Raw genomic sequence first — 51,029 nt, 5'->3', positions numbered from 1 at the left:
TTTACATTTGTCAGATTAGTATAGTGATATTTCAGTATCAACAACAGTTACAACATTGGGTAAATTATTTCCAGATGTTTTTTGAATGAGACGAGAGAAGAGGACAGGAAAGGACTGAGACAGTGTCACAGCATACAGATCAATTAAAGTGTTTAAGAACCACCCACATTCTCAGACAATTACTGAGACAGGACTACATCAACTCGGTGTATCCAGGCAAACTGTCTGACCATGCAAACATAGAACTCAAACACTTCAAAGAGATGCCGGAAAAACTGGATTGGAAACATCTGAATGTTAGACGTAATTTCAAAATGTGTTGACCATTTGTGGCTAAGTGAAAGAATTCTGTCTGAGAGAAAAACCTTTTGGAAGCGTTTAAGACTTGAGGATCTATTTAAAAGTGGTTTTGTTATTATGATCTAAATGAATCAATTACGATTTGGGGTAATGCGCATGTTTAAGAATCATGGATGCTGGTCCTCCAGGAGTGAGAGACATAATCCTGGTTGGTTTTATGGAGTGGGAAAATCACCTACACAGAAATTGGAATGAAATTAAACACTGCACTGTTAAAAGGCAACAAAACAAACCACATTTGCTGACTTAAGGGTAAGGGATGACTCATTTCTAATAGGGATATCATGTTTATGTGAGTGCAGAATAACAGCCTAAGGACTATAAAACATTCTGGTCAGTGTCTCGGTCTACCCATCTCCTCAACAATCTATATAATTGAAAAATTGCACACAGGGCAAAAACAGGAGTGGGGCCATGTCAGTCCTGGCTTGTTTCAAGCCACAATGAACTGTTTTGATTAACCAGGCAAGAACAGAGCTAGAAGGCTAAATTACCTGCGGAAGAAAAATGACTCCATTAACTTCCAGGTCATGTGACAGCCTTCGCTACTACTTCACTTCTTGCGATCGGCCATATTTGTGCAGAGGTATTTGAAGAGGGTCAAGCAGAGGGTCTATAGTTTTTTTTTTTTACATGAAGCAGCCACCCTGAAGTGGACAACTGAATACCCCATAATTTATGCCACGGCTTCTCAAAGACAGTCTCATTATTTTGGTTACTATAACAAAAAAAAGCAGTTTTGCTTAAAGGGTTAATCTGTTTTTGTGACATTCATTTCTTGGACTTTTAAATTAATGGTATTGTAGAGACCCTAATGAAAAACCTAGTGACCTTGTCAAGGATTCAGACCTCTTGACATAACGGTTAAGATGTTTGCTTGACAATCGCAGGACCTGGGTTCAAATCACAGTTGGGGCTACCCCTAAATTTGCTATCATCTTTGTCGGAAGTGGGATGGGATTTGGTATAGAGAAGTGTAGGGACGCAATCTCCCGAAGAAAGGGGGTAATATAGCGACCGTAACACAACATCAAGTAACCTTGTCAAGAGTTTTGGACCTCTTGACGTAACAGTTAAGGTGTTGGCTTGACAGTCGCTGGTCCTGACATTACTCCACACACAAGCCAATCTGACCATAACTCTATCCTCCTGATTCTTGCTTATAAGCAAAAACAAGAAGTACCCGTGATACGCTTAATAGAAAGTGGTCCGATGAAGCGTATGCTAAGCTACAGGACTGTTTCACTGGAACAGAATGGAATATGTTCCGGGACTCATCCGAGGGCATTGATTGAGGCATAGCCGCGGGGAAGTAGGGGTGCTGAGGGTGTTGCAGCACCCCCTGATAAATCACAATCAAAATCCCAAAGCAAATACATGTCAGAATCACCTTTGGCAGCGATTACAGCTGTGAGTCGTTTTGGGTAAGTATCTAAGAGCTTTGCACATCTGAAGTGTACAATATTTGCACTTTATTCCTTACAAAATTCTTCAAGCTCTGTGAAGTTGGTTGTTCATTGCTAGACAACCATTTTCAAGACCGATTTAAGTCAAACTGTAACTAGGCCACTCAGGAAAATTCAACGCCATCATGCTAAGCATATTTGGCCTTGTTTTAGGTTATCGTCCTGCTGAAAGGTGAATTGTCTCCCAGTGTCTGTTGGAAAGCAGAATGAACCAGGTTCCTCTAGACGTTGACTTGGAAGTGAAAATTAATTCCTGTCCCAATATGTCATGTCAATTTGATGCCAGGAGAACGCTACTTGTCCTATTGCATAGTGCCAATTGTAAAGTTTGGAGGAGGAGGAACAATGGTCTGGGGCTGCTTTTCATGGTTCGGGCTCGGCCCTTTAGTTCCAGTGAAGGGAAATCTTAACGCTACAGCATACAATGACATTCTAGACTACTCTGTGCTTCTTTGTGGAACTTTGTGGAAACAGTTTGGGGAAGGCCCTTTCCTGTTTAAGTATGACAATGCCCAAATGCACAAAGCAAGGTCCATACAGAAATGGTTTGTCGATATCGGTATGGAAGAACTTGACTTGCCTGCATAGAGCCCTGACCACAACCCCAACGAACACCTTTGGGATGAATTGGAACGCCGACTGCGAGCCATGCCTAATCTCCCAATATCAGTGCCTGACCTCACTCATTATCTTGCGGCTGAATGGAAGCAAGTCCCCGCAGCAATGTTCAAACAAACATCTAGTGGAAAGCCGTCCCAGAAGAGTGGATGCTGTTATAGCATCAAAGGAGGGGACCAACGCCATATTAATACCCATGACTTTGTAATGAGATGTTCGACGAGCAGGTGTCCACATACTTTTGGTCATATATTGTACAGTATGTAGTACATTCACTTTCCCCAGATGAGACTTTGCCTATCTGTTCTTTTGTCCACTATTTACTTAATTTCAATATATTGTGTCAAACAGGGTCAGGAGTGAGACACTTCAATGGGCAAAGGTAATGCCATAGTCATGCAGGTAAGAACATATCGACTTAAAAATGAACAATAACTTTGCCTTTCCTTTTAACACAACAAATGACACCTCAACGTTTTCACGTTACGTCTGTCCCGTCTACCAATTGTCAAGACCAGTGAAAAATAAGGTAGAGGCATGAATTATCCCACAAAACAGTGACTTTCACATCAGGCAAGTTAATTACACGAACAGTTCAAATGGCGGGTATATCAGAGACATACATTTGGCCAAATGATCTGCTCTCTTCATGAACTTAAAACAACTTATTGCCCAGGTGCTGTCTGGTGTACGTACACGCGATTTCTGAATTGTTTTTGTTATTTTCTCTGAGGCTGAGTGGTGGCTAATAACAGATGTCCTCTTTGATCCATACTTGTGGAACTACCGCTGATGGCTCGTTCTTGTCATGCAGGAACTGAACTACGGCTCATTTGGTAGAGCATGGCACTTGCAAAGCCCTGCTCTACCGAAAATGTATGCACTTACTGTACGTTGCTCTGGAGAAGAGTGTCTGCTAATTAACAAAAAAAGAAATACATCTAGAGGGAGAACTAAGCATAAAGACGACCTACAATTAAAAACATATAATTTACACTACAATCACACAATACCCAGTGAAACCCTAAGATATTTACCTTGTGAGAGGTGAACAGAAAGAAACAGGGCTATGCCATGTCTACAAGTACTATTACAGAGAACAATCTAACGTAATGATTCATTGTGTGCCATTCATAATGACATAGGCTAAAGACAACTAAGTTCAGACATTCATTTAATAACATCCTGTTGAATTCACCTGTATTTCACTAGCTAATGTTACAATAATGCTTACGCTAATAGCAGGCCTACTATTGAAACAAATAAACTGAGTCAGAAATTCACAGGCTTCAGAAATTCCCCCAATTATTTCAGGTTTTTGTTCTCAGTCACACTTTTTTTTAAACAGAAGAATTAACAAAATGGTATGTTCTAAGTCCATAACAATGCTTAAACCACATCAGGGGACCACTTTTGAGGTTTAGATGTTAGGGCAGTTACCCTTTAATTCAAGTGTGCAGGCACATAGCACTATTGTTTGATTGGGCGTTTCTGTAGCACATAAGATTGAGTTTGCAAAAGAAGTGGCCACTGGATTGATGCAAATAATCATGATATCATTCTGACAGGTAGGCATTGGGTACTTTGTAGTGTGAAGGAAAAATGTTGGTTAAACCTCTTTAATGTTTGTATAATGAAAGATCCTTTAAGGATAAACTTCTTTCATGCTTGTGTAATGAAATATCTTTTTAAGGCTGTGTAGCTTTTTACGTTCCAAAAAGTTCATGCTTGTGTGTGTGTGTGGGTGTGTAACTACACACCACCTGGGCAGACAGCAAAAGAAGCTTGCTTGACCCAAATTCACGGAACCGTTGATTTACATCAGAGAAACGGCGTCTAGGATAGTTCCTGTTCAGCACCTCGCTAGAGGACTAGAATAAGCAGCTGTTGCTACATAACGAGACTACCAAAGTCACAGTTATTCTGTACCTTTTACCCCAGTTTCGTCTCGTTCTCCACACACGTACACATACCAAGATCATGTGTTTTGTATATGCTTGCATAAGATAGTTTGACTATAAAAGGCTTCTGTACTCCTTGTGTCATCGAGCTCTCGACCTCCCACCTCAGTGTAGGGCCGGCCAGCTTCATTATTGTGATTCTTATTGATGAAGATTGATTGTTTGAAGAAATAACAAAGTCTATCCTTATTGGTTAGAACTTCCACGACAGTAGGTAGTTAACATTTAACAGAGAAGGTTTTTGGGAAAGCCAGAAGACGGTTAGGTCTATCATTAGCATCGCTATATTTGTCCTGTTCCATAATTGTTTGAAACCTGCATGTTTTACTTCATATTACGAGGCATGTCTTACGTTGCTTCAAAGTAGTCTATAGCCAAAACCCCACCATAGAGATGTGGAGTCTATTTTTTATTAAGACGTACTCATATGCATTCTACTGTTCTATTGGTTCTTTCAACTTTCTTTCATTGTCTTGCAGGCAAAGAAATTATCCTAATCATATTAGCAACCCATGATAGTTTTTGCATCTTTAAATCCCTGCTCTTTCTAACAGATATTTCCATCTCTGTCCATGAAACTGCTTGCATATGCGGTGCACATTTTTATAATGGTGTTTTCCTGAAAATTGCATTTTGTAACATTCACGTGTAGGCCTACTGGAGGGTGTACATTGCTGCACCCAAAATGAGAAGTAATCATAGTCTATCAACATTTAAAATGAATGATAGAAAAACAATTGGAGCCATTTCCCTCTTTGACAGCTAGATTTTATGGGTATTATGACACCTCCAATGTGGGGCTCTATTCCTCTATTTACATAATTTAGCCTACTGGCAAACAGTAGGTTTGCATCAGAGGTAGCCTAGTGACCGGCTATAATTGGAGCGAGGCACGAGAGTGAGCCAACAGAAGGGGGAGGGGGAAATTACCTTTTTTATTATTATGGTATTATGGTATTTATTAAGTAAATTATATTAGGCCTAGCCAACACAATTGTTGTTTTTTAAGAAATGCTCCACACATGACATATTTCCACCCAAAAAACGAAATTTATAACTATTGCTGTACTGACTGTTCCTGTAGACTGTTGATCCTGTCCCGTCCTGTCCCGAACTTGACTCTAGAACATCACTCACATTTCTGCCAGAATGCCGCAAGACCCATGGGAGTTCTGATCCTGTGTCAACTTCTATTTTCCTCTAGGATTGTCAGTTTCTTTTTATCCCCCCAAAAACTCTCTAGTCCTTGCTGATGACAAGCATACCCATAACATCATGCAGCCACCACCATTGTATGAAGAGTGGTACTAAGTGATGTGTTGTGTTGGATTTAACCCAAACATAACGCTTTCTATTCAGGACATAAAAATCCTTTCTTTGCCACAATTTTTGCAGTTTTACTTTAGTGTTTTATTCTGTACAGGCTTCGTTCTTTTCATTTAGGTTAGTATTGTGGAGTAACTACAATGTTGCTGATTCATCCTCAGTTTTCTATCACAGCCATTAACCTTTTCATGCGTGAGTTCCAAATATCTCTAGCGGTCGCCCCAGCGTGAGTTTTTTTTATGGACGTGATGTTAGAACGTTCTCTCCATTCCAGAATGTGATTGTTACGCAACAGTACATTTAATCGGCGCTGCCCTCAAACCAAGGCATGCAGCCTGTTTTTATTTATAGGCTGTTTTCAACTTGTCAATTTCAAATGATTTTCTAAAAACTTTTTTTTTTCTAAGAACAGTTTGAATTGAGGTGTGTTCCGCCTCATTCATTCACATAAAAGTAGTCATTTTTACTTTTGTGGACAAATTCATTTTTTTGACATTTCTGACCCGGACAAAATTCCCCAGGCACTTCCCAATTGTTTGTGTAATTCAAGTCTGCAGACATTTGCCCATCTCCCGTCCTGCACACACACACACACATGTTCACATTTTCCGTCTGTTGCCTGCATCGCAGTCAGAGTCATTCAAAAATCATGTTAAACACTATTATTGCACACAGTGAGTCCATGCAACTTACTATGTGACTTGTTAAGCACATTTTTACTCCTGAACTTATTTACTTACTTACTGACTTTATTGTCCCCATGGGGAAATTTTGTTGCAGTGTCATGTACACGTTTAAAGTGGCGTTTAAATACAAAACAAAATTCACAATACAACTTTCATAACAGTTACATAGCAATAAAAAACAATTTTAAAGAGTAGCCTGCTGGCCTTACTGAGTCGATAGGAACATTAGCACGAGCTATTTAGGAGGGATATCACACCTGGCACAAATGATTGTCTAGTTCTGTTTTTCCTGCTCAGGTGTGCGCTATACCTGCGCCCAGAGGGGAGTAGTTCAAAGTCCGGGTACAGGGGGTGGCTTGGGTCTAAAATGATTTTGAGAGCCTTGCGGAGGGCCCTGACCTTAAAGATCTCATCCAGGCCTGTCTGTTTGACTCAAAGTACCTTGCTTGCTGTGGTGATAATCCTTCTCAGCATATTTTTCTGGCTGACAGTGGTATTGCCAAACCAACAAACAGTACAAAAAGTTAAAATACTCTCAATGAAAGTTTTGTAAAACAGAGTCAGTATAGTACCGTCTTCATTAAAATATCCCAGCTTTTTGAGAAAGTACAGTCTCTGTTGGCTCTTTTTGTAGATCAGGTCTGTACATTTACTCCACTGAAGCTTATTGACACCCAGGTATTTGTATTCCTCTACAATCTCTATGTTCTGACCTCTGATTAATGTTGCAGAGGTAGGTGTTGTACGCTTCCTGAAGTCTATGCACATCTCTTTGGTATTGTTGGTATTGAGGACCAAGTGTGATTCCTCACACCACTCTACAAAGTCATCTAGGACCGGGCCATGACATTCCTCGTCATCATGCAACAGCCTGATCAAGGCAGTGTCATCAGCGAACTTAACGAGGTGTCTGTCAGGATGGGAACTAGTACAACTATTATTGTACAAGATGTACAGGAGTGGGGACAAAACATCCCTGAGGAGAGCCTGTGTTGGTATTGCGTATGTCCGACACGTGGGGACCTATTTTGACTCGCTGTGAGCGTTGGCTCAGGAAGTCCAACAGCCACAAAACCAGCCCCCCATCTAAGGAGAAGTCCCGAATGAGTCTCTGTGCCAGAATGTAGGGCTAGATTGTGTTGAAGGCAGAAGAAAAATCAACAAACAGAACCCTAACATGGGATTTGGCACCCTCTAGATGTCTATAGTCCATGTTAAGGAGGGTAAGAATGGCATCATCAACTCCTCCGCTGGGCTGATAGGCAAACTGGTATGGGTCGAGAAGCTTCTGGGTGACGCTGAGAATATGACTTTTCACAAGTTTCTCAAGGCATTTCATTACTAAGGATGTCAAGGCGACACGGCGGTTGTCATTCAGCACAGAGGGATTAGATGCTTTAGGAATTGGTATAATTATTGAGTTTTTCCACAATACTGGCACGTGTTGCTGGTCGAGTGAGGATTGGAAAATGTCTGTAAAAACACCAGCCAATTGTTCAGCACAGTGCTTTAACACATGTCCACTTATTTTTTCTGGGCCAGGGCTTTTTTATGTGTTACATCTTTAAAACGTCAGACTGTTTAACAACAACACTCTCAAACATTTGTAATGATGCTTCCATTTGTTTAACCTCTGACACAAAGTTGTCTGATTCAAATCTTGAGAAAACATTCAGTTCATTAGCCATGTTCTGGCCCTCATATCTCCCAATTCCAGCACTGGTTTATCCCCTGCCTGTGTGGGGAGCACTAGCCATGGATTTAATCCCTTGCCTGGCCACCCTTGAGTTTCCTGAGGAGATGGACCACTCCACCCTTTGCTTGTATGCCTCCTTGTCCACTAGTATCTGTCTTTTGATCTAACGTTGTACATCTCTTAAAGCCTGTCTATCACCCTCAGCATAAACTGCCTTCTTCCTATCAAGAAGTGATTTTAGATGTGTTGATGCCCAAGGCTTATTGTCAGGGAAGATTTTTACAGGTTTTAGTAGGCACAACTGACTCAACAGACGTTTACATAGTCTGAAACAATATCTGTGAGTTCATCAAGATCAGAGCTGCTGTCCTCAAATACCTCCCACATAGTACAGTCAAAACACCCCTCACTTGTCTCAAGTGATACTGTTGTCATTCCTGATCTGGACAGTATAACTGTGGGTTTCTCCTTCTCCAGCAGCCGACAGTAGGTTGGCCTGAGGTAGACCACATTGTGGTCTGATGTCCCCAGGGGAGGTCTGGTGGTGGCAGAAAACGCATTTGGTATTGTCCCATAGCACAAGTAAAGAGTCCTATTTTTCCTAGTGTGGCATTTCACATACTGGTGGTATGTGGTGGTATGTGCGCAAGACTTTGTGACAGATTATAAATAATCTCTGGCGATTCTAACTGACCTAAAACAGGGAATTTTTATTACGATTAATTGTCAGGAATTGTGAAAAACTGAGTTTAAATGTTTTTGGCTAAGGTGTATGTAAACTTCTGACTTCAACTGTATGTAAGGGATAAATGCAGACGTTCTGTACATTATCTTAGAAATAATGGACGACGCAGTTGGACAACGTGGAGCCGAGTCCCATTGCGGAGTTCATTTTTCCAAGGTAATGTACAAAACTGAGTTTTTTCCCCACTTAACAGTTGCCAAAGAAAACAATATGAAAGCACATATTTCAAATCAAATTGTATTTGTCACATGCACAGAATACAACAGGTGTAGACCATACAGTCAAATGCTTACTTTGTAGTCTGTAATAGTTTGCAAGCCCTGCCACATCCGACGAGCGTCAGAGCCGGTGTAGCACGATTGGATCTTAGTCCTGAATTGACGCTTTGCCTGTTTGATGGTTCGTCGGAGGGCATAACGCGATTTCTTATAAGCTTCTGGGTTAGAGTCCTGCTCCTTGAAAGCGGTAGCTCTACCCTTTAGCTGAGTGCGGATATTGCCTGTAATCCATGGCTTCTGGTTGGGGTATGTACGTAGTCACTGTGGGGACGACGTCATTATTGCACTTCTTGATGAAGCCAGTGACTGATGTGATGTACTCCTCAATACCATCAGAAGAATCCCAGAACATATTACAGTCTGTGCTAGCAAAACAGTCCTGTAGCTTAGCATCTGCTTCTTTCCAGTAGAAATACTTATTTTTCATTGATATTTTATTTTTTATAAGCAAATTCATACTTTTTTATCTTTTGTTTGCTGGAGACGCGACCCAGTCGTTTGTTCGATTAGTTTGATATTTACAGACTCGACCCAGTCGTTTGTTCTTTATGTTCCATTACCATGCTCAGTATCCCAACTAGCTACGGCTAACATAGTCCCGACCTCTGCAGCCAGAATAACAGCAAAATAGCTGGTTTCTATTGACATTCATTTGGATACATCCATATCAATGAGCTGATAATGCTGATTTTGCCTGGAATAGCTAGAAAAGTGTGCCTTATCATCAGGACACTCGTCGACACTGACTGTTAATTACGAGGAGATCATATGGTATATCAAACACTGGGCTAAAAGCTAGCTAAATATGTTTTTGCTAGCAAACCTGCCCATATGTCAACCAAAGATGTTTTCTGTTGTTGCTGAAAACAGTTGGTCAAACAAGAAACATGTGGGATGATTTGACAGCATAGCACCACTTGCGTCATGACTGCAACAGTAGGGAAGAGAGAAATTCATGTTAATCACTCACCACGTTAGGTCATCATCAGATGCTCCAAAACAAATATGTCTCTGCAAAAATCAAACAATGCAAGCTAGCTAAGTGTTTCCCTCTTTGAACCTGTGTTTACAATGTATCCAATTTTGGTTTGTGTGGTTGTTAGTTTAGCTTTCTGTAACTTTGTAGCAAGTACGGTCTGCATGTGTAGGAGCTTATTACGTCATGATTGCAAGGTGACCTGATATCTTTTCAAACTGTCCCATAATTTGGTTTTAATGTCCATTCTAGAATGCCATTCTAACCAATCAGAAATTAGTATTCAACAATGCTATGGTATACATATATTTATACTCCAGACATTGCTCGTCCAGATATTTCTATATTTTTTTATTTCATTATTTTACTTTTTAGATTTGTTTGTATTGTTAGATATTACTGCACTGTTGGAGCTAGGAACATAAGTATTTCACTACACCCGAAATAACATCTGCAAAATATGTGTATGTGACCAAAAAATGTTGATTTGAAGTGAAACCCCCAAGGACCAGCCCAGGCGTGAATGGTGAAGTTAATATGGCCCTGTTCTACCACTTCAGAGATCTCAACTTTAACTACGGGATAAGGAAATCTCCTGGACTTGAGATGTGAAGCCGCAGAGGCCATGGCAACAGCAATAGCTGGGAACTCTTGAAAGGAGTCGCACAACATGGAAAAACATGGATCTAATTCATTCTCCGTGAGAATGTAATCTTGAGTTGGGTTTCGGTTCTCCAACCCATGTTTTGGGGTGCAGCAGGGTCTGGACTGGTGAAGATATTTTGTCCTGATATTTTCCTGAACAGCTCTAACTGTATTAACAGATGTTATCTCTTTATGTCCCCGTACACCCTCAGTTTGTATAACTGATGTACAACATATTTGACAAAACAGTGGTGATCCAATGGATGGTTTTTGTCTGCACAAAGGTTTTACACAACCGTTGTGGAAACTCTGCACGATGGTTGTGTAAAAAATGTTACGCCGACAATTTGTTGTATCACAACCATTGTGTTAAATGTGTGTAGTCTCATCTCTCACAAAACATGGGTAAATTACTGCCACAAGCCCTTTTTACTGAGATTTACAGGCTATTAGGTAACCTATGCTATTTTTGTATTTTTTCCCCCTTGAGTGAAAATCAGTATGGGAGTAAAACATGGTATTTCCAGCCCCTTCAGCAAGTCCCTCATTTTCACTTTTTGTACATCTTTCTGACTTCTATCCAAGATTGTGCTTTGTTACCCTGTTACCAATGACTACAGATGACTACAGTTCATTTGGGGTAAGTAAAACAGAATATACAAGGTTTAGCAGGATTGGCAACAACAAAAAATATCATTTTTGTTTTGCATAGTGCAACATCTGCATTGGTTAAACTGGAAGACTTCAAAGATCATGTTACATGCAGATCATACATCTCCCCAGCCAGAACCCCCATCTCCCTTGGATCATGGTCGTATAAAACTGCCCCAGTTGCAGCTTCCATGAAGTCCTGCTACTCCCACTGCCTCTCTCTCCATCTCTCATTCTCTTGCCACTATCCCCATCAGCCATGTGCTCCCCTCCCTCTCGCCACTCATCCATCTCTCCCCCACAGCTCTCTTTCTTTCTCACCCTCTCCTAACTCTAGCCTTAGTTTTTTCTCTCTATTTCCAATCTCCCACATCCTCTTGGCCCTTCACAGTCCCAGTCTTAGCATACCCTATGACTCACCGTCCCACATGGAAACAGTTTCACTTCGGATGTGCATGGTCTTTTTTTTCTGGTTAATTAAAAAAATATCTAAACCCTCCACTCAGGCACCGTGCGTTCAGATGCTTGCTCCTCTCATATAGTTTTTACACACACACACACACAGAGAGAGAGGTAGAGATTGACTATATCTCGGCACTGCCCATTCGGTACCTGTAAAAAGCGGGCAAATGGCTCTATGACAGTTGATCAGTCACAGTACAAACATTTTGGGGCTACCTTAACTCAGATCAAAGGTAAGAGTGCCCCCTATTGGCCATCAACTATTACCTCAAACAGCAACTTGATTATCCTCTCATCCAAGCACTAACCAGACCAGCCCTGTGTATCCTCAACCACTGGACAGCAGTGAGGTGGAGGCTGGGCTTGGTTAGTGCTTGGATGGGAATCCTGTAGAATAATCAGGTTGCTGTTTGACCTCATTTCCTCAGGTGGATGGTAAGCTGGTAAGTACAGGACTAACGGTGTTGCTGCCAGTTTTTTCACCTCTAAAAATATATTTAAAAAACACCATCAGAGTCAAACATAGTGCCATATATCCCCTTAAATACCGTTTACATTGAGTCAATAATCTGAATGAACATTACCATCACAGTTATTCATGCAGGAACTTGGCCAAAGACGACTTAGCCAAAGCTGAATGTGTTGATGTTTAATCTGCTTTATTCTTCTAAATAAATATGTATGAAGCGATATTAAAGTTATGAGGGGTGGGGTGTTGTTTACACCTTGCTGTGCCTCTTGATACCTGAAACAAGAAGAGCATATGTTGGTGAGAGATGCGCATTCCGTTTGCCAACAATACTTTGACATAAGGCACAAGTCAAGTGTTTGTTGTGTACACCAGTAACTAAAATGATGTAACTTGTTAACCATGTGTCTACCGTGTATAAAGCTGGCCGTTTAAACGTACGCTCTGGCAATGTGAAATAGATGAAAATAATGATCAAAGTGTTGTTAGAGAACCCTCATATAATTTAACCTACCTGATGTGCTTGTTTGAAGCTCTGCTCTGTTTCTTTATTAAAATGGCGTTGTGCATGATGCGTACATTGGTCTGCGAGTCATCCAGGGACATTTATAGGGAATAACCAAAGTGATGAATTATCCCGGGGTGAATTACTTCATGAATGTGTATTGTGTGACTTTTAAAGAAGTTATGGCATGTTATTGAAGTGTGGATTTATGTACAACTGTTGTTTATGAAGTTATATGTCCATGGGAAAGTATGCATTTAATGGTAGAAATGTGTTTTGGGGCTATCATGATGGAACATTCCTAGCGGAAGGGAGTTCATGGAGAGTGCTTAAGTGCTCAATTGGCCTTTGCCTGTGGGGAGAGCAGGCTGAGCAGGTAACAGATTGGCTAGAGTAGAGCCATACCTGAGTTTTGTTATAGGCAGAGTTGTTGCCTGAATAGTTTATACTGAGAATATATTATATTTATTCTAGTCTATGTCAAGGTCCTGTTTGTCAATTTCTGTACAAAGTGTATTGGCCAATTCTACCGGCACCTTAACATTGTAAATTAAAGTATCTCAGAGAGGTGAGCACCAGAACATCCTGTCTATCTCCACACTGTACGATCTGCAGCGTCGGCTTGTCCTTCACAGTCTGACTGTCCTCGGGTCCATTCGGAACGGGTTGACTTTTTGGACGCGTGAAAGACATCTGAACTCTTAAACTGTGTCCTCACTTCAAAGCCTCTCCCCCAGCAGCTTCACAACATCTGCATTTCGTTCAGGTTTCCAGTATGATGTTATGTTGCAGTGAAGCTGGGCTGGCCCATCAGTACTTATCACATCACAAAAGGCTATCAAACAGGGTATGATTTATGAGAAGCCCAGGAGTACACTGGGAATAGTGAGTTGAACGGAGGGTAGTATGTGTGGTTAGTGTGGAGGTTATTGTGTGATCCTGTGGCATCCCCCAGCTGGGTGCATTGGTAGTGGATTAGGTGTTCCCCCCCATACAATTTAAAGCATTTTGAGCAACTGGAAATTCAATCCAGTCATGTTTTAATAAGTCTGTCCAGACTCCTGTCATCAATGCACAATTTTGTCTATGTAATCTTTCAGCTGTCACAGCTGTACCCATTGTAAGCAGCCAAAAATCAAAAAGAACACTGTTTAATTTGGGCCCCAAGCTGCCGTTTGTCTGACATTGATTCCAAAGTTACAAAAGGCCTAGGTTGCACCTGTTGATATTGAGTCTCGGAGATCATTAACGTTAAAGGCCCAGGCCATTTTAACGGTTGTGAGTCACAGCGATAATGCTGAGCTCCATTGCAAATACTTTCCAGCGAGTGTAATGACTGTAGGCATAACATTGTGATAGGACTGGGCTTCCCTATGACCACAGCTGCTAAACCTCTATATAAGCCTACTAACAAACTAAATTAAAAAAGGAAGAACATGGATAACAGCAACTCAGAAAACAAGGATGTTTCAATTCAAAGCTAAAGAAAGCATGTCCACAAAGGGGTATTGTATTTGCATACGTCCATGTGGGAAGAATTAGTAGTTAACTGTTGATTCTTTTCATTTAATGTGGTGTGTACTGGCTTTATGTGGGAAGTGTAACAGTAATTATTTTGTCCCATGTCAAAGTCTCCTCTTTTCGTCATTACTTGCCGTTGGAAAAATGGCAAGTTGTTCACACAGTCATGGTACAGTCAGCTTGATCTCGAATCCCTCAAACGACCCTCTTTGTCTACCCTCTCTGTCACCAAGTTCAAATATAGTGATGTTTCCTTGCCCAATATAACTTCATGGCTGGCCCCCGTGTGGATGGCGAGTGCTGTTGATACGCATGTCAGACTGACCAGGCAGTAACAGATTCTCTGAATAGTGATTTGGTCCAGTTACCACCATCTCAGCCTCAGGCGCTGTATGTGTTGAATGACACTGGCACACCATAGCCAGGCCCATGTGTTGTGGCCGAACACTTTAAATACATACGCGTTTATCAAATTAGGATTCAGTCTAAAGTGCATGTGTACAGTAGGTCAAAGACATAAGAATCAGAAACCTGAGCTTCCGACCATGATATTGCGGGTTAATCCTTTACACTCGTGGCTATCAGCCTATCTGAATGGGGCTAAATTTAAATGTTTCGTACAGAGGGAATATGCAAACCATATGCATATGCGTGGTAGTAATTGAAAGGGAACAGTTTGGAGATTATTGGAAAATTATGAGACCAAAGTTGAGGACACAACACTGAACCTAAACAGTACCCTTGATTTTATGTGCATTTTACATTTACTGTACTTTTCAGCACATTTGTTGATAACGAAATCTGAAAATACATTCAGTAACATAACAATATTCCGGGAAAATGTGGGGTAGATGCAACATGAGACAAAAAAATGACACGGGTTTGAGTGAGAGGACTAATTGATGTCTTCAAGTGGCTACACCTCTCCAAAGTGTGCACAGTTCCTATGTAAATCCAATGCACTTTTATGACTCAGTGTTCAACTGCTTTTGCGAGCTCTCCCCTAGCTGTGCCGTTGAGAAAGCAGCGCGAGCACACTTGTTGTTTCGTTTGGAACAACCCTCCATCATAGGATGCCACCTTTGCAACAAGTCCTGCTAGAGCTGCCACAGGTCAACTGTAAGTGCTATTATTGTGATGTGGAAACGTCTAGGAGCAACAACGGCTCAGCCGTGAAGTGGTAGGCCACACAAGCTCACAGAACGGGACCACCGAGTACTGAAGCGCATAAAAATCGTCTGTCCTCGGTTGCAACACTCACTACCGAGTTCCAAACTGCCTCTGGAAAACTGTTTGTTGAGCGCTTCATGAAATGGGTTTCCATGGCCGAGCAGCCACACACAAGCCTAAGATCACCATGTGCAATACCAAGGGTCAGCTGGAGTGGTGTAAAGCTCGCCGCCATTGGACTCTGGAAAATCGTTCTCTGGAGTGATGAATCACCCTTCACCATCTGGCAGACCGAGAGACAAATCTGGGTTTGGCGGATGCCAGGAGAAAGCTACCTGCCACAATTCATACTGCCAACTGTAAAGTTTGGGGGAGGGGGAATAATGGTCTGAGGCTGCTTTTCATGGTTCGGGCTAGGCCCTTTGTATGCTGTAGAATTCACTGGAACTATGACATTCTAGACGATTCTGTGCTTCCAACTTTGTGGCAACAGTTTGGGGAAGGCCCTTTCCTGTTTCAGCATGACAACGCCCCCGTACACAAAGCGAGGTCCATACAGAAATGGTTTGTCGAGATCAGTGTGGAAGAACTTGACTGGCCTTCACAGTGCCCTGACCTCAACATCATCGAACACCTTTGGGATGAATTAGAACGCCGACTGCGAGCCAGGCCAAATCGCTCAACATCAGTGCCCAACCTCACTAATGCTCATGGCTGAATGGAAGCAAGTCCCCGCAGTAATGTTCCAACATCTAGCGGGAAAGCCTTCCCAGAAGAGTAGATGCTGTTATAGCAGCAAAGCGGGGACCAACTCCATATTAATGCCCATGATTTTGGAATGAGATGTTTGACTTGCAGGTATCTACAGTTTTGGTCATGTAGTGTAGGGTTATAACCTCATACATAACCTAATATTAACTCCTGCAAAATTCAGCATTTCTTACAGTAGAATGATACAACAAAATGTACATTTTGACTTGGAAACAGGAGTGGATATTGAAATATAATTTTTTGTATCTTGAGAGAATTAATGTGCGGTTAGCGATCTTTATCAGCATTATAAAAGCTGATAGTATTTGAACCATATAAAATATGCATCCAGGTTGAACTGAAATCTTATCAGAAACATGTTGGATTGTTTTCACTGCTTTTAATTTCCTTCACACTGGTCAGATTGATGTACATTTTGACATTTTGCACAGAAAATCTTTAAAAAATGTTTTATTGCATTTACCCCCCGGTCCCTAAACCTCTGCTGCAGGAGAGAAGCAGAGATGAAAGAGAAAACTTTACAGAAGTCAACAAGATTGAAGCGTTCATCGATTTACGACATTCTGGTGAACAAGGGTTTATTGAGTCTTCTAGGGCAGTAATGACAGAAGAGAAGCTGCATGCATATAATTATAGAAAAGTTGACTAACAAATAGCCTACCAAAATTTAAAAAATTAAAAAAAAAAAAATCATCCTGCACCCCGTCCAAAGATCTTTCCGCAGTCTCGGACTGTACGGGGATTTTCTATCAGCCTATTTGCGGGTTAGAGTCTGATGTGGAACTCAGATTTTCACATAGTCGGGCGGCTGCGGACAATCAAATTCTGCCAACGTGCGTGTGAAAACAGTATTGTTTTTCTTACAGAATTGACATTAAATTAACTACTACAATCATTGAGACTGCCACTTCGTAAAGACGCAGTAAAGTCGCAGTCATTTACTAAGGATTGCCCAACAACAGAGTTAGTGGACGTAAGACCTGAATCGTAAGTCCGAGGCCCATCTTTCTGAAAACATGGTGTCTCGCTTCCAGAGACATGACCACAATCATGCACAAGGGGGATGAGCTTGAGGTCCTGCGTGTGCGTGTGTGTATGGTGCATGTGTCCATCTAAGCTCTGGAAGAGGGGCGTTCTGGAGTCCTCCTCACGGCAGACAAACGGGGCTGAAGGTAATTGATCAGTTCTCAAGGAAAGCCACGTAGTCAGTGAGTCTGGCCAGCTGCTGCTCGTTTGGAACCAGCGAGACAGGGGGAGGATCTGTTTGGGAGAGAGAGTGAGTAAGAGGGGGATTCCTCATAGAGCCAAGTCTTCTACCATGTAGCATCCCCCACCGGTGTGTGTGTGTGTGGTTAGAGGACAGGGGATGTGCTCCAATTCAAAGACTAAGCAGCACGGTACAGCTATTCTCACTGCAATGCTGGAGAAACATGAGTTGCACATCTGGACGTGAGTGAACTCTGTCGTTTTGCAACTGTTTTCTAGTGTGCACAAATGAATACACCCCAGAAGTTTTGCTTCCCATGCACAGCCAATACATTGTTTATGTATATTCTAAAGTCCTTTTTTGGGCAAAAACCCATTCGGATTGGCTTGGCCTGGCTACGAAGTAGGTAGGCCTATGCCCTGCCAGGCCCACCCATGGCTTAAATTGTTGCATGTTGCATTTATATTTTTGTTCAGTGTAGGTGTAAGAGGATTAATCGAGGGGCTGATGCAACGAGTCAGACGGACATATGTTCCACAGATGCTTAACATGATGGCCCGCTGATTGGAGAGAGAGGCTGTTACATGGCACCAGACACAGCCCACAAAATGTCTCAAACCAGAATGATTAACAAGCCACCCACTGGGATTGTAGACTGTTAGGATTGGAGAGAAAAGATCTGAGGAGAGGAGGAAGAGGGAAGGGAAGAGAGGAGGACAGGGATAGGAACAGCGATTGAGCGTGGGTGTGTGAGGGTTAAGAAGTGAATGAAGGAACACAGGAAAAAGAAGAGTGGGGGGAGTAGGAGCGCATGGTGTAAGAGAAATAGAGGGATATTTGATGTTGCTCTTTCATGAGACACAGGGACAGAATGTCTTACAGGCCAGCCAAAGGAAAGAACAGCAATATGAGGGAGAAAATGTGAGAAAAATAAATTAGAGCCCACGAATACAGGAGAAAGACGGACGGGAAGGGAAAGGCGATTAGGAGGACTGGAGTCAGTGTCTGAGCCAATTATGAATGACCCCAAAATTCACAGCTCTGGATCCGGTTCTCTCTCTCTCACACACACACACACACACACACACACACACACACACACACACACACACACACACACACACACACGGTTAAATCGAGCATAGGGGGATTGAAAGTCTGGTGAAATGTGCTATCAGCACAGACAGAGGGCGTGATTGGGCAGAGTTGGGAAAGAGACTAGGGCATGATAAACATCCTAGTGATGGGAGAAAAGAGAAGAGCAACAGCGCCACCTACCTGGTTTCTGGGGCATTACCATCCTGGTGGCAGGGTCCGCCTGCCAGCCCTGGCTCACCACCCCTGTGGAAAGGAGGGAAAGAAACCAGAGAGAGGAGCGGTGGGTGGAGAATAGGAGGGGAAAAGAAACAGAAAAAGAGATGAAGGGAATAGTTTGACTATTGTCTGGTCTTTCAACTACTAACCATCTTTATCCTCACCTGCATGAACAATTTAGCTTTCTCTGCCTCTACTGATAAAACCTCATTCAAGTTTTTTTAATTTAGATTTTTACTATTTTCTACATTGTAGAATAATAGTGAAGACATCAAAACTATGAAAAACACATATGAAATCATGTAGTAACCAAAAAAGTGTTTCAAAAAGTGTTAAACAAAGCAAAGTAGCCACCCTTTGACAGCTTTGCACACTCTTGGCATTTTCTCAACCAGGTTCATGAGGAATGGTTTTTCCAACAGTCTTGAAGGAGTTTCCACATATGCTGAGTACTTGTTGGCTGCTTTTCCTTCACTCTGCGGTCCAACTCATCCCAAACCATCTCAATTGGGTTGAGGTCGGGTGATTGTGGAGGCCAGGTCATCTGATGCAGCACCATCACTCTCCTCCTTCGTCAAGGTGTGTTTTGGGTCATTGTCCTGTTGAAAAACAAATGATAGCCCCACTAAGCACAAACCAGATGGGATGGTGTATCGCTGCAGAATGCTGTGGTCGCCATGCTGGTTAAGCGTGCCTTGAATTCTAAATAAAATCAGTGTCACCAGCAAAGCACCCCCACACCATCACACCTGCTTCACGGTGGGAACCACACATGCGGAGATCATCCGTTCACATACTCTGCGTCTCACAAAGATAAGGCGGTTGGAATCAACATTTTCAAATTTGGAGTCATTAGACCAAAGAACAGATTTCCTCTGTTCTAATGTCCATTGCTCGTGTATCTTGGTCCAAGCAAGTCTCTTCTTCTTATTGGTGTCCTTTAGTAGTGGTTTCTTTGGAGCAATTCAACCATGAAGGCCTGATTCACGCAGTCTCCTCTCAACAGTTGATGATGAGCTGTGTCTGTTACTTGAACTCTGTGAAGCATTTATTTGGGCTGCAATCTGAGGTACTGTTAACTCTAATGAACTTATCCTCAGCAGAATAGGTAACTCAAGAGAGACAGTTTCATCATAGCACTTGATAGTTTTTGCGACTGCACTTGAAGAAACTTTCAAAGTTCTTGAAATGTTCTGGATTGACTTACCTTCATGTCTTAAAGTAACAATGGACTGTTGTTTCTCCTTGCAAATTTGAGCTGTTCTTGGCATATATGGACTTGGTCTTTTACCAAATAGGGCTATCTACTGTATACCACCCCTACCTTGTCACAACACAACTGATTGGCTCAAACGCATTAAGGAAAGAAATTCCTTTCCTGTAGGGGTCCTCACGAGAGCCAGTTTCATCATAGCGCTTGATGGTTTTTGCGACTGCACTTTAAGAAACGTTCAAAGTTTTTGAAAAATTCCAGATTGATTGACCTTCATGAGATGTTCTTGCCATAATATGGACTTGGTTGTTTTGCTATCTTCTGTATACCACCCCTACCTTGTCACAACACTACTGATGGGCTCAAACGCATTAAGGAGGAAAGAAATTCCACAAATGAACTTTTAACAAGGCACACCTGCTAATTGAAATGCATTCCAGGTGACTAGCTCATGAAGCTGGTTGAGAGAATGCCAAAAGTGTGCAAAGCTGTCATCAAGGCAAAGGGTGGCTACTTTGAAGAATCTCAAATATAAAATACATTTTGATTTGTTTAACACTTTTTTGGTTACTACATGACTCTATATATGTGCTATTTCATAGATTTGATGTCTTCACTATTATTCTACAATGTAGAAAATAGTAAAAATATTGAATGAGTAGGTGTGTCCAAACTTTTGACTGGTAATGTACATAACTATGGTATATGACTGTTCCTGATCCAGTCGCCAGGTGGGTAGTGAGGGTATATTAGGTTTTCTACACTGCAGCTGCTCACCTTTCACAGCTTCCTCCACAGAGTAGCCCACAAAGGCTGCAAAGTCTTCTGCCGTGATGGAGGTGTACGCCTGGGCCACCAGGCCATAGGCCCTCCTACGTGTGGTCTCTGTGGAGGTAAAGATAAATGCACATCTCATGTATGTACCTAAGAGAGGGACATTTTCAGTCTTTCAAACATGCAACAAAATCAAATAACGCTTAATGTAAACTGCAAAACGTGGAGTCCTGCCCCATGTTCAAAAAGCTATGTTCTTGTACTACTCATGTAGCAGTGCTGATAACCATTTGGCTATACACAGACTGAGAAATATCAAGTGAGAGAGGCCTACGGTGCAAGGCGGAGGTAAGGAAAAAGTATGATTTGGTTCCGAGTTAACTGCAACTTATGACAACATTGAAAAAACAATATTGCCTCACAGCTGACAGCAAACCAGACATTAGCTTACACCTTTGGTGGATTTTGTTGCTGCCCTGACAGCTGCGATAAAACAAGCCCCAAGTTGATCGGCCTTCACACTTTATTCGCTAGCAACAGTCTGTGTACAAACAACAACCCCTCATTCGCTACAACAGCGTTAGCGGCGATAACAAGTGGAATGAGTAAAGACAGCTGCGAGGACAGGCACGGTGCCTGTCCGGGGTCCCCCCCCCCCCTTCTCCTCCCCAAAGAGTGTCCTGTTATGAATGTCGTTTCATTTTCTGAACAGAAGTGACATTAGGTGTTAACTACAGGCACTTAAGGGGAAAATGAAAACAACTTTAAAATGGAATCTGAAAGCATGATGTAAGAGAGACAGTAAAGTACTTGTGAACCTGACCAACTAAGCTGTAGTGTATGAATGTGTGTGTGTGTGTTGTCAAGCCTCTTCCTAATGAGGATCTGAGGACTACACCTGTGCAAAAAAAATAATGAGAAAAGCAACAGCCATGGCTTTGGCCCAGAAAAAAAATCTAGGAAAATCTACTTATATCCTTTCAACCACATTATGTAGCCTACTGTATATGGCACATTTGAGAGACAGAGCATTATCAACTGGTGTGCCTTAGTATATTTGAAAAGGGTTGACTGGTCCTGTATATTGTTGACTTACAAAATACCCAACATGCACCACAGTATCAATTCGAAAAAAAGATGTCGGGGACTATTAGCACATATTAGAAGCCATTGAACCAGGTCATCGCAAGAAGATTTTTGTAACATGGTCCTCTCAGCATGTATAGTCCTATTTTTGTCACAGCTCGCTGCCGATAAGACGCTATCCAAAGATGACTCATGTCAGGTGGCCCGGCCCCTACAGCTCTTCAGAAAGGAGTTTGCAATTGCTGAGAAATACGATCTATGACATGAGTGGGATGTTGCTTCATGGATGAGAAACAGGACCCCCACTTGCCTTTCACTGACACTCCAGAGCCTGTTTCACACCCTCTCACATAAAAAATAAATAGCCCCCCACTCTTCATCAGTAAAGGCTAGCCACAGAGAACTCTGCCCTTCACTGACACTCCAGGGCCTGTTGTTTCACACCCTCTCGCATTTTAAAAATAGCCCCCCACTCTTCATCCATAAAGGCTAGCCACAGAGGACTCTCTGTCCTTCACTGACACTCCAGGGCATGTTGTTTCACACCCTCTCGCATTTCGAAAAATAGCCCCCCACTCTTCATCAGCAAAAGCTAGCCACTAAGGACATGGCAATGGCCTTTATTTTTTATGCTGGTACTTGCCTAGTGAGAGCAACAACATATTGGGGCAACTCCCGAATGACAGTTCTCTCGTGAAATATTTAGTTTTGAACTTATTTTCTGAATGAAGTAGAAATGAATGGCAATCTTGGAATAGTTGGAATCTAAACAAAGGCAAATCTGCTTGAGTCACTTGAAACACCCTTTATTTCAGGTTGTGACGAAGTCAGATCTGTTGAAATATTATGTTGCCAGTTTAGTGTACAAAATCATTTATCAATGTGATACAACCATAGGCATTCTTTATGTCGATGAGAAACTACAAATCAAAACTATTTCCCCATCTCAATCTTTACATGTGTTAAAGTATTCAAATGTAAACAATCAGAGGATATTCAGCCTAAAGTACATAACAAATAGATCAGAATAAATCTGATATGAATATACAAAAGTATAAAAAACTATTATAGTTTACAAAAAGGCAAAGTTAAGAGTACAAAAAAAACTAAAATATTAAACTCAAAACTGGGGAAAGTCATGTTACCAAATCAATCAACTACGTATAAAAACATTCAGACACCACCAACTTCTGCTTTACTCCTAACTTCTCTTAATATCACTGAAACATTGCAACTAGAGTCCCTGCCAGGAACATTCAGGTTAAAAGAACCTTCAAAAAGGTAGTAAATAGTTTGTTCATTTGTTCAGTTCGTATATTTTCAAGTTTCATCACTCCTCCTCTTCTTCGTCCCCTTCGACATCCTCGAACGCATCGTCTTCGACCATTCCAAAGTCCATCTTGGCCAGGACGGCCTCCACGTGCTCCGTGGACAGCGTGAAATGGTCCATCTTCTCAAAGCCCGGCTCGGGCCTCTCCTCGCCCAGGGAGATCTTGGCGGTGTCCTTGGTCTGTGTGATAAGGCCCTTGGAGGCCAGCAGGAACTCTGCGGCGCCGCTCTGCTCCAGGGCCCGCACCGCTGTGTCCGTCAGCTCTGATCCCGCCTGCAGTCGCTCGCTGTAGTGCTGTGCCAGCGCCCGCAATGCAGTCACTTTCTCATCCTGCTCCTTGCCGATCTGTTCCAGCAGCAGGCCTTTGCGCTCCTCGAGCACTGCGTAGAGCAGGTCAAAGCGCTCGCCTAGGCTTTGCTTGGCACGCTGTGCGTTGTCCTGCACGGCCTGACAGGTATCCTCCATCTGGTTGAGCAGGGCCTGAAGGCGCCCGTTGCCTGCCACTAGGGTGTCGATAGCGTTGCTCAGCTCGCCCTTCTGCACCTGGTAGACACCGGCCAGTGGTGACACCTCACAGTCCTTGTGCTGGCCAAACACCTTGCACATGGAGCAGGTGGGCATCTGGCAGGTCACACAGTAGATGTTGATCTTCTCCTCCTCGTGCTCCTGGCACATGGGTTCCTTGGAATCCTTGGGCTTCAGTGGAGTCTCTGTGCTGCCTCCAACGCCACTACCCCCGCCACCCTCCTGCTGTTGCTTGTAGATGTCGATGATGTTCTCCACTAGCAGGTTGCGCTGAAGTCCGTGAACGCCATGGCGGTCCAGGACCACCTCGAAGCGGCAGGTGGGGCAGCGGAAGACGCCGCCCGAGAAGCGGTAGGGGTTGCGTGAGTCGTAGAGGTCGCTGGCACAGCCACGGCACAGGTTGTGCTGGCAGGGCAGGATGACCACGGGCTTAGTGAACATCTCCAGGCAGATAGGGCAGCTCAGCTGCTTCTCCAGGCTCTCCATGGGGCTGGGTGGACGCACCAACGAGCCGGTCCTCTGGATGTCCATGTTGGAATAGGCTTCTCCTTAATGTTGAGCTTGAAAATGTTTGCTTATTTTTCAACACTGCCTTCTCAAACTTCGCAGTGGTTCGTTGACAACTTTTCTTCTTTCCCTATAGGCTTTAACAAGCCAATAACTTTGGAGGCTGAGGCTCTCTCTTTGGTAGTTGATTCTTCAGAGTCCGCTGATAGCTGTTCTGACTGGGGAATAGCAGCCCTGTCCTTTATACCAGCCCTTCACAGCCAGCGACACCTGATCCCTCCCACAGAACAGGGCACACATTCCACCCTGCTTGTTTGTCAGGCTCTTTTCTGAGAAAATAGCCCACACCCACCGGCTGCTGCATTCGTCATTTGTCACACTAGGAGCCATGTCCCTTTCCGCAGTGACAGAAATCTGACAGGGCCAGGGGTACACTCAGCAGAAATACACAGGGCCCCCATGTGACTGTCCCAAAGCGGTAACACCGGAGGAAGGTTTCCTTAAGGGTAAACAACATGCCCTGTAAAGTCAACGCACCTCTGACTGTGTTAACCATTAACAATAAGCTGGTTTTCCAGGCGTACTACAACAGAGCCAGTGTTGGCTTCATAAAGCAGACCACCTTCCTCACGGTGTAGCCCACTTATCGCCTGTGGTCACATCTGAGCACTTCAGTGGATTGATCAAACTCCTATCGAGCATCCACAACAACAACAACCTCTGTGGTGCAGTCAAACCCACTGTTGATGTTTCATGCTCAAGCCATGCATTGCACCATCGTCCTATAAATAGGTTACAAATATTTATTCATGTGTTTTTCACCCCTTCTAAATATGTCTACTGACTAGAGTGTTGAATCCAACACGGTACTCGATAAACTGACCCAACAAAACAAGCGGAATAAAAATCGCTCTGACATTTAAATTTGACTACTATTACGCTACATGAGCAGAAAGCTATAGGTTAAACCTCTGGTCATGGAAATGTCTCACTGAGACGGTGTTGAAAAACTCTCCTGTGAATGTGCACCACATTCCGTGACATTGAAAAAAATTTAAATAAAAGAACAGTGAGCACCAGGGACAAGCTATTCTTAAACCTTGCCCACAGGCGTCAAATGTGTGGGTCTACCAGGTTCCAGAAGTTAGAGGGGGTTACACATGGGGAGTGTGAGCAGAGAAGGTCATAGGCATTTCCATATGCCAATCTCCCATTTGCCAAGGCAGGAGCTTACTGATGGATATTTTAAAGTGATTTGAGAAGACTGGGAAAACGCCATCTTCTCTGTCTAGGCTATTGTTTGCACCTGCCACTGCCAATGACCTGGACCTGGGAACACAGTAATCAGTGGCCAGGTTTCCATCAAACCTTTTTATGCGAGTACGGTACATGTCGGATAACAAATGTAAATGACCGGCCTGATGGAAACCGAACATATGAGCTTGATGCTACTTTCCAATAAATATCGAGGGTCTTATTCTGGTGACATGATGATCGATGCTTGGCTGCAGTTTGACAAGAAAATAATCTAGTCCAGGTAGCCATCACCTGTTCAGGAGTCTTATGGCTTGGGGGTAAAAGCTGTTTAGAAGCCTTTTGGTCCTAGACTTGGCACTCCGGTACCGCTTGCCATGCGGTAGCAGAGAAAACAGTCTATGACTGGAGTGGCTGGGGTCTTCGACAATTTTTAGGGCCTTCCTCTGACACCGCCTGGTGTAGAGGTCCTGGATGGCAGGCAGCTTAGCCCCAGTGATGTACTGGGCCGTACGCACCACCCTCTGTAGTGCCTTGCGGTCAGAGGCCGAGCAGTTAACGTACCAGGAAGTGATGTAACCAGTCAGGATGCTCTCGATGTTTCAGTTGTAGAATTTTTTGAGGATCTGAGGACCCATGCCAAATCTTTTCAGTCTCCTAAGGGGAATAGGTTTTGTCGTGCCCTCTTCACAACTGTCTTGGTGTGTTTGGACCATTCTAGTTTGTCAGTGATGTGGACACCAAGGAACTTGAAGCTCTCAACCTGCTCCACCACAGCCAGGTCAATGAGAATGAGGGCATGCTCAGTCCCCCTTTTCCTGTAGTCCACAATCATCTCCTTTGACTTGATTACGTTGAGAGATAGGCTGTTATTCTGGCACCACCTGGCCAGGTCTCTGTCTCATCGTTGTCGAAGATCAGGGCTACTGACACTGTTGTGTCATCGGCAAACTTGATGGTGTTGGAGTCGTGCCTGACCATGCAGTCATGGGTGAACAGCAAGTACAGGAGGGGACTGAGCACGCACCTCTGAGGGGCTCCGAGGTTGAGGATCAGCGTGGCAAATGTGTTGCTACCTACCCTCACCATCTGGGGGCGTCCCGTCAGGAAGTCCAGGATCCAGTTGCAAAGGGAGGTGTTTAGTCCCAGGATCCTTAGCTTAGTGATGAGCTTTGAGGGCACTATGGTGTTGAACACTGAGCTGTAGTCAATGAAAAGCATTATCACGTAAATGTTCCTTTTGTCTAGGTGTGAAAGGACACTGAAGTGCAATAGAGATTGCATCATCTGTGGAACTGTTTGAACGGTATGCAAATTGGACTGGGTCTAGGGTTTATGGGAAAATTGTGTTAATGTGAGCCATTACCAGCCTTTCAAAGCACTTCATGGCTACGGACATGAGTGCTACAGATCTGTAGTCATTTAGGCAGGTTACCTTGAAACAGGTTGGTATTACAGACTCAATCAGGGACCTGTTGAAAATGTCAGTGAAGACACTTGCTAGTTGGTCAGCACATGCCCGGAGCTGGCCCAGCGGCCTTGTGAATGTTAACCTGTTTAAAAAGGTTTCCGGCTACGGAGAGCATGATCACACAGTCGTCCGGAACAGCTGATGCTCTCATGCATGCTTTAGTGCTGCTTGTCTCGAAGCGAGCATAGAAGTTATTTAGCTCGTCTGGTAGGCTCGTATCACTGGGCAGCTCTCGGCTGTGCTTCCCTTTGTAGTCTGTAATAGTTTGCAAGCCCTGCCACATTCGACAAGCGTCAGAGCCGGTGTGGTACGATTCAATCTTAGTCCTGTATTGGAGCTTTGCCTGTTTGATGGTTCGTCGGAGGGCATAGCAGGATTTCTTCTAAGAGTCCCGCACCTTGAAAGCTGCAGCTCTACCCTTTAGCTCAGTGCGAATGTGGCCTGTAATCCATGGATTGTGGTTTGTATGTACAGTCACTATGGGGACAACCTCCTCAATGCACTTATTGATAAAGCCAGTGACTGATGTGGTGTACTCCTCAATGCCATCGGAAGAACTCCGGAACATATTCCAGTCTGTGCTAGCAAAACAGTCCTGTAGTTTAGCATCTGCTTCATCTGACCACTTTTTAATAGACCGAGTCACTGGTGCTTCCTGCTTTAATTTTAGCTGGTAAGCAGGAATCAGGAGGATAGAATTATGGTCAGATTTGCCAAATGGAGGGCAAGGGAGAGCTTTGTACACATCTCTGTGTGTGGAGTAAAGGTCATCTAGAATTTCCCCCCCTCTGATTGCGCATTTAACATGCTGATAGAAATTAGGTAAAATTGATTTAAGTTTCCCTGCATTAAAGTCCCCGGCCACTAGTAGCGCCGCCTCTGGATGAGCGGTTTCCTGTTTACTTATTTCCTTTTACAGCTCGTTGAGTGCGGTCTAAGTGCCAGCATCAGTTTGTTGTGGTAAATAAACAGCTATGAAAAATATAGTTGAAGACTCTTGGCAAATAGTGTGGTCTACAGCTTATCATGAGATACGCTACCTCAGGCGAGCAAAATCTAGAGACTTCCTTAGATTTCGTGCACCAGCTGTTGTTTACAAATATACACAGACATCCCCCCCATGTCTTACCAGTGCATGTCTATCTAGCCGGTGCAGCGTATATCCCGCCAGCTGAATGTTATCCATGTCGTCTTTCAGTCATGGATAACATTCCGTTGGCGGATCCTTACAAGGCACTTGTCTCCTCTATACCTGCGTCTCTTTCAGGGGCCTTGTCGGGTGTCTGAAGTACATCCTGCTTGTTGAAGAAAAAATCTTTGTCTAATCCGAGGTGAGTGATCGCTGTCCTGATATCCAGAAACTATTTTTTGCAGTAAGATACGGTGGCAGAAACATTATGTACCAAATAAATTACAAACATGAAAAAAACTAAAACAATAGCACAATTGGTTAGGCGCCTGTAAAACGGCTGCCATTTCTTCCGGCGCCATCTTAATATCTGAGATGGGGAGAAGTATGTCCATAATAAAGTGCTTCCTCTACCTTCTAAACAGGACTATCAACAAGGAAGGTCCTACAGGCCCTCGCACCTGGACTACTGTTCAGTCGTGTGGTCAGGTGCCACAAAAATGGACTCGGATGTACACAGAGAGCTAATATTAATAATATGCATGTCAATCTCTGCTGGCTCAAAGCAGAGGAGAGATTGACTTCATCACTACTTGTATTTATGAGAGGTATTAACATGTTGAATGCACCGAGCAGTTTGTTTGAACTACTGGCGCACAGCTCAGACACCTATGCCTACCCCACAAGACATGCCACAAGAGGTCTCTTCACGGTCCCCAAGTCCAGAACAGACTATGGGAGGTGCATAGTCCTACATATTGCCATAACTACATGGAACTCTACACCTTATGGAACAGCGGGGACTGTGAAGCGGCACAGACACATGCATACACACGATAACATTCGCACTATACACACACTTGTACACATGATTTTGTACTGTAAATGTGTGGTAGTGGTGGAGTAGGGTCTGAGGGGGCACAGTGTTGTGAAATCTGTGAACGTATTGTAATGTTTATAACATTTTAAACTGCCTTAATTTTGCTGGACCCCAGGAAGAGAATGGGGATCCATAATAAATACAAATGAAATGCATAACCATGGTAGCAATTGAAAAGGAACAGTTTGTAGATGGGACAGTTATTAGACCAACGGTGAGTACACAACTGTTCACCTGACAATACTGAATCCTAACATTACACTTGATTTTACATACATTTACTGTACTTTTCGTCGCATTTGTTGATAACAAAATCTGAAAATATTCTGGATACCTTCAGTAACCTGGTGTGTGTGTGCGCAACATAAGACAACAAATGTACAAGGGTTTGAGTGAGAGAACTAATTGGTGTCTCCATCTCTCCAGTGTGCATTGTTTCTAAGCAATTTCAATGCACTTTTATGACTCAAAGAAGAATCTTCAACTACAAGGTACTTTTTAGACCTCTCCTAGCTGTGCCATTGAGGATCTAGAGCACGCACACTTGTCGATGTTTTGTTTGGAACACAACCCTGCATCCCCGCCATCACACAATTACTGTTGATTATGCAAACCAAAAATGGTCTATTATAAAATCACAATCTGTGTCAGGAGGGCATGATTTGAAAGCTCGTTCTAATTGGCAACATGACTAGCTAAGATATAAAAGATGATCTTAGAGCGTTAGGCCTTCACAAGGCAATTCAGAGAAACGGAACACAATTGTGAAGTGCAATGGAGTCACGAGTGCATTCAGGTGCATTTGCAGCAGCAATTGTTTCCCACAATAAGCAAACATACGCCGGGTTGCTCTGGACATAATGAGCCTATGACGACATGCCATCTTGTAACTGTACATCTAACATAGTGATCAAACACTAACACTGTATATGACATGAGTTTCATGATTTGGAGATGTGAGGTGCACATTTGGACTCACAGTTGTTTGACATCAAAACAGTATGTATTATAATCCACAACGTCTCATCTTTCAAAATACATCACATCATCTTCATGTACAGCATTTCCAGACAACAAAAACATTTGCAAAACTTGTGTGTAAAGGGCTAACTCAAAAGTGCTTTCGAGTCAATAGCAGTAAGCAGCTCACCTATGACACATTGTCATGTTTTGAACATTCATGTTACGTGACCAGGATTTTAACCTTCATTTCCCCATTTCTTTATATGTCTGATAGTCCCGCACCCTCCTCAAACAATTGCTTTAATGTTTGGTTAAATTGTCATTTCTGGAAAAGGCTTAAAAAAGGTTCAAATCTAGGTCATGAGACATAGTCCAAAATACAGGCCCAAGCCAGGACATACACCATCAGACATGTACATATGTGTAATGATTTGACGGTGTAATGATTTCACGTTATAAAACGTGAGCTTTGTTCCAGCTAGCAGAAAATAACGTGAAGTAGTGATCATTTAGATTCATATAACTTATAGGTAGCTGGCTGGCTAATACATTAGGACAGTGTCCAGACTTCTTTTGTTAGCTACAAGAACACAAAGCCGAAAAAAGTACTTGCCATATTCTTGCTCTTCTGCTTCAGTCACCCTGGACTCAATAATATGGCGAGGCATGGAGGCAGGTCGTGTGCCAAGGAATTCGTCCAGTTCCCTGTAGAACGGACAGGTCTCCCGGCCACTACCACTCAGTCCATTATTGTCTTTCGTCTTGTGTTATGTATATCTTCGATTTTTGTCTGGCACTACTTCCGCGAACAATGGTGGCCATGGACATTCTCAATATAGATCTCTTTTTCTGTAATAATTTCTCTTTTTCTTCCAACCTCGCTAGAATCGGATTTTGCGACCAAATGGATATCAGAAGCTTTGTTTCTGCAATGGACCAGGTCCATGAACTCTCGTTTGCCATGGTCTATAAAATGTACAAACGGCAAGCATGATCTGTACAAACAGCAAGCCGAATGCAAAGTATGGGGATTTCTCTCTGGCGAACTTCTGTTTATATAAATGGTGCCAGAAGCATCCCTTGACCTCTGAACCTAGACCTCTTACGTGACTACAATACACGTTGGCTGATACACTTACACGGAACCCAAACCGGCTGCACACGTGCACCATCATAAATAAATGTATTTTGTCCCCACACACCAAACGCGTTCACGATACGCAGGTTAAAATATCAATACAAACTCTGAACCAATTATATTAATTTGCGGACAGGTCAAAAAGCATTAAACATTTATGGAAATGGAGCTAGCTTGCACTTGCTAGCTAATTTGTCCTATTTAGCTAGCCTGCTGTTGCTAGCTAATTTGTCCTGGGATATAAACATTGAGTTGTTATTTTACCTGAAATGCACACGGTCCTCTACTCCACCAATTAATTCACACATAAAACGGTCAACCGAATCGTTTCTAGTCATCTCTCCTCCTTCCAGGCCTTTTCTTCTCTTGACTTTATATTGCGATTGGCAACTTTCATAAATTACGTGCATTACCACCACCGACCTATTTCGTCTTTCAGTCACCCACGTGGGTATAACCAATGAGGAGATGGCACGTGGGTACCTGCTTCTATAAACCAATGAGATGGGAGAGGCAGGACTTGCAGCGCGATCTGCGTCCGAAATAGAACTGACTTTTATTTTAGCCCTTGGCAACGCAGACGCTCGTTGGCGCGTGCGAGCAATGTGGGTGCAATAATTGAGTAATACAGATTTCAAAACGTGTTTTGCAATGCGAGCGCAGGCAATGCGAGCGGTGTAGTCAGCCTGTTATCATCACAATGCAATGCCCAGAAGGGGATGACTCTCGAGGAAGGCTCGCCCGCGACCTACGGAGGTAGCGTTCGAGACGTGATAATTTAGGCTGTAAATTTGCGAATGCATTTCGAAACACAATACTGCTCGAGAATCTCTCGATAATCTCCTCAACCCGAAGAGCTTTAGAGGGCTATATTAAACTAGGCAAAATGTATCCCATCATGCTGTGCATCAATGGGACAATTTGTGAGTAGATAAATAACATTACATTTTCAATTAGGTATTACAAAAACTTAACTTCTACTTCATCCCAATCCCGGATCCGGGAGCACCCCCATCAGTAAAAAAGCTGACTAGCATAGCCTAGCATAGCGTCACAAGTAAATACTAGCATCTAAATATCATTAAATCACAAGTCCAAGACACCAGATGAAAGATACACATCTTGTGAATCCAGCCATCATTTCTGATTTTTAAAATGTTTTACAGGGAAGACACAATATGTAAATCTATTAGCTAACCACGATAGCAAAAGACAACTTTTTTTACTCCACCATTTTTTTCCTGCATAGGTAGCTATCACAATTTCGACCAAATAAAGATATAAATAGCCACTAACCAAGAAACAACTTCATCAGATGACAGTCTGATAACATATTTATTGTATAGCATATGTTTTGTTAGAAAAATTTGCATATTTCAGGTATAAATCATAGTTTACCATTGCAGCCACCATCACAACTCTCACCAAAGCAACTAGAATAACTACAGAGAGCAACGTGAATTACCTAAATACTCATCATAAAACATTTATGAAAAATACACAGCGTACAGCAAATGAAAGACAAAGATCTTGTGAATCCAGCCAATATTTCTGATTTTAAGTGTTTTACAGCGAAAACACAATATAGCATTATATTAGCTTACTACAATAGCCAACCACACAACAGCATTGATTCAGGCCAACAATAGCGATAACGTATAAACCAGCAAAAGATATTAATTTTTTCACTAACCTTCTCAAACTTCTTCAGATGACAGTCCTATAACATCATATTACACAATACATATAGAGTTTGTTCGAAAATGTGCATATTTAGCGGCACAAATCGTGGTTATACAATGAGAATAGTAGCCAAGCTGCCAACAATATGTCGGGAGAAATCTTGGGAGAGGCACCTATTCTAATCAGTAACTAATCATAAACTTGACTAAAAAATACAGGTTGGACAGCAAATGAAAGATACATTAGTTCTTAATGCAATCGCTGTGTTAGATTTTTAAAATTAACGTTACTACGACATACAGCGTGCGTTAAAGCGAGACCGCACCGAAATTAATGGCGGAATATGCGTTTTACATTTTTCAACAGAACAACGAATTAACATCATAAATAGTTCTTACTTTTTGATGAACTCCCATCAGAATCTTGGGCAAGTTGTCCTTTGTCCAAAAGAATCGTTGCTCGGTTGTAGAATGTAGTCTTCAACGTTGGAATTAGCAGTAAACATTAGCCATGTGGCAAAGACGTGTCCAACTCACTATAACGCAGCACTAATAAATATCCGAAAATCGCAATATACTGATACAAACTGATATAACTCGGTTTAAAATAACAACATTTAACACCTATATCGAATAAAAACAGAGCCGGATATATCTAAGGGCTATAACGGGAGCTTTCTAGAACGACATCCAGATGTCCTTTTTGCGTCAGGGCGAAGAGAACAAAGGGAGTACACCACGTTGCCAGCCCATTTATAAGCTCTCAGATCTGCCTAGCAACACCATTTCAATTCTCACTATTCGCTGACATCCAGGGGAAGGCGTATGCAGTGCATCTCAACCAATAGAAGACAGGCAAATTAATAAACCGACCTCAGAACAGCTTGCAGAATTCAGCATTCTCACATCCTCATAGGAAAATTGCTCTAACTCGAGTTCTGTTTTACTCACAGATATAATTCAAACGGTTTTAGAAACTAGAGAGTGTTTTCTATCCAATAGTAATAATAATATGCATATTGTACGAGCAAGAATTGAGTACGAGGCAGTTTAATTTGGGAACGAAATTATTACAAAGTGCAAACAGCACCCCCTATTGAGAAAAGGTTTTAAGCTCCCTTTTCTGTATTGTTCTTGGCCCTCCATAACCACTTCATGGCTGGGTTACAATGTAGGATGCAAGTGGTGCGCCCTCTTTTGATAATTGAGAACCCTCAGTAGGCTGCAATGTGAATGACATTACAAAATGTACTATATTACAATTGTGTGGGACCCACTTTCATTATGTAAGCATCATTTTTTTTTTTTTACGTAGACTACCCAACATATTTCATTTCAATCATCCTGCTACCAATTGTCCAAAGCAAATTCCCTATAAATTCTAACATGAACAAACTCATAATGAAGCTGCTGATTGCGTGAACTGCTAAACATCTTACACATCTATCCTTACCCAGTGTCCTTCTTCTCGTCTAGCCTCAGGTTTAAGCAATGAATATAGAAAGTCATTCAGAGGTGAGAGACGTGGCCTGGTCATGAGTTCAGTCAGTCTCAATAGGTCAAGTCAATATAGTTTTAAACAAGTCTGCAGTCAGTCAAACAATGTGTTGCATATTCAATAACACCCGGTAACAGTCTCAAGAATGTCAAAAACAATGTTTTTCTCACAAGAATAGACATTTGGATTAATGTATAGGGTACTAAGCAATACACTCAAACAAAAATGGCATGCTTACTCAAAAGATGCTCTGAAGGTCGAATGTTATTTTTGCCCCAGTAACCAATATTGCTTGAGCAGGGCCCTCAGTCACAAAACCGTGTAAATCAGCCACATTGAATTATATATGAATGTTGAGCCACAGAAGTGTGTAGGCTGTGTTTTAAATGTTAGTTCGTTGTGCAGGTCAGGTGTGTCAATTGGTCACAGAAAAGTGCACGACCATTACAGTACCTCGCAGGGCATCCATGGCGGGCAGGATGTTCTCAGACCACTGGTGAGCTGCAATGGCCGAGTAGATCCCTGGGAAGTCTCGCTGCCATATGCGCTGACCCACGGCCCACACGGCCGTCAGCTCTGGGTTTCCCTGCACACAACACGTTTCCACCCATTTAAATCAACTTCAACATACATTGGTAACTAGACTATACTAAACGATATGCAGACTATGAGTCTTGTTGCTAGTGAGACATTGGGTACACTCATTCTCATGAATTGAATCAATTCCGTGTGCAAGACAGGTCCCACTTTTGTACTACTATCTTCAATGTGGGAAATTATACAATGACTGGCCTACCTATTCAAGAGTTGAGTTCCCAGTATAGCTTTAACTAATTTTCATTGTCTAACAAAAATATGCTTTATACACTAAGAAATGTACACAAACTTGTGCTTCAGCTATCTATACTGAACAAAAATATAAAATGCAACATGTAAAGTGTTGGTCCCATGTTTCATGAGCTGAAATAAAAGATCCCAGAAATGTTCCATACGCACAAAAATATAAAATTGTGCACCAATGTTTACATCCTTGTTAGTGAGTATTTCTCCTTTGCCAAGAGAATCCATCCACCTGACAGCATGGTCATTACACAGGTGCACCTTGTGCTGGGGACAATAAAAAGCCACTAAAATGTGCAGTTGTCACAACACAATGCCAAAGATTTCATGTTGAGGGAGCATGCAATTGGCATGCTGACTGCAGGAATGTCCACCAGAGCTGTTGAATGTGGATTTGTCTACCATAAGCCGCCATCGTTTTAGAGAATTTGGCAGTACGTCCAACCGGCCTCACAAGCGCAAACCATGTGTAACCACGCCAGCCCAGGACCTACATATGCGGCTTCTTCACCGGATGTCTATGAAATCCAGAGATTAGGGCCTAATGAATTGATTTCAATTGACTGATTTCCTTATATGAACTGTAACTTAGTAAAATTGTTGCGTTTACATTTTTGTTCAGTCTAAATATATTAGATAAATGCTAACCCTAACCATTCTCACCGATTTAATGGCTTGAGGAATTCGCTTCCACAGGTACCTGGCATTATTCCTGTAAAAAAAGTTACAAAAGTCATCTGACAATTAAAGGGGAATGGAAACACGAGGCTTTAGAACACCAGCTAACACAGAAACAGCCCTGTGAAGCACTTGTGAAAATGTGCATCATACAGAAATAAAGAAATGCTCCCCCCCCCCCAAACTGCCATTTACACAGTTTGCTAATGAAAATGGGGAAAAACTTGAGCATATAGAGTCTTCATTATTTAGTAAGGATTGATAATCTGAAATCAGAATGGTAATATATTTTACTGTGAATGAGTTAGACGTTTTAGTGACGGTGGTATTTTTCTAAAATTCTATGGAATGTTCTGTGATCAGACACTATCTGGATAGTATGTAAACACACACTACAGGGACACCCCTTCAAATTAGTGAATTCGGCTATTTCAGCCACACCCATTGCGGACCGGTATAAATGCAAGCACACAGCCATGCATTCTCCATAGACAAACAATGGCAGTAGAATGGCCTTACTGAAGAGCTCTGTGATTTTCAACGTGGCAACGGCATAGGATGACACCTTTCCAACAAGTCAGTTTGTCAAATTTCTGCCCTTGTCAACTATAGGTGCTGTTATTGTTAAATGGAAACGTCTAGGAGCAATAACATCTCAGCCGCGAATTGGTAGGCCACACAAGCTCACAAAACAGGTCGGCCGAGTGAGGCGCACAGCGCATATTTTTTTTTTTTTTTAAACAACTTGCCTGTCCTCGGTTGCAACTCTCACTAGAGAGTTACAAACTTTCTGGCATTTAGTCTTACATATGACAACGAAAGACATACACAGTATAATATTAATAAAACAAGAACTTTATTGAAAGAATAAGGTTAGGGGAATACATTGAAGATGGGGTGCCTGTATGTTTGTATGGAAAAGAGTGGAATTAAGTGAGTGAAAAAGGAAAAATGGTTGCAAAAGCCAGAGCCCATGTGTCAAGAATTGTGACAGAGCGAGAGGGTCTTCAATTTTGCACAGATATGGGATATGCAATTCTTTCCTATCATGATGGAAAGGTCCCCAACCCTATATCCTAGACACCCACAGAGCGACCCATAAGGAGAAATCCTTATCGGTTTTATTGGCATACTGCAAGTAGCAGCCAAGACAGAAATATGAATGCAGACAGAGACGCACTAAAGCAGCAACGTCCCCTCATGAGTCTTAGCCTGCCTGGCAGGGTTGGTCCAACAAAGCCAGAGCCCCCAGATAGGTGAGAATAAAATACATTTCTCAAAGCTGCTAATGAACACCTTGACAACCTCGTACATAGCCGGTGGGAATTCCAGTGGAGTACCCCCACCCAGGTAGTGACAGTGCTGGCAACACAGGCTGCAGTAACCCATGGGGGGGGGGGGTCACACACAGACAATCAAAAGGCGGGTAAATTATTATGGCCCTGGCAGCACAAAATAATCAAATGGTCTGACTGCACTGAGGTGCTTGGGAAGAATGGTCAGCGTGTGTGTGTGGGGGTGTATCCAATCTCCATCAGCTAGGACTAGACATGGTTAATCAAATCTCCCCATTGCTGCTCAATTTGACATGCCTTCTCAAACAGCTACAACTGTTTGCGTATTCACAAATCAAGTCTTCGAGTTGGGCTCAGGGATGGAACAACTGTTGGACATCTGAGCTTGTGGTTGTGTGAAGGAGTGTGTGTGTTTGGGGGGGGGGGGGGGGGGGATGATCAGTCTTCCAGATCGTTGTGGAGGACTTTTGGCCCACTCTTGCATCCAGAACTGATTTAACTCTGACATTTGACAAGCATGAACTACTCGTTTCAAGTCCTACCACAACATCTCAATTGGGACTAGGTCTGGATTTGTTGCGTTTTAGCCATTTTCATGTAGACTTGATGGCGTGTTTTGGATCATTGTCTTGCTGCATGACCCAGCAGCGCTTCAGCTCACTGACAGATGGCATGACATTCTCCTGTAGAATTCTTTGATACAGAGCAGAATTCATGGTTCCTTCTATTAAGGCAAGTCGTTCAGGTCCTGAGGCAGCAAAGCATTCCCAATCCATCACATTACCACCACCATGCTTGATCGTTGGTATGAGGTTCTTACTGTGGAATGCAGTGTTTGGTTTTCACCAGGCATAACGGGGCCCATGTCATCCAAAAAGCTACACTTTTGAATCATCTATCCATAGAACATTCTTACAAGATTCTGGATGATCATCCAGGTGCTTTATGGCAAATTTGAGTCAACTTTTTGGGCGATATTGGTCCCACGGACTTGAAACGAGCAGTTCATGCTTGAAAACCCACAAATGTTGCAGAGTTACAGCTGTTCTACATGGAAGACTGGGCTAAATTACTCCACAGCGATTTATCAATAACTACAGGAAGCATTGCATCTAAAGATGGCACAACCAGTTATTGAGTGTAAGCGGGCAATTACTTTTTCCCCACACAGGGGCATTGGAGTGGCATAATTTTCTTTATGAAATAAGTATGTAATTGCTGTTCATTCAGGTTCTGTTAATCTAATATTAAGTTTGATAAAAAAATATGAAAAAGTAGAGAAATAGAAAAGGGGGCAAATACTTTTATGGCACTGTAGGTAACAATAAACAATATGAAATGCCTACATTATTACGCATATTATTCATCAGTTGTGGAAATAAATTAGAACTTTTGTCGGGTGCTTTATATATATATATAAAAATCTGACACCTACTCATTCAAGGGTTTTTCTTTATTTTTACTATTTTCTACATTGTAGAATAACACATGTAACCAAAGTGAAGAAACTCAAATATATTTTGATTTGTTTAACAAAGTAGCCACCCTTTGCCTTGACAGTTCTGCAAATTCTTGTCATTCTCTCAACCAGCTTCATGAGGTAGTCACCTGGAATGCATTTCAATTAACAGATGTGCCTTGTTAAAAGTTCATTTGTGGAATTTCTTTCCTTCTTAATGTGTTTGAGCCAATCAGTTGTGTTGTGACAAGGTAGGGGTGGTATACAGTAGATAGTCCTATTTGGTAAAAGACCAAGTCTATATTATGGCAAGAACAGCTCAAATAAGCAAAGATAAATGACAGTCCATCATTACTATAAGACATGAAGGTCAGTCAATCTGGAAAATGTCAAGAACTTTGAAAGTTTCTTCAAGTGCAGACGCAAAAACCATCAAGCGCTATGATGAAACTGGCTCTCATGAGGACCGCCACAGGAAAGGAAGACCCAGAGTTACCTCTGCTGCAGAGGAAAAGTTCATCAGCGTTACCAGCCTCTGCTGCACAGAGTTCAAGTAAAGACATCTCAACATCAACTGCTCAGAGGAGACTGCTTGAATCAGGAATTCATGGTTTGCTGCAAAGAAACCACTACTAAAGGACACCAATAATAAGAGACTTGCTTGGGCCAAGAAACATGAGCAATGGATATTAGACCGGTGGTAATCTGTTCTTTGGTCTGATGAGTCCAAATTTGAGATTTTTGGTTCCAACCACCGTGTCTTTGTGAGACGCAGAGTAGGTGAACAGATGATCTCCACATGTGTAGTTCCCACCGTGAAGCATGGAGGTGTTGTGATTGTGCTTTGCTGATGACACTCATTTATTTAGAATTCAAAGCACAGTTAACCAGCATGGCTACCACCGCATTCTGCAGCGATATGCCATCCCATCTGGTTTGTGCTTAGTGGGACTATAATTTGTTTTTCAACAGGACAATGACCCAACACACACCTCCAGGCTGTGTACGGGCTATTTCACCATAAAGGAAAGTGATGGAGTGCTGTATCAGATGACCTGGCCTCCACAATCACCCGACCTCCACCCAATTGAAATGGTTTGGGATGATTTGGACCACAGAGTGAAGGAAAAGCAGCCAACAAGTGCTCAGCATATGTGGGTACTTGTTCAAGACTGTTGAAAAAAAATTCTAGGTGACTACCTCATGAAGCTGATTGAGAGAATTCCAAGAGTGTGCAAAGCTGTCATCAAGGCAAAGGGTGGTTACTTTGAAGAATCTAAAATATATTTTGATTTGTTTTACTGCATGATTCCATGTGTATTATATCATAGTTTTGATATCTTCACTATTACTCTACGATGTAGAAAATAGTAAAAATAAAGAAAAATCCTTGAATGAGTAGGTGTCCAAACTTTTGACTTGTACTGTATATCTGTAAGTCACAAACCAGCTAGCTAGACCAGGGCCCACTTTCCCAAAAGCATCTTACGGCTAAGTTCATCGTTAACATGCTGACCAGACCGGACACGTCGCGTGCGTGAGTGTCGCAAAATAAATTTAGAAATCCATGTTTTTCAATTATTGCATTGCCAATGGCTAAAATAGAACTCCTTTCTATTTCTGACGCAGATCGCGCTGAAAGTCCTACCTCTCCCATCTCCTCATTGGTTTATAGAAGCAGGTACCCACGTGCCATCTCCTCATTGGTTATACCCACGTGGGTGATTGAAAGACGAACTGTTTTGCCAGTTGTCGTGGTAATACTATGAAAGTGTAGATGGATCACCATATACAGTGGGGAGAATAAGTATTTGATACACTGCCGATTTTGCAGGTTTTCCTACTTACAAAGCATGTAGAGGTCTGTAATTTTTATCATAGGTACACTTCAACTGTGAGAGACGGAATCTAAAACAAAAATCCAGAAAATCACATTGTATGATTTTTAAGTAATTCATGTGCATTTTATGATAAAAAATTACAGACCTCTACATGATTTGTAAGTAGGAAAACCTGCAAAATCGTCAGTGTGTCAAATACTTGTTCTCCCCACTGTAAGTTCAAAGATGAAAAAGCCTGGAAGGAGGAGAGATGACTAGAAATGATTCGGTTGGTCGCTTTATGTGTGGATTAATTGGCGGAATAGAGGACCTTGTGCATTTTTTTATTTAAAAAATAAATAAATTTTACCCCCTTTTCTCCCCAATTTTCGTGGTATCCAATTGCTAGTAATTACTATCTTGTCTCATCGCTACAACTTCCGTACGGGCTCGGGAGAGACGAAGGTCGAAAGCCATGCGTCCTTCGAAACACAACCCAACCAAGCCGCACTGCTTCTTAACACAGCGCGCCTCCAACCCGGAAGCCAGCCGAACCAATGTGTCGGAGGAAACACCGTGCACCTGGCTCCCTTGGTTAGCGCGCACTGCGCCCAGCCCGCCACAGGAGTTGCTGGTGCGCGATGAGACAAGGATATCCCTACCGGCCAAACCCTCCCTAGCCCGGACGACGCTAGGCCAATTGTGCGTCGCCCCACGAACCTCCCGGTCGCGGCCGGCTGCGACAGAGCCTGGGCGCGAACCCAGAGTCTCTGGTGGCGCAGCTAGCGCTGCGATGCAGTGCCCTAGACCACTGCGCCACCCGGGAGGCCACCTTGTGCATTTCAGGTAAACTAACAACTTAATGTTTATATCCCAGGATAAATTAGCTAGCAACAGCAAGCTAGCTAAATTGCCATACATGTTTAATGCTTTTCGACCTGTCCCCAAATTAATGTCATTGGTTCAGAGTTTGTTTTGATATTTTAACCTGCGTGTCGTGATCGCGTTTGGTGTAGGGGGACAAAATAAATGTATACACGATAGCGCACGCGCGCAGCCGGTTTGGGTTCCGTGTAAGAACCCTCGTAGGAAGGAGCATGTTTCCCAAAACCATCGTTATTAACGTTGCACTTAAACGCTCGCAATCTAAATGCCTGCCTGATGCCATTCGTATAACAGCTAAGTGCGTCGTTAGATGCGTTTTGCCCTCCCCCGTCACGTTATACACAGAAGATTTCCGCTAATCACATGGTTTATCAGTCTCTGACAGCCGATAACTTCAGATAAAGTTGCCAATGTAATTGCAACTGATACAAACAAGTGATGTATAAAAAGAAGCTTCAAATGAAAACCGGGAAGACTGCAATACAATATAAAACAGTAGGCTATAGGCCTATTTCAATCATATTGAAATACATTTCATTGTCTCAATATATTTCATGCTGTGTAGCCTAACGTGCCAAATCTGTGATTTAGTGACTTTTTAAAATTGGGTAAACACTAGAATACAACACCTTAATATTTGCAGCCGTAGGTGGTAATATCTCTCTAGAAGCTGATCAGTCATCAGTATTGCGAAATAATTATAATGTGAAGATACGATTTGAATGGAGAAAGCTCACGGAAAGCAGCGCTCACTTTCTTTCGATCCTATCAGTATCGACACACTTAGCACTCTCTGTGTGGTGTTTTGGGAAATGCATGTTACATCTTCAGCCATTTTATGATAGACGCATCGTTAAAAACACTCTTAATTTTAAGTTCCATCGCTATTGGGAAACCAGGTCCAGGATGAAATAGTTACCAAACTGACTACCAGACTGAGCTTTCAAAAGTAATTATCTAGCTAGCTCGCTAAGGGTTAGGCTTCAGGCTTAGGCTAGATTAATTCTTGCAATCAACAGTTTAGCTACCATTTTAGGAATCATATCACAGATCGACACCTAATGAGACATCTAGCAAGCTACATATTATAGCTATGGTGATCATAGCTAGCTGCATTTTACTGGTAAAATAGCAATCCTGCAACAGCCCTCATCGACTGGCTAGCTACATATTGAGTTTAAGCTCTAATTAACACCTAATGGTCAGAAAACATTTTCTTTAGAAGGGCTAGGCCTATAGAAAACCTGACTTACATGTCATTGTGCAGTAGATAGAGCGCCAACAGCTGGGCATACACTTGAGGGGTTGCAATGCCACCTGGAGCCTGGCGATAAAACAAACAGTTAGTCAATGTCTAGCCAATATGCAGCCCATGCAAACCTATAGCTAGGTTTCCATCCAATTTATGACAGATTTTCATGTGAATATTCTAAAATCTGCATAAAGAAAATATGCCAATTTTCCTACCCATGGTGTTTCCATCAAACTCACGTGTTGCTGATAAAGAGTATTGATGTAACGTTATAAGAAAAAAAAAAAAAAAAAAAAAAAAAAAAAAAAGAAGCCTTTTATGTGCACTAAGGGAAATATCACCCTTTTTCAAATTCATATTAAAGATTGAGGAAGATAAGTGTTTCCAATGACAACCAATAGTAGACAACTAGTAGGCAATGCCTACTCATAATTGGTTAAAAATCACATGATACACACCGATGATGTCATAGGAATCCCGTATCTTCCGCGATATTTTTTCAACAAAAAGGGGGCAATTTTCACATAATGTTTTGGTGGTGCTGGAAATTAATATTTAGTTTAAATATATATGTACCGAATTCAAATCAAAAGTTCAATGCGTTTCCATTGCATTTTTAGTTCTACTGATGTTTTTGTAAGTAGAAATGTTGCCTTAAATAGCAAATGTGCCCACTCTGGTCTAGGCATGTGAGCTCTAGCTAACAGTTCGCAGAGACAGTGCGGGTAGGATAGCCTAAATTAGATTATTATAGATAATAGCGAGATTGATTATATTTGTCAAACGGCAGCCAAGCATCAATCACCATGTCACCAGAATAAGACCATCGATATTTATTAGAGAGGTACATCAAGTTCAAAATGTATTTACTTTGTAGTCTTAATAAACTGCACGCGTTCCCAAATCGTAATGGGAGGACCACATAACATATCGCGTGACTCCAAGTTTACTTCGATATGATTATTCCAACCATATTTCTCGCATAATTAATTTCACAGACAAAATGTCACAGCATGTCGAAATAACAAATTGTTTGTTGACATTCATAAAATTGTACCGCCATTTTCTGTTGGATGGATACTTCGCTAATGACGGTCATGAAGTTCCAAACGTTGTACCCTCATGACTGAAGATATAGATAGCTGCACGACCTGGTCGAAAGGACCCATTTTCCTGTATATTAACAACCTTAACGTTCTGCGCATATTACTTTGCGCACAGATTGTAAAAACCTAGCTAAGGAAAAACATCCAGCTGCACCCTGTGCCGCTAATTTAAATGCTCAACACAACGTGATATTTGAATGTGTCATTAGCTAGCTACTTTCCTCCTGCCACATTTCACATCCCTCTGCTACATAGCAAATCGCAGTTAAATGCTGTGTTCAATGTAATGTTATGACCTATCTATATATGCTGTGCTCGCTAACTGACGTAGATAAGGGTAGTTAGCTACTTTCGCGCACGTTAAATGCAGCGTTAGCTGTGCCCAATTGAATGTTATGATCTAGTTAGCTAGCTATGTTGTGTTCGCTAACGTTAGTGTGTTTGGATGGCTAGCTAGTTAGCACAGCTAGCTAAGTTAAAACACACAGACCAAAGAGAACGTTTGATGAAATACTTGGATATAACTACCTCAAGTTCCTGTGTTTGGCACTGCTCTAAAAGTTTGTCATAATTTTCATCCATTATAACTACGGCAGGCATAGTGTCGTTCACCAGTGTCTCGTCAGCAGAGAGGAAGAAAAAGGCCCAACTCGGTGGAAAATGTCTCCCTTCAGCACAGCAGGTGGCGTTGTTTCGCCACCAAGCAATACGTTTTTGAATGGGGGTCAATGAGAGTGTCTTATTCTTCTTCGGTGGGGTTTATCGGCGGTTGGCATCCAAAAGGTTGCCTTACCGCTCCCAACTGAACTATAGTATAGATCCATTACACGTTGTGTAAAGGGGAACCGGGAAATTAAATATATATTTTTTAATTACCCTACCAACTAACCCTATACTCATTAAAACCTTTGGATGCGACTACTGTCGTCATCCAAAGATTATACAACTTGAATAAACGCTTGGAGGTACGGATGACAGCAGTGGTGTAGTCTACGGCGATACGGATATCATGTATTATTGCTATCTACATAGCGCATTGATGTGAATCACACTGCTGCTCTCTCGTTTATTTGCGCCTTACGGATTGTGGTTGTTGTGGATGGCTGTTCTCAAATCTACATCTGTATTTGAACGCAATAATGGTTGAATTCATGCAGCCTACCAATTCTTGTTTTTGAAACCAGTGGAAAGCCAGTGAAATATGCGCTCTTGCAACAGCTGCATAGTGCGGAATCCAAGCCTATGGAGTAAAAGTGGGGCTTTTATTGCTCAATCTAATTCATGCTGATAAAAATATATATCCATAGGCCTAATGGACACATGCTCAAACTTGCACACTTTTGATAGACTTAAAGGGGCAATCTGTAGTTGCTACATCCATTTTTGGACTAATAAATTATATATATATATATATATCCATTGATTCTTGAAGAATATAAATTATAAATGAGCTTAGTTCTACTGTCACATTCCATGATAACCCAAAATATAAGCTTGTTTTACTCCAATGTTTGTAAACATTGTAAATGTGAAGAAACACTGTATAGCCTCATAACATGGCTAAAACAATATGTTTTATATAATGGATGGTTAACTCTTGCATCCATAGCTGTCTATTAATCTGAGAGTGGTTACATTTCTCCAGGCCCATCCCTCAGCTTTTTACCAAAACTGAGGCAGACTACCATTTTGTTATTGTTTCATCTGTGGATTTGCCCTTTAAACAGCTGCATATTATCAAGATATCCAAGTGTCACCAACCAAATGGTAAACAATAGGCCTATAGCAAATGGCATTCATTTTTCATATGTAAATTGAACTTTTCAGTAGTGCTCAAAGCATGCCATTCCATGAGCACAGCATTTATTTTTCAACTCGAATCAATGAGCCCAACCAGTCCTCCATGACAACAAAATCATAAACAACAGAGTAGGGCTGGCTAATAAGTCCTTAGTTTTGAGGTCATGCTCAGGTAAAACAATTTGAATAATCTATTCTTCCATATTTCCAAGTCCTATTCTTGAAGGTCAAGGGGTATAACATGTATTGGAATGACTGGAATTCTGATAGACTTTGGTTTTTAATGTAAATATATAGTTTCATCGTATTATTATATGTAGTAGAAAGCGATGGGTTAGAAGAAGCCTACAGAACCAACCCGTAAAGTTAAATTTAACATCCATATATGGCCAGCTATGTAAACTTTAACATTGATTTATTCTGCGCCTCTTAACACTTCTTATGGCTGCAGGGGCAGTATTGAGTAGCTTGGATAAAAGGTGCCCATTTCAAACAGCCTCGTACTCAATTCTTGCTCGTACAATATGCATATTATTATTACTATTGGATAGAAAACACTCTCAAGTTTCTAAAACCGTTTGAATTATATCTGTGAGTAAAACAGAACTCATTTTGCAGCAAACTTCCTGTCAGAAAGTGAAAAATCTGAAATCGAGGCTCTGTTCCAGGGCCTCCCTAATCATTTGCTTGAAATCTATTAGTATACATGCACTTCATACGCCTTCCACTAGATGTCAATAGGCTGTGAGAGGTGAAATGGAGTGTATATATATTTCTATGGTCAAAAGAGAGAGCTTGGAATGACAGGACCCCAATTTCCTTTGTTCAGGAAGACGCGGAAAGGACTTCCGCATTGGCTTCTGAAAAGCTTTTGTTATAGACGGCTAATATCTCCGGCTTTGATTTTATTTGATAAATGTGACAATATCATCGTAAAGTATGTTTTTTCAATATAGTTTAATCAGATTATTGAATTTTTTTCGGGAGTTTTGGCGTGTTCCGTTCTCTGCGTTTGTTGACGATGGACAGCTTCGCGCCACTTGGCAAGTTTTGCTTGCAAATTCGAGAGGGAAAAAGGACATTCTAAATCCAAACAACGATTGTTCTGGACAAAGGACCACTTATACAAGATTCTGATGGAAGCTCAACAAAAGTAGGACCCATTTATGATGTTATTTCCTATTTCTGTCGAAAATGTGTTGTTGCGTTTTCCGCCTTGATCTTTGGCGCTGTCTCGCTATAACGTAAGCTGCATGTCGTACTAAAGTTATTTTTAGAATTCTAACACGGCGATTGCATTAAGAACTAGTGTATCTATAATTTGCTGTACAACAAGTATTTTTTAGTAACGTTTATGATTAGTTATTTGGTCAGAATAGGTGAGTGTCAGAAATATATCCGGAGATTCTGGAAAATATTTGCTAAGTTTTCACAATGTATAACCACGGATTTCAGCTCTAAATATGCACATTTTCGAACAAACCATATATGTATTGTGTAATATGATGTTATAGGACTGTCATCTGATGAAGTTTATGAAGGTTAGTGAAATAATTAATATCTTTTGCTGGTTTTGTCGCTATCGCTACTGTTGCCTTGAATCAATGCTGTTGTGTGGTTGGCTATTGTAGTAAGCTAATATAATGCTATATTGTGTTTGCTGTAAAACACTTAAAGAATCGGAAATATTGGCTGGATTCACAAGATGTTTGTCTTTCATTTGCTGTACACCATGTATTTTTCATAAATGTTTTATGATGAGTATTTAGGTATTTCAATTTGGTCTCTGTAGTTGTTCTAGCTGCTTCGGTGCTATTTCCGATTGTAGCTGCAATGTAAAACTATGATTTATACCTCAAATATGCACATTTTTCGAACAAAACATAGATTTATTGTATAACATGTTATAAGACTGTCATCTGATGAAGTTGTTTCTTGGTTAGTTTGGTTGGTTCTTGGTTAGTTTGGTTGGTTTTGTGCAAGCCACCTGTGCTGTGAAAAATGTCTGTGCTTTTTTGTATTTGGTGGTGAGCTAACATAAATATACGTGGTGTTTTCGCTGTAAAACATTTTAAAAATCGGACATGTTGGCTGGATTCACAAGATGTTTATCTTTAATTTGCTGTATTGGACTTGTTAATGTGTGAAAGTTAAATATTTCTAAAAAATATATTTTGAATTTCGCGCCCTGCACATTTCGCGGCTGTTGTCATATTGTGCCCGACTTCGGGCTTGCAGCCCAAAGAAGTTGGGAAAGTAATCTACTGTATAAGTAACAGAATTGAATCAGATTACATTACTGAGTTTGGGTAACCCAAGAACAATTTTGGACAGATAACTAGTATCGGATTAAATTTAGAAAGTAACCTACCCAACCATGGCTATGAATGCCAAGAAGCCAACCTTACTGAAACATATATCACTCATTGGCCTATCCCTCTGTTCTGGCACAGATCTACTATTCAGAAGGATCCTCTCAGAATCCCTCACCCTTGATCCACTCTCCTCTACTTTCTTCACATCCTCAGCATACGACACCTTCTGCACTACTCTGACCCTGGCCACCTTAACCTCCCTCTCTCACACCGGACACCGCCAATCCCCAGCAACATAGGCACCCCTACAGTTGACACACTTTTCCCACCAAAACTACACATTCCTCTGTCCCATGTCCTCCTGCACACTTCCCGCATCTTGCAATCTCCCTCCGACACTCTGCTGTGACATGCCCATAAATGTGACCTATAACACTGCAGTGGATTCGGCACAAAGCTCTAATAGCATAACTCATATGTCCTAACCTTACTTTGTCAGGTAAAGAAAGACTGTGTCACCTCTGTTTCACCACGCTCTCAGCCGGGTCTGCGTCGCACCAAACGACAGGCGTCACAAACACCAGGAATCTTCAACTTCAATTACCCCACCAAAAACTATTCTGGGTGCCGCAGTAAAAGTATTGTAGGGAATACTCAGTAGGGTCCGTAGAATGTATAGATGGTTTCATTTCATGGGGCTTTGAATAATACAGAGTGTTGCTGACCTTTTACTGTGGTCAAACAGCTTAAAATGGGGTGCCTGGACACTATATGGTACAAATATACAGTAGCTGTACAAGAAAAACAATTATTTGTGCAGAAGTAAAAGTGGGATTGGGATTACTCACTAGGGTCTGTGGAATATATACTGAACAAAAATATTAACGCAACATGCAACATTTATATTTACATTTTATTTCATTATTAATAAACATATAGCTTAATTTCATCAGTCTGCTCTATCATTCAAGTTTTAAATCTTAACTTCTTTCACTTAAGTAATTTCCTCTCCAATCACTCATGGATTCACATTGCCCTCTCATAAGACTGCGTTAGAGAACAAGGACGGCATAGGCAAGATGCAGTTGATGGTATAGTGTACAGTATATACATATGAGCTGAGTAATGTAGGGTATGTAAACATTATATAAAGTGCCATTGTTTAAAGTGGCTAGTGATACATTTACTACATCAATTTTTCCATTATTATTCTAATCCCATATTTGCGTTAGTACACTGCAGGAACAACTCTACAATGATCACAGATATGTGATAGTACACGGCGAAGGGTTAAATAGCCTACCTCCATGTCAGTGAAGAGCTGTTAAGTTAAAACCAAGACTCGAATTGAGGGGGTATGAGAGGGTATTCCAATGGCAATAAAGAAAATGGCAGAAAGCATAAGCCTACCCAAGTTAGCTTAAGATTGTTTAGAAAATAAAACGGATCTAATTATAGAATGTGATCTCTTACAGCACTTTGGTCTGCAATGCTTTATGTTAGAAACAAGCTGTAAAATACCCAGGAAAGACGTGACTTGGATGCATATGGAGATATACAATATACAAAGTATTTGGATACCCCTTCAAATTAGTGTATTTGGCTATTTCAGCCACATACATTGCGGACAGGTGTATAAAATCAAGCACACAGCCATGCAATCTCCATAGAGAAACAATGGCAGTAGAATGGCCTTACTGAAGAGCTCAGTGACATTCAACGTGGCACCATCATAGGATGTCAGCCTTCCAACAAGCCAGTTTGTCAAACTTCTGCCCTGCTAGAGCTGCCCCGGTCAACTGTAAGTGCTTTCTGTTATTGTGAAGTGGAAACATCTAGGAGCAACAACGGCTCAGCACTGAAGTGGTAGACCACACAAGCTCACAGAACGGGACTGCCGAGTGCTGAAATGCATAGTGCGTAAAAATCGTTTATCCTCGGTTGCAACATTCACTAGTTCCAAACTTAATGAAATGGGTTTCCATAGCCGAGCAGCCGCACACAAGCCTAAGATCACCATGCGCAATGCCAAGCATCTGCTGGAGTGGTGTAAAATTTGCCGCCAGTGGACTCTGGAGCAGCAGAAACGCTTTCTCTGGAGTGATTAATTATTACACCATCTGGCAGTCCGACAGACAAATCTGGGTTTGGTGGATGCCAGGAAAACACAACCTGTTTAAACCCAGACAGCTTTAAGGTAAACACTTGTGACCTTCTCTCATTGGGTTAAGCAACAGAAGAGTAGCCAGAAGTTAAAGCTGACATTGTTCTGCGTTGGTAGGCCTACTCTGTCTGGGGTGGAAAGGTAGGCCTAACTTTAGAATGTACCATGCTCAAATTTCTAATGACGTCTCAGATGAAATTATTTGTAAACAAGGACAGTTTGGTTGCAAACAAGACAAACTGATTTGGCATTAAAGAAATATAAGATGAACACATAAGGCCTATAGTCCATTCTTAACCTGTCATTTTGAACATTTGTGTGGTGTTACAGGTTCTGCTGATATGTTAAATGATGTAGAAATGCATGGTCTGCAAACCCACAACCTTCTTGGATGCAGCCCTGTGTGCCATCAAAATTCCTGTGTTGCCGTCTAATGCTTACAGGACGAAGAACAAAACTGCATATCTAAGGCTGGTCTGCCCAAGAAGTGAGGCTAAACGGTAGGCATGTTCTCTTTTTTCAAGCGTTCAGGGAGGGTTCAGATAAAATATATTTTGCTGAAGGGAGGGCCGTGCATTTGCATTTCAGAGGTCCAATTTCCTCCATGTAACCCGTATTATAAATAACGTTCACTCCCTGAAGCGTTCCCTTTAAATACGGTGCACCTTTTAGTTCGAATTTTGTCCAAAGACTAGAATATTTTGAGAGAACGGGTTCAGAATATTCGGGATCAATGAAAGTATGATTGATCCCGAATATATTCATACTCGTCTCTGTTCCAGCACCAATTGGTAGATTTAAAAAAATACTGTGATCTTGTAGATGATTTAGGTTTAGGAAAGTATTTATGAATCATAAAAAACAGGTCTGGAGAGCCTTTACACACAAAAGTCAGAAAACGGTGGATTGATTCATTCTTAAAATTGCCACATTCAGTTCTTCAACCCATGGTAACGTTGGAAGATTAGTGTACATAGCCTTATATTAGGGAGAATAGTGTACAATAGTAGGCTATAACCTTGTCTATTCCCTGCACTAACCATGGAACTGTTTGATGACACGGCCAAGTATTGTGCCATGCATCGGGTTCAAACTGTTACGGCTTGGTCTGCTCTCCGCTCAATGACCATTTAATTTT

The 51,029-nt window shown here is 41.9% G+C and overlaps 2 protein-coding genes across 2 annotated transcripts; both read right to left on the bottom strand.

The window, feature by feature from the left end:
* Nucleotides 1–16,670: 16,670 nt before the first annotated feature.
* On the bottom strand, nucleotides 16,671–44,293 carry cops8 (COP9 signalosome subunit 8). Its single transcript, XM_039006673.1, has 7 exons — nucleotides 44,141–44,293; nucleotides 42,508–42,578; nucleotides 35,781–35,829; nucleotides 34,731–34,863; nucleotides 20,818–20,925; nucleotides 18,792–18,854; nucleotides 16,671–17,566 (listed from the first exon to the last, which is right to left on the bottom strand). Exons 1-7 carry the CDS (start codon nucleotides 44,210–44,212, stop codon nucleotides 17,487–17,489), a joined length of 576 nt encoding a protein of 191 aa, XP_038862601.1. The 5' UTR covers nucleotides 44,213–44,293; the 3' UTR covers nucleotides 16,671–17,486.
* Nucleotides 22,988–24,551, bottom strand: trim63b (tripartite motif containing 63b). The gene has a single exon (XM_039006671.1). The coding sequence runs from the start codon at nucleotides 24,284–24,286 to the stop codon at nucleotides 23,231–23,233; it is 1,056 nt and encodes a 351-aa protein (XP_038862599.1). The 5' UTR covers nucleotides 24,287–24,551; the 3' UTR covers nucleotides 22,988–23,230.
* Nucleotides 44,294–51,029: the final 6,736 nt, after the last annotated feature.

The sequence above is a fragment of the Salvelinus namaycush genome, chromosome 13 (genome assembly GCF_016432855.1).
Source record: "Salvelinus namaycush isolate Seneca chromosome 13, SaNama_1.0, whole genome shotgun sequence".
Classification (NCBI taxonomy): Eukaryota; Metazoa; Chordata; class Actinopteri; order Salmoniformes; family Salmonidae; genus Salvelinus; species Salvelinus namaycush.
This window is presented reverse-complemented; position numbering and strand designations above follow the sequence as displayed.

Excerpts from the sequence above, each read along its gene's own strand:
- trim63b (XM_039006671.1), bottom strand. The coding sequence starts at position 24,286 with ATGGACATCCAGAGGACCGGCTCGTTGGTGCGTCCACCCAGCCCCATG.
- cops8 (XM_039006673.1), bottom strand. The coding sequence starts at position 44,212 with ATGCCTGCCGTAGTTATAATGGATGAAAATTATGACAAACTTTTAGAG. Across the intron at positions 35,830-42,507 it reads TATCTACTGCACAATGACAT|GAATAATGCCAGGTACCTGT; the intron begins GTAAGTCAGGTT and ends CTTTTTTTACAG. Across the intron at positions 20,926-34,730 it reads CGCCATGGATGCCCTGCGAG|AGACCACACGTAGGAGGGCC; the intron begins GTACTGTAATGG and ends TTACCTCCACAG.